This window comes from Sinohyriopsis cumingii, chromosome 7 (genome assembly GCF_028554795.1).
Source record: "Sinohyriopsis cumingii isolate HCF-2022 chromosome 7, ASM2855479v2, whole genome shotgun sequence".
NCBI lineage: Eukaryota > Metazoa > Mollusca > Bivalvia > Unionida > Unionidae > Sinohyriopsis > Sinohyriopsis cumingii.
Window position 1 is genome coordinate 100,317,129 of NC_142967.1, and position 72,089 is coordinate 100,389,217.

Consider the following 72,089-nt stretch of genomic DNA (forward strand, 5'->3'; position numbering starts at 1 on the left):
GAGCGTAAGACAATACATTTTGGACCTTAGTTATATAAATTATGTGAAGGGTATTCCGCAAGTTTCATCTTAGAACTTTCCAAGTTTCGTTTTTCTATAATTGCATAGGAATGGACTTGTGAGGTCTCGATGTTGATATAGATTCAATATTGCGTCGGTGTAATTTTCATAAATGAATCTGCATAGGTCATGAGTAGCGTGGCTATATCAGCTATATCACCGTATTTGTGTCTGATAATGTCATAACGAAAATGAAGCATGAGCAATTTTGAGAGGTTGAAAACGGCTGGACCGACGTAGATTGGTTTATCTAGGATGATGTGTGTTTTTCTGGATTCAATTGCGACGAGTTCTTCGTCAAACATTTTAATGCTGACAAAACAACGTTGGCTACAAGCTTATCATGTAGGGTGTTGAAGTCAACGTAGGATTTTAACCATGGGGATTATTCAAACTCGTGAGCTCGATGAACCTTTGCCATCTTGAGTCTATGTTGCAGAGTTTATTCCAGAAGTCGATGATGTATCTTACAGCGTGTTTTTTGATTGAGATTGGGTACCTTGACATCACCAAATCCGAATTATTTTGTGTCGGAGTTACTGCTGACACAGTATAGATCGTGTGATGATAAGTGGTTCAGCGCAGAATAGAAACTTGATGTGAGCGTCGTAGATATGAGAGCGACAAATGAGATCGACCTCGACGAAATGGCCGTAATCATCGATATATCCGCTTGTCTGTCCTGTAAAGTGTGTGTGTGTGTGTAGTCAATGGTGTAGAAAAACGCAAATTGAAACTATTCTTAAAGCATTTAAATGTTGCTAACATCATCTATATGCTTAGAATTTTCCAAATCAAAAAGCTATTTAATATGCTGCTCTAGCAACAACCTCAACTGTGCCGATGTTCTAATGTTACTGACGTACTACGAAATATGCTGTATAAATGTGTATAAATATGTTGTATACATGTTAGTTTTATATTATTAATTTAATAAAAAGTGGCAATACACTGATGAAAAGGCGTATTATAGATTTTCTTTGTTGTGCACGTTTTATACATTTGGAAATATTATGCTTTCATGTTCTTTTTGTAATAAGCACCATTTCGGTTTTCATTCAGGAACGTAGTCTTATGAAATGAACGCGGGTGAGGCTGATTACAACTTCTCACCGGATCCAGAATTAGATATGAATGTGGAAGACACACATGGATCTTATTTGCCTGAGAGGAGGCCTTTCGGTATAGACCAATGATCTATTACAACTGAAAGAGGTATTGTATTGTAGTCCTAATGTTAATGATTTTCTTTATATTGTCGTGTTGGATATCTGTCACATTTATTTCAATAAACATAGTTCTCTTTTTGTAGTTTTATTTTATTCAGCTTAATTGTACGTCTTTGATGACAAGACCCAGATTACATTACATTCTCTCTCTCGAAACGTAGGTTGGGTTATGTGAAAACGGATCTAATCATGGCTTCCAGAATACAGGTTTTAGTGAGGAACTAGTACATATTTTTTTCTGGCTTGGTGGAAGCTTAGGCTCTCTTTATCACGATGCTGTCTATTCGTATATGAACAGCATTAGGTAAACTTATTCGACGTATTTTGAAGCTGGATAGTATGTTGTTGTCTTCTCACCCGTCATTTGCTTGAAGTTAAAGTCATAAACTGAGTTCAAAATCGATTTGAAGAATCCACTTAATCATACCCTTTCTAGATTTTTGTCTTTTGGAATTTTAAAATGCTATACTTATAGCTGTAATTTCCAAGCCAATGTATATGTTTATTTTCATAGGCATCCCTATCACACCAGAGGACAAACGCACCATAAAATACTACGAATCTTTACAGTATATGCTTTACGAGACCGGATATCCTGAAACTTCCGACAGAACATGTTATCCAAAGTCTACATCAAAGGAAGCTATTTCCATATGTATCCTCTCTTCTCCTGGGGAATGCATGGCAATCCTCCTGGAAGGTTAATTATAAAATTTGGTATTTTGACCAAACGTTTTGTTTCATTACAGCATGATTCTGGGTTATAAATTGATGTATGTCCGCACATTTATGTGATATCAATATTCATGTTAGCCAGGAAGTTTAGTTTGCTTTCTGCAAGATATGTCTATATAGAGCCGATTAAGTTCGAATTTTAATGTTGCATATAGGTTCCGGCAGCTGCATCAAACAGTAGCTCAAACAGACCTATATTTTCACCGTGAATTCATATTGTTTTGCCTGCGAATTACGTTCACGAGGAGCAAGTAACGAAGAATGAAAACTATACACATTTTATCAATATATGCAGGCCTCGGTGACTTGTGGGTATCTTGCCACTGAGCCCACTTTATGTAAGCTAGGGTTTCCGTTCGCATGAATTGTCACACAACTTAGATTTCTTAAGAAAACGAACCAATCAAATCTATGCCGATTTTCATCTCAGTAATGCAGATTAATGTATTGTGCTATTCAGAATTGTTAATCCAGCCATACCGACATTGTGTATTATATTGTTAACAGTGTTCTCCCTTCTTTTTGAAAGCAACGAGCATATCTCTTCTTCTGTGCGATCGCTAACATTGCAACATTATTACCTTGACCTACGACTCGGCAGAAACTTGACATTGTGTTCACTGCCGCTGTGCATGCATTTTAAACACTCTATTGCAAGAAACGTTGGGAAAATCACATTTTCAGTAAACCGTGTTTCTCCTAGGATACGTAACTGCTCACATTACCATTGTGCGTATAAGACCTACTACCTCCCGGATCCAGGTCTCCCAAAGATGTATATTCGTCTTTTCCGGATAGGAGAAATACTATCTACTACAACACTTGATTTATCTTTCGAATCATTATCCCGATCATATTAACTTTAGGGAGATAGGCAAAAGGCCTAATGAATATTGTGCAACCAACCTGTAACCCAGGTAATCTCAAATTGTGAATATTTTATTCCAAATACAACGATTAACCCATTCACATGATTGCAGATAGAAAATGAATGTAGACTGTGTCATAGTTGAATATTGGACTAATATTTGAAGGTTAATTGTACATGCCAACAAATGGCCTCTTTTGAGACTGTCAGTGCAATTTTCGCAAAGATTAATGTTATCCCATGAGCAGATATCTTCATATGCAAGTCCTTTCAAGTGATGTCAGAGTATTCCGGCCATACTACCTTCCTCAATCAATATACACTGTACATAGGATTGAGTGGTTATAAACTTGTCCCAGGTTTCCCTGGGGGAAGAAGGAGTTTTTGAGTTCCATTTAACTATTGAGAAAGAAACATACAATCTGAACAACCATACCAGCTCCTACTCGAAAGCACCTTCAGTTATGTCAATGCAAGAGAAAGTCGTGTGATATTTGTTTTAACAAAACCATTCCCACTGACAGCAACCTAATCCCTTGTAGTCTCATAAGGACAACCAAACCAGCATCTTGAAACTAAAGGTAGGTTGCGTTAAGTGAGAGTGTAACTCACTGGCTCCGCAAGCTGAAGAGAGCGCTAAAAATACAACTGTTTGAAACTATAAGAGAGTCAGTGAAATCCTGGTTAAAGGCTGGAGATTCAGTGAGTCCCTTGAACACAGCCAAGTAATAATCCAGGTAAGATCTTACTTACTAAAACAATGTGAGTTACTTAGATTTTATGATGTTCTAGTTAAAGATGATTTGGTAGGATCAAGATCCTACCTATCTTAATAACAGGACATACTTATAAGAGTAATCGGTTCCAAACTTTACTTCACGAATAGACTACAAAATAGGGCATAGAACAGCCTTGTATGGAACATAAGCACACAAAGCGACGATGTTTGGCTGTGGGTCAGGTCCCCGAAAAGGCACGATATTTGATAATAAGCCTTTAAAACCGACGGATTTCTAGCTCTTGTTATTCTGTCATTAAATTTTGGAGAGCTACTGTTGCAGTGCACCCTAAATAAGATCTAAATGTGATGGAAAAGACTGTCTGGGTTAGGAAGATTTGCGGTAAGAGAAGACGGAAACAAGGTTCTCATAGGCAAGAATCAAATTCACCTAACTATGGCCAAATCCAGAAATAACGTACCAACTGTATAATAATCTTTAATAAATGTGATTATAAATATTTACTTTGTTATTTACTGGACTACATTGTTGGTTCACACAGCGAAAGCCTAAATAAGCGCCATCAGCAGAAGCCATTGTGAACTAACGGACAAACGATGGCGTTGTTTATTATACACATAGACCAATTGTCCTGTTTTAGGAAGGCGGGATTCGGTAAATAGAGCTTATATTTATAACGTTCATGTAATGGAAGCATATTCGAAGGATAAACACCATCTGAATATGGACTGGAATCCATGAGAGTAATGATCTAAATATGAACACGCTAGGCAGCTCATGATTCTCGCAGAGTTTGCATAACTTTAACTATTGATATACGTTTTGTTCGCCCCTTTACTCTTTTCTTTCCATCAACGTTAAAAATAGTGTCAATCGACGTGAAATTTGTATAGTAATCATTTGAGTCTTTCTATGCATTTATATGAATACCTTAAACTATTTGTCGTTTTTCTAGAGTGAATACAGATTTCGGACATTCCTCTCCCAGCAAATATTCTTAAGTAATGAAAAAGTATTAAGATATACAATTATATTTAACAGCAAAAAGTGCTATGGATGAAGTCTGCTTCCCAAGTTTATATCTGCCTTTAGGTCACTAATAATATCCTCATGTTATAGTCTGTTCATAATATTCGATTAAATTTTGAAAATTGTACCAAAAAGCCAATAATTGCTACATATGTATATATGTATGTGTCCATATATATATATATATATATATATATATATATATATATATATATATATATATATATATATATATATATATATATATATATATATATATATATATAATCAAAACATATTGCATCCTCAACTGTAATCGATATGATGTAAGGTATATCTAAATTTAAATTGTTGGATAATATATTTTTGCTTTCCTTTCTTTGAACATTGATATTAACATTAAGGAGATAGAAACACAAAATTACTGCGAATATTACATATATTATATATATATATATATATATATATATATATATATATATATATATATATATATATATATATATATATATATATATATATGTATGTATGTATATATATATATATATATATATATATATATATATATATATATATATATATATATATATATATATATATATATATATATATATATATATATATATATATATATATATATATATATATATATATATATATATATATATATATCGCATACATTAGGCGGAATACGATGCCCTGGGGATATGCTCTTGGTCTTGACATCAACCTGGTTGTCCAAGAAGAATTCCAGAAACAATAAAGGACTGTATTCGCTCTATGTCCACAAAGCCATTGCTTTTGGGGTTGCTGGTCAAACGTTTTTGGAGACGTATACTCCTCCTCGCAGGGTGACATACTTTATGAATTTCTTCAACAACGCCAGCACATTTGGGCAGATGGAAGGTGGCATAAAAATTGAGGTGGGCTATGTTTATTTATTTCTTGTTTTTAACCAAACCGCGTATGTAGTAATTCGTGAATTGCACGGGTTGAAATATTATTGATATAGTAGCGTCTGGTGCCACTAAAAATTACTTTTGTATTAACATCGAGTTCATTTATATATGAAAGCTTTGTTAGATTTCAATTCAGTTTACCTGACATTACGTGTTAAAGGAAGATATCCAAAACAGAGTTAAAACATGTACAATTCATAACGTCTGCATGATACCTAGTATTCATATTAATTAATGATATGCTGCTAGTATTCCTTTGCCTAGGCTTATGGTATGGATTTGCGTCCATTGTTTTTCGGATGAGAAGTTCTATGTGACCCACTGTTATGCGTTGGGCTGGGATGCTCCCAATATTTATTTGAATTACTGTGGAATTCTTCCCTGACTCGTTTGTGTAGGAAGTCAAATTAGTGATAGAGAGAGGTAAAGCTCCGAGCCCCCAGTCAGCAATACCGACAGGTAAGTTATTAAGAACACAAAGGTGAAATTAAAAAGAATAACAATTTAATACAAATTAAACGATATTAATTTCTAAACCAATCTTCTTCCTCTCGACAATGTAACAACCTATTTCATCACGTGATTATAGTGTGAGATGGCTTTCCCCTGTACTTGGTTTTTACTCGTCTGCGTTTACTCCGCCAATTACTCCGCCAATTCCTTTCCTCCTTCCGGTGTTCTCCATACTATGTTCTTCCTATACGCTTCCCCTTCTTGTTCTTTTTCTCCTCCTCCTTTTCTCTCTCTCTCTCTCTCTAGCAACTATGCTTGTTCTCTGCCTACTGCCTTGCTCTATCCTGTCTCCCTCTTTGAGACTCGGGACTTAGTTCTGTCCCCAAAAGCTTCCTTTACGAAGCTTTCTGTCCTGTAGAACTTACTAAGTGTTCTCCCGCCAAATCACGAGTGGCTCCCGGAGTGAGTATATTTCTGCTTGACCAGTACGAGGCTTACAATCACTAATTCGTTCCCAGCCCAAATGACTGTTAAATTCTGGTTCGAATTGATGGCCCCACCCTTTCTCAGTTCCGAGTGGATATCAATTATACCCCAGTCGGTCGAACTTAACAGACGAGCCTCAGGCGATCTGTCAACGCGGGGAGATTTACAACAGCATCGATGGTCCTTTGTTCTAGAACAAAGCTTCTAACGTCTACAAGTTAGTTTTGACACCTAACGTGGAGAACTCTTGTACAAACACGAATCACCACAACAGTGGAAGGTCGACATACTCATGGCGCTAACCCATTCCTTTGTTCCTGACTTACGTAATCGCGGGCAGGCAAACGTGACACCCACCCCCACGCTTGAGAATAAAATCGGGATTTTATTCCCCAAACATTACTTCAAATGCAAATGCGCGTTACTACACGCAATAAAATAGCAAAATTATAGCGACACTACACGCTGACTACGGACACGAATATACACACAACATACGGTTATCTACAGGGCGATCTATGACATTTCAGCGCTCCTACTCATGAAATCAGCGCCTACATTCTCGGTTCCCTTCACGTATCTAATGTGGATCTGGTACTGCTGTAAGAACAGCGACCATCGCATCAAGCGTCCATTCGACAATTTCGCCTGCGTGAGATAGGCGAGAAGTTGGTGATCAGTTTCCAATATGAATTTACGCCCGTAAAAGTACCACTCGAACCTTGACACCTAACGTAGAGAACTCTTGTACAAACACGAATCGCCAAAACAGTGCAGGTTCGACATACTCATGGCGCTAACCCATTCCTTTGTTCCTGACTTACGTAATCGCGGTGAGGCAAACGTGACATCGGATAACGATTGAAGTTTGAAACACCTTTTCATAAACTTCAAGAAACGTTGCTTTCGTTTTCGTTGCTGTTTTCATTTTAACAGGGTTCAAATTTAAGCATTCAAATAGTTACGTATCATCTTGCACATAATCGTTATTAAAGAATAAGAAAAGATAATATCGATTCTTAATTGTTAAGTTCCTAGCATTAGGGAAGTCTTTCAGAGCTAAATGTAAGAGGCAAGCATATATATGATCTTCATGAATTGACTTTATACAAAACATCAGAAGGATACTCAACCTACGAATGCATAATGTCTTACATCAATTGGCTAATTTATTCTTCCTCTAATACAGGATAATCTTGACTGTCCAACAAGCAGCACGGTGAACCTAAGAAGGCTGACGGACAACATATTATGGACTCGCCACCTAATGTCCAGTGTTGGATTAGCTTTCCCAGAGACGGTTGGCTTTGTTTTCGACACATACATTGTTTATTCAAACGATGCTTCCGGTATTCGAGTTGTTCATGTCGATAACAAGAAAACGAATTTGCAAAACACCGTTAGTGTTGAAGTCAGTAAATTCCTTGAAAGTTGTGTGCAAAACGAAGTGAAAATGGTAAGAAAACGATTTCGTAGATTCATTAAATATGTAAATGGAAAATAGTTCGAGTACCAATCATTTTATGTATTATCAGTTTTCACTAACATGTTTTTTTTCCGACATTCCATTGCATATCCAATGAAATTTCGTAACGTATTTAAGGCCTATTCCCTCTATTGCTGATGTTTTGTTTCGACCAAACGTGATGTAACCATAGGGGAAATGAGTTTTTGGCTTAATTTTCTTGATGGAATTTTGGCCATTATTTTTTTATTTCAACAATCTTCCAGATTCTTATGTTCAGAGCGGCCTGGAAAAGAATACATGCATTCATTAACACACACACACACACATACACACACACACACACACACACACACACACACACACACACACACAGAGGCTGGTTAATCGGGCACTCTCAATAATATCCTATCAAGTCACATTCAATCTCATGATTCTTCTATAAACAGTATTACTTCATATTTTTGTGTAAATTATTTTGTCTTTTTTGCCATGATTGCCAAACCTAAAAAGGTATCTTGTATCTCTATTTCTGTACTTAGGTTGTAGTCAAAACGTCTGGTGTCATGTGGCAAGACAATAAAAGCCTGACTACGCATTTATGTAATGACCGTGAAGGGATTATCAATAAAGTATTGGAGCTCTTTGTATTGATTAATCAAGGCGACGCTGTTCTGGTGGAAACCTTCATTGAGACAATCAAACCCGAGAAAGTCTCCAACGGTAAGAATGTCATATTAGAGCAATTTAAGATGAAAACTACTTGATGGTTTAATATGATAAATGTCAACTCCCATTTTGTGTGATCCACATACACATCCGATGTGACCGACCCAAAGAATCATCTGTCCCACAAAACCAGTCACTATGGGTAGTAACCGAAAATCATATTCACAACTATGTGTGATTCTCTTACATATCCATGTGCAAAGTTTCGATTAGAAGATATTCCAAACTGTTATAGTTTAAAAATTTCGTTAAATATGACTTTTGCTCACATTGAAATTCGCAAGGAAAGCCCAATTCCAGCACGATCTTTATCTTTGCTTAACATATACAAAGCGATGAACTGACATATAGAGATGGAAGGGGAGATAGGCTAAGGATTTCATAATATCCCTATGAAAATGCATGGGGAGATAACGTGAATTGCAAAATCAAAATACAAGGTGTTATTGAATTAGTTTCCATTATTGATAGTATTGCATATCATCGCGCTTTATTTTGGTATCTGTATCATTCGCGTTTCTCCTTCAATCTACTGATATCTGTTCTGTCTAGTACGTCGCAAACATAACATGTTAGCCCTTAATGCATGCATTCTCGAAAGCTTATCTATTAACCGCTTCTTTCAAAGTGGGACATGCAGTTGGAACGCTGAAATGTATTAATGAAGGCTTACAAAGTTGACTTTTTATACAATAATGTTATACACTTATCACAGAGCTTATATGTTTTCGTTACTTCATTATGCATTCCACTTTTAACGTCTCTGTTTCAGTTCCCAGATGGCATTGTACAAAGGACTGTGCTATTCGAATGAGATCAATCGTATGTCGAAATCGTCTGGATATACCTGTGACCACTAATGTTCGTTATTTTCACGTTTTTATATGACTGATATTTTTTAGGCTATATCATATGACGAGTTAATGCAAACAAACATTGCAATAAATACAAGTATTAAAATGTTTCACATTTCCCTATGCCTATACTTCTTAGACTAATCTTCAAAGTAGCCCGTTTACCATATTATTTATATTCGATCACTGGTTCTTGATAAGACGCACTAAATATGTTTTGACATTGATTGTTAGGCCATGATTGTTAACTGTTTGTTGCAGCACAGTCTTACTCACGCATCAGACTCTCCGTGAGTGCGAATTACACTAAACTTGTTCGCAGTAAAGTGAAGCTATGTTATATAATTACATCCTCAAAAAAGTTTGCAAGTTCAGATTACTTCAGTTCACCTTTTAGTTCAATACGTTTTGATTGGGCTTCTATTAGTTGCTTTTCAACAGGAACGATTTTCATCTTTGGAGGATGTCTCAAGTGGGTTATATTAAGTATCCCTTTCAATGGTGTTCGGTGATCGTTACTATTATTCTGTGAGTAGATTCTTATCTATAAATGCTCTCCTGCACATACACTACTGGACCAAGATTTATCAGAACTGTTATCATTTACATACTTTACCAGACAATTTTATGACAACACTCCCTTCAAAAGAAGCCATTACATCTCTAATACAGTGTAACGCAGTTGGTGCGATATAGGAAAGTCACTCGCGTCATGCGACAGCTAGCCTTATATTAACGTATATTCTAAACAGACTGTCAGAACTGTATATGCAAGGCTCCAAGATATACAGTGATGTGAAATAACAACTACAATTCACTCTCATTACCCAAGAACTAATATAAATTGAAATATTCAAGTAGCAATTGCAAAACATAATCTAAACAAGTTGACTAGGTTCTTAATTATCTTCAGGGTCTATTAAGTGATTTAGCAATACAGAAGGTAACATTTCAACCTTTGAAGTAACATGTGAGATGAAGGTGACGCGCAGCAATAATTCACACTGAAACATGTACATTATTCGAAAGCACATCTGGTTCTACGCTGTATGATTTATTTCATATATACAATATACACCATGCAGTGTACGTGCGTCTTTTTATAAAGATAGACACAAATGGCGCGTACAGTTTAATGTAATACTAGCAAAAGACACCTGAATATATGAGCATGTTTCTGTGTGTTTGAATTGGGTCGACGTTGTTTGATTTCATCTAAAAATCCATCCCTTATATGACGCAATGTTAATTGTCAGCAGCACAGGGCCTTTGTTGTATTGTACTCTTAGAATGCTATTTCGAAGCTAATCTTAATCAGTCATGTTTTGTTTCATATAAACTATGCTGAACCGTATTTGCTAACACGGAATTTCGGAACAGAATCGGAGTCTAAACGTTTTAAGTTCAAATAAACAAAGGCAATATTTATTTACCGTCAGTTTGTTAGACACATATAATGATCTGAACTGTTTGATTAAATCAGACGAGTTGGCAAAGTGTTTGACGTTGATCCATACTCCCTGTTTTCGGACGTACAATGTAGAAAATACACCATATACGCGTGATTGTACAAAATATTCGGATCAATACTGGTGGATACAATATAAAATACGTAGACTCTTGTCTACTGATACATTACGTGAAAACACATCTAGCACAATTCTTCGTGTATATATTTCATGACGTCTATACGCAAATATTCGGACTAATACAAATGATTCACAATAATACAATATTTATAGGTGGTAGACATTCATTAATAATTCATATGATGTGATCTGTGCAAAATAAACCCTTTTTGACTCTTGAATGTCTTAAAGTGTAGACGTATGGTAAGCTATAGCTTAAACAAATTACAATATTCTTATAAACAAGGACAAACATAAATTATGCCGTGTATTGCTAACCACTTAGCGAATGACTTGTGGTCATCTTAGAAGTTATTTATACTCTGTGTAAACGATAAAGTATTCAGACCTATTCATTATAACATCATAATTATCCATAATAATTTAATTACGGTCCATACCTGTAATGAAATGATTTCAAGTAGTCAGTTCAGCATAAAAGCACCGTGTTTGTTATGGTCAGACGTACATAAGTCATTGACCTTTATGTAAAAAATATTTATATTTTAAATTACATTTGTACTGGCTTAGATTGAAGTTCTATAAATCAACATATTGAACTGGTCTATATTTCTCCAGATTCTACATACTGCATCAGACTTGTATTGTTAATCGTTGGTCTCTTCTAATAATTTCTTTCTCAAACTACCGTATTAGATGCGCATCTTTGCAAATGAAATCCGTTTACAAAAGCTATTTTTTTTAAAGTGTCTGTAAAACGAATAATTTCATTTAATTTAGGTAACTTGCGGAATGTCTCTCGTGAAAGGCCCAATAAAGGAAGACGATACCATTTGCCAGCCACTAAATGTCACTCTGACTGGGCATGGTTTCATTGACGAGAGCGAAATGGAAAGGTTTGAAAAAGATGTCAGGGAAAAGTCCACCTACGTTTTCCAAAGCATCATGTCATATGAGAGTCAACTAAGCACATCCGAAAGAGGGGGCCTTCTTGCTCAAATTGATGTCATTGGCACGTTATACAAACGTCTGAAAAATACAACGGATACGGACGCGTACAGCATATATAAGCATGATAAATAGCATACAGTGGAAGGAACAACTATAAACACTGGAATTCAATTTTCTGTAAAGCAATAAGTAAGATAACTAATATAAACGAAAGCGTGTTTAAAACATTGAATGTTATTCTCCTTGTCGATCAATGTCTTGTTTGTGTTAAGTTTGACATGTGCAATCGAAATGTTTTGTAAGGCTGACATCCATTCGTATTAATACTACAACACAATTTCAATATACAAGACTGACTCAGTCATTGGAGTCCATCACACCGTTACGTTCAACGATTCATTGTATACGACTAATACATCAACAGTTGAAATTAAACGAGTTTACTTGGATATCCCGGCCTCTTTTATTTAATCCAAATACGCTTTTAAAGATTAATGAATGTATAGTTTTAACTTACCAATACAATCAACTTGCAGTTAGTATCAAGAGCACAGGCATTATAAATCCATTATTCACTATCTTATGCAAATCAACGAACATAGTTCAGATATGGCTAGAAAGAACAAATATTTAATCTAACGTTTGTGCAAATTCATCTAAATCTGTAGAACCAATGGTGTCAAGATGTGAAATCATTATTCTCCTATAGAGACTTTTTATCATCAATATTACTGTATCGTAATAAATAAGCCTCACAACGAAGTAATCATAGCGAACGATTATAAATATTTACCGGGACACTAGATGACCCTTGAACCAGAAGGTTAAGGTTACAGAACACACTAGTCAAAAGCTCATCAAAGTGCTCATGTCAGCGTCCTTTTGTATCTACGCCAATACCTAAGCTTTTCCAAATTTGTTTTCTCTTTTCATTTCTTATATATTATGTTCAGGTATTGACTTCGTGATCACCAGAAGAAACGGTACGCTTACTCCTGTTGGTATAGCGGCACACAGTCACAACTGCATTGCCAAATGTCAGATATTCGAGAACTTGTATCCAAAGATGAAAGGCATGTCAGTTGGTCCTCTTGTTGAGACCATGATAACAAGATCTCAGAAATGTATTATGGTCGGAAAGATGGTACTTGTGATAGGAGCTGGTGGCTTTAGCAGACAGTTTATTTGGACAGCAGCAAAAGAAATGGGCATACAGGTAATTATGTTACCGTAGATCTTAAACAATGTAATCTGTTATATATGTAACAAGCAACACATGTCACTGAGTTTTCACAAATCCAGATTTGTCCACTGTTGTACGTAGTTATACTATTTATTGGTGCAAATAAATGTGTACAGGTCAGGTTAAATCACTGCTTGACCGACTATGTATTATTTACTTTAAAGCTGTCCATGTTGTCTATGAAGGACATATGAATAAGCATTCTTACACACAGTGAAGAAAAATTTAGGCACCGATTTAAAATGTAATGTGATTGTATCGACAACGGGAATGAACGTATTACAGTTGTGATATATTTAGCCACCTTTTAATAGCAAAATTGCTAACATTTAAAATCATAATCTACGAGCGAAGGAATGTAGGAGTAACATAGTGTTATTCTATTCTCTCCGTACTGCTAGGTTTGTATGTGACTCTGGAACAGCAATCGAGTTCTGTAAAAATATTTATGTGTATAGTTCATACCTATTAAGATGTAATGCAAAGATAGAAACTTGAAATATAGATATAAGGGATGCTTATGATAGGTGAGGCAATTTTGCAAAGCAGCTGGCCCTGTGGACCTAACTCAATATAGTATGTGTCGATAACAGAATTAGCTATTTATATTGTATGCGGAGAGACGGCATCGGTATCATTGTTTAATTTAAAATATATGAAAAACTCACATTCTAGGAGATATTATTATCATAAAGCCATGGTCCTCAGTGCCCTGTGTAGACTTGATACAGACTGGATGATGACGTTCATATGGAACCTTTTGTAATGCGTTTTATAGCATTTGTATAGTCTATCAACATTTTACTTTAACGTGAGCGTGCTTGAGGTCAAGCATGGATATCAAAACAACCAGGGACATAATTGACAAACCAAGTGATTACTCAAGGGTATGTAACTATGACCACGGAAAAACATGCCATTTCATTCTGATTTAATTCTCGTTTAATTCTCGTTTAAGTATTGCTTACTATCCCGAACATGTCTTTAAGAACAACTTGATGAAACATGTTATGTCTGTTGCATGCTTTGCAGGTGGTGTTGGTTGATTCGGATCCAAATCATAGCGCCAAAGACGAGGTCGCAGAGTTCATCCACGTCGATTTCTCAGATCATACTCAGGATGACCAGCACGCTATGAAGATCTACAAGCATATTAAGGATAGCCAAATTAAGGTGGATGGCTGCCTCACGTTCGTCGAGGATTATGTGCCCCTAGCAGCCGTGTGTTGCGATCTTCTTCAACTACCAGGTTAGGGCCTTATATGATAATATTCAGATCCACGTTATGTTAGGTGAACTCTGGTTTAGGTGAAGTAGAACGTCGGTTGTTATTGTTCCTGAAATCATCAAAATTTAGTAATTTATTTTGCTTTACGAACCATGTCATTTTTAATGGTCTTTAGGTATCATTATATTTTTTCATTGATTGCTTAAACACACACGCACATATTCTTTGAATTTAAATCCTAAATATCCCTGCTTACGTTCCACCGAGATTGAAACATTATAGACCCTGATCTGTCGTCCTTGAATGAACTTACTGATAAGGGTAGTTGATGTTTATTCTACAAATGATTTCAAGCGAACAGCACATCGCAGTTTGGAATTCCTCATATAGCTAGCATACGAACAGAAATAACGAGAACGTTATGCTGTCACAGTGACCTTGGTCGAAATTGCTGGGAATCCTTACTGAAGGAAGTGAGACCGCTGTGGTAGCGTAGTGGTTAGAGCGTCCGCCTCGTATACGGAAGGTCGTGGGTTCGCTTTCCGGCTGACTCATACCAAAGACTTAGACAAATGGTACTAACAGCTGCCTCGCTTGGCACTCAGCATTAAGAGGTTAGTGTTAGGACTGGTCGTCCTGGTGTCAGGATAATGTGATGAGGTGGAACATCATGCTACATGTCTGCAGCATGATACCCCAGTGCTAGACATTACTATTAGACTCTCACACTGCATACATCGTAGCGATATGACTAAAGCATTGTTAAAACTACGTTACAAATCAAAATCACACGCACTCAAGGAAGTGATGGCGAAACATACTTGTACATAGTATACTAAACTCAACTGCAGATTGTATCCTTGTTCATCTTGTAGAATGAAATATAAATATAATTTGGTTATTTTGTCTTTTTTTAACTTCGTTTTCTTCCATTTAAAACGATAGGTATGCAACAGAGCAGTAGGTTAACTCCATAAAAGTATGTCCTTTGAAATAATATAACTGAAAAAATAGTTCATCTGTATATTGTTTTTTTATTGTTCTAAAACCAGACAGTAAATATATTTACATGTGATCACATTTTCGGATAGACTTATAACTTATACATTGAAGATTTAAGCTTTGTTTCTTCCATTCTACTAGGAGCAACAAAGAAGGGAGCCTTGAGGGCTAAAAACAAGAGCGCCACACTGGCGTTCCTGAGGGAAAGGACGGCCGCCATACCAAATTGGCCGAAGACCTGCCTATACACGTCATGGTTCTCTCCACTGAGATCACAGGATGATATTGAAAATGTGAAGAAGGTAGGAAGGTTCCCTCTCATCATGAAGTTGGAGTATGGCTTTTGTGCTGTTGGTGTAACGCTGGTGAGAAACGCTGAAGAAATGGAAGATAAGTACAAAGAAATTCGTGCTATATTACAGGCACCAAAAGACTTCATTGGCATTGGGCTTGGTCATGGCAATACCACGATGGTTATGGAGTATCTTGTAGGTACAGAGCACGACGTTGATGTCATAATACACGAGGGTAAACTTGTCGCTGCTTTCATTTCTGACAATGGTCCAACAAGAGACAAAACCTTCACTGAGACAACCGCCTGTATGCCAAGCATCCTACCTTACGAAAAACAACGACAGCTGATAATAGCTGCTTACCAGTGCTGCACAGAGATTGGCCTGAAGAATGGTGTCTTTAACGTGGAGTTTATGATGGAGCGCACCGGTCCAAAACTGGTGGAGATTAACGGAAGAATGGGTGGATTATATCTCAGGGACTGGATCAGGAAGATATATGGAATAGACTTGCTACTGTCTGCATTCGAAGTATCTTGTGGTATTAAGCCGTATGTTCCAGATCCGATACCCATGGGACAGATGATGGGAATCATGTACATTCCCTCCCTCCATAGCCATATTCTTAAGGACCCATCATATGCATCCAAATGGAAGGAATTAGAGGCTACAGGTAATTTCAACCTGTTCGAAAAATATGCAGAGGTTGGTGCAGGTGGATTCGAGTTAACATTTGCAAACATTGCAGTGATGGAGAAGGATCTTCCAACAGACAGAGAGAAACTTATGGCAATGGCCAAAGATCTGAATATCTTCCATCCTAACTACGATGTTGATAATTTTCTGAGTGATTTCCAGCGTACATAAAGCAGACCTGATCTATTTTCGGCGCATGCAGCGTAGACCAGGGTCATTTTAGGCGCCTAAAATATCGATAGGTTCCTGATTAATATCGGGCATTTATAAAGATTTGAAGATTTCAAAGCAACATTCGGCATATGCTATGACTTCAAGGCTTGGTATTTAAAAATGAAAAAGATATATCTACCAAATCAAATAAAATCTACATTATAGTATTTAATGTAGATTAAATCAAAATTCATTATTTAAAGATTGGCATTAGTGATATTAAACACATTTTAAATCTTGGTGTTTACCTGGAATTACCTCACACACTACACTCAGGATATTCTTGATTTCTTGTTCAAGATTTTCTTTAATTAGCTATATTATGGTTTGGGGATTGTTATATTTATACCCTTTATAGATAGGTGTTTTTCGTCTGTGCAGTGGTTTGGGGTTTTTCAATCTCCATGCGCCTTAGTTGAAATTTTGGGTTTGTAACCTTAGCATGCTTTACTTGTACATTTGTTTGTTCGAGTGTTTATTGTGGCTATTTTAAGGGAAAAAGGAATTATAATGATGCATTTTCATTAAACATCTATTTATATTATGCAGCTGGGCAAAAGGTTTTGGTTTGTATTTAAGCGATGTTAATGCTTCCAGTTTGATGCAGGTTAGAATCAGGTTGCTTAAAATAGAACTTCAGACAAGCTTATGGTTTCGATTCTCATTGGTAGAGATATGAATTCGGTCTGCACGGGATGTACATTACATGGTGTTATTGCAATATATACATTTTTGGGAGTAATTACAAGACGTATTGTGGGCAATTACATTATCTATTTTACAGGTGGGGTGTTAATGCGGAACATACATTTTAGGTGTTTATTACATTACGTATATTATGCGGAATAATTACGTTACATACTTTGTCGGCGTTATCTTCTAAATGGAGAGATATATTAGGCACAGTGATGATCATTCTTACGTCCAGTGAAATAGTTAATACTTACGTATAATGAAATAGTAATACTTGCGTCCAATGACATATTTAATACCTAGGTCCAATGAAATAGTAACACCTAACAATGAAATAATTAATACTTCTATCCAATGAAATAGTAATTATTTACGTCCTATGAAATTGTTAATAGCTGCGTCCAGTGAAACAGGTAATACTTACGTCAAATGCAATAGTTAATACCTAGGTCCAATGAAATAGTAACACCTGCCTCCAATGAAATAATTAATACTTACATCCAATGAAATAGTAATTATTTACGTCCTATGAAAAAGGTAATAGCTGCGTCCAGTGAAACAGGTAATACTTACGTCCAATGAAATAGTTAATACTTCGGCCCAATGAAATAGTTAATACATAGGTCCAATGAAATAGCTAATACCTACGTCCAATGAAATAGTTAATACCTACATCAAATAAAATAGTTGATACTTAGGTCCATTGAAATAGTTAATACCAAGGTCCAATGAAATATTAATACTTACTTAACATTCACTCATTGTATGCTCTACTTTGTAATGTAATACTTTTGGAGTACTTGCATTTGGTTATAGCGCCACGTTTTAAGGAATTCTTAGATTGTTGTGATTACTTGTCTGATTACTGGAACTCGGTCCAGTGGAAATATTCCTTAACCCGAAATAATTAACCAAGAACAAACGTCACAGTCAAGTGTTAGTGAGTTTCCATTGTTTTGTATATTTAATTTAATTGTCTGTAAGTTTTTTTAAAAAAAAATATATTTCATTATATGCTATTGGAATGTAACATTGCTGCTGGGCTTGACCTTCTCCAAAACTGAGTTCGCTTGACCTGATTGACTATTGTTTTATTTAATGCATGTAATAAGCTAATAATAGCTTTATTATTGTCTATGTGTATGAACGTATTAACTTAATTATTATCCAGGTAAAGAAGAAGTGGTAAATATGTTGATCTGGGTTAGCTAGTTTGGACATTCCCATGTGAATTTTATAGGGTATTGTGTTGTATGTAAACAAGGCTCATTAGATCGTTATAGAAGGGTTTTTTCCCATCTGGTAATGGCTGTTTTTAGAAAATGATAATGTGACCTGAGGTTAAGCAGAGAATTATAGTATCTTGTGACTTTAAGGATTGGGCATGTTATGCTTTAACATTTATATATTTAAATTGTATTATATTGTGAAAAGCTACGGCTGAATTGTGTTTTCTTCACATTATTGAATTCAAGTGATTATTTTCTCAGGAAAACACAAACATGCTCTGATAAAATTCTTGGATGAAGATATTCATTAGCATTTATACTGAATTCAATCCTGGAATAATATGTATGTCATTCAACTAGAGAATGTTGACACATCATCATTTTGCAGACCATAACAGACAGGTCATCGTCTTCAATTTTAGATCTCTTCTGGACTTGAACTGAGTTTTTTATTCAGGACTTTTTTATTACTATGACTTGTGTCTTTATTTCCTGGATTAAGTTTGGATTTAATTCGCAATACCGTTAGTTTATTTGCATAATATTTCACCTTGTATTCTGAGAAAATAAATTAAGTATAAATTTTACAAAGCTTGTTGTCTTCACGTTTTTCTGTTACTTATTATAAGAGCATAGACTCGTAACAATATGCTATACTTGTGAAAGCGTTTTGAATCATTGATACAGGATTAAACAAAAAAAGTCATGACATCGTTTAATCAGAACACAGTGGTTTACGCGTATCTTTTGCGTTGATATCTGTATACTTCCATAATACATATTAAAATCCAGTGATACAATTTGGTTGTGTGACTGCAAGTGCAGAAGTTATGGTTTGAATCTGGTAAATTACACAACGTAATAAACAAGAAACGACTCGGCAGATACTATATACGTCGCCATGACGGTAAATGCGATTAAATTTTATGGGAAAAATGTGGCTAGAATCCATGATTCGACTGGCCTAAGGTGACATAGTAATCATTGTTCCATGCATTTGGGGAAGTTGTATAGCTTAACATCGTGAACTTCTGACGGCTCGGAAACCAAGGAGATATGCGGTTGATAGACAACTGGAAAGTTACAACAGAAATCCTATGGAAGTCTTTGGAAATTTGGAGTTGACTTATGGTTTAATCGTTATCGCGCCAGAATTTGACACCGCGCGGTCAAGAAAATACCCTTTGCTTGTAACAACATGTATATATATATATATATATATATATATATATATATATATATATATATATATATATATATATATATATATATATAGATAGATAGTTAGATAGATAGATAGATAGGTAGATAAATAGCAATAGCTACTACACAACATTGAGCGTATCAATGTCAGCAGTCACTTGCAAATATGTCCTGAGATATGCTAGCGGTTAACGTCCAGTATCGTCATGGCCTCGATTATTATGGATGTACAATATCGTGAAGTAGGTTATTATAACGTAATGTAACATAACCCAATGCTAAATTCGCATCAAACCAGACCCTAAAGTTAAATTGTTATAGATGTTTATACAAGACTCCAATGTTAATCCTATTTACGCTTTAATCATTTAATTTCTATAGGACCCCCTACCATCCCAGTCCAAGAAGGCCAAGATGGCAGTATAGTGAACTTTGCTATAAGACCCAGGCAATTTTTAATTTCTTAATAACTGTTTGTAGGTATACATCGTGTCAGTAGATTTTAATTTAGAAATAAGTAACTCAATATGATTTCCTCATCCCCACATATTGTGTTATGTGTTTTCAATTGATCAGCAAAACATTCAGTTTATATCCTGTTAAAGATTGGTCAACTTTATCGGTGAGCGATATCAAGCTCACTTGGGCCTTATGTATACTTGCAATATAATCTTTAATAGCATGTCCCCCTCCCCAGATAGACGGTCAAAAGGTAGTATTAAGGCCTAAATTTTCATCAATGAAGTTGCATTTCGTTACCATGTGGATCAAATGAAATAAGCATTAGTATTTGTAAACGGTGAACAACGACGAGAACCTGTGCATGTACATATTCGGATATTCGTTCTGTTTTCTCTATGTAAGGGAACAAATCCAAATGTTTTAATATATTAGACATTAATTATAAAGTAACAAACATATTCAGGGATTTCCCATCCGTAAACTCAGTGTGTCGTGTATTAGAGATAATCAAGTATTCCGGTCAAATTTCTTAATTTAAGGCTATGATGTTGCCTGATCAGCTATGGTGTTCTAGTAATTCAATATACACACACGCACACACACACACAAATATATATGTGTGTGTGTGATTGTGTGTGTGTGTGTGCTTGTGTGTTTGTGTGTGTGTGTGTGTGTGTGTGTGTGTGTGTGTGATTTCGATTTTAATCGTAGCTTTAACAGTTTTGCAGTCATATCCAAAATGAAATGAGAGTGAATGGACAGAAACTAGACACAGTGACAAGCTTCAAGTATCTTGGCTATGTAACCTCGGATGAAAGTAAAACCTGACGTTCTTTTCAGGATTGCGCATACAGCAACAGTTCATTTGTAAGGACAGCGCGATAAAGCTTATGAGCTCCCTCGTCTTGTCTATGTTCCTGTATGTTTGTGAGACAAAGTCCCTGACAACAGAACTAGAGAGAAGAATCCATGGCATAGAGGTCAGATGTTAAACTGAAAGGATCTAATGTGATCCGGGAAATGTCATACTTAAACCAGGTCATAATAAGGAGATGCGCAATAGAATCCAATGTACAACTGGATCTTATGAAGATCTGTTCACCACCGTAATGAAATGTAAACTAAGACAGTATGGCCCCATCTCACGCTCATATGGTATGTGAAAAACAAACTTACAGAAAACAGTGAGGAAAGAGAAAACAAGGAGTGGACAGGAATGGACTTTTCAAAGTCCCAAATAGTAGTGGAGGACAGGGCAAAAATAAGATTGTTGGAAAATAATCAGTGGCGCCACTACAAACAGCCATATTATGGGGAAAAATGAAACGAAATTATTATTACTTGTATTAATTTGTATGTGAATCAAGTATGTTTCTGAACATGTAGCTGAAAACGAATGAATCAAAGCATTTTGCTTAAGAACTTTGCACACAACGTTTTGAGAAATAGTCACTAACGAAAATCTCACTGATGGCAGGTGCATATTTCTCAGTAATGAAGGCTAGTCATGTCTGTTAAATGAAAGTTTCGAAATTTAGTCCTAAAATAATAGTTTGACAGTAGGAAAAATCTAATATTACCATTACTCACCCCATATGGACAAAAGTTTCACAGACATGAAACTTACAATAAATTGTTGAATGTTGTCTGTATGGTATTTTGGGGAATTTATACCTAAAAGGAACGTATTAAATATGTTTTGTGTGCATGTCTTTTTTCCTTTCTGTTTATTGGTTCAGGCATAGGTTGTCATTTAGGCTTGAAAAGATTATTGTGAAAAGAGAAAAAATGTATAGGGACTGAGCAACAGAAGGGGGTCATGATAACCCCTGATCAAGGCCCCGTTTTGCACAATAGATGCACAAAAATGCCGTTGTAGCCAAGTAGTGTTGAATAATTAAAATATTCAAAGGCTAATCCAAGGCTTGTATTCATGATGGAGGGGGTCAGACCACACAAAAATTGGCTGTCAGCTTATTTATAGCAAAAATAGCAAAAGTAAGTTCCGGCGACCAGGCTGAATGACGTTGAATATATCTTAAATCTTGGGTAATTGCTATAATTTACTTGATCCATTGCAATCGATGGATAGTTTCAGAGTATTTTTCTTTTTCTATTTTTTCAATTGTGCGTGAACACTTCCCACCCTGGTGAATCGGCAAGTGCGAAACAAAATTTTAGTGATTCAGAGAGCTGTGCAGGCCTAAATTTAGTTTGTTAACTTATGATCAAGCAGGCCATCTCAAATTAACCACGGACACTTTAAAATAAAAGCCCTTTAGAGGCGGGGCGGGGGGGGGGGGGCCGCTAAGTTGCACCTGCTTAGTTATGTGCAGGTTTACAATTAATTACCCATTTAAGATCTTCTCATCTTTTTATATGCGTCGCGGGTTACCCCACTAAAATAGTATATGTCGCAAGCGCTGACCATATGTCTACCGCGTTTTGGATTCGAACCAATGAAGTCCGTTGGAAAGTTTGTGTGTATGCTATTAGCACTTTCGCCACTGTCTCACTTAAGAATATACGATGAATAACTTATATTAGCATACGCTTTCTTAACAGACAGACATTAAACATACACACGTATTTATATCGTATAATTTATTACTCAAGTATTTATGTTTAATATAAAATATATATATTTCTACACAGAGTGTACAATAATTAATTTTACCTGTAAATTTCAGCGAGTTGTAGATCATTCAATCACGTGACCAGGATAATGGATTAATAGTTGGAAATCTCAGCGAGTTAGTACATGCATAGTTATTTTTATCGCAAACACGTAACCGGGGCAATGTCCAAACTGTGAGTATAATTGAGATTGCAGCAATTCATTGTATTTGGAAGACAAATAATCACATTACGTTACTGTAATACAGTAAACCCTTTTGTATCTTCTGATTTCGTGATTGTAATGGAATCGTTATTGTAATAATAAGGAGTGATTTTGTCCAATCTATGGAATCTCATACTGCTAAATTAGCTCGACAACTACTGGATGCAATAAAGAAGTGTCTTTGATTACGTGATTCTGTATAACAACAGCAGCAAAAACGTCAGAAAGTTCATGTGGAATGTACAGAGGGTTCATAACAGTTATTTTAACCAATTGTTGGATCTGCTGATATTCCTTGCAGTCCTTAACCCCCAACCCCATCACTACCAAAAAGTAAAACCATCATGATGAATAAATTTACTGTGGATAGTTCAGAGATATAATTCGTATTGCTGCGTTTGGTTGGCAGGATAAAGAAGAATATGTGGAACCTAAATATCTTAAAATATAAGTCATTCTGATAGGCGTATATATTTATATCGCATTTATTCGGTTGCTCATCAGGTAAGATATAATGCAGATTTTACAAACTTTAACCAGACAGTAGAAATGTATATTTAGCGAGAAAATGAAGGGAGGATACAAACACAAGACGAAATGAGGCTCACAATTAGAAAAAGAGAGAAGAACCACTAAAGACTATGCCTAAAATAACGAAGGAACATAAAACGCTATGTCCTGAATCACCCCCCATGCCAATAAAATTACCTGACACCGAACTAATCCTTCCAGTTAAACTATCCAGCACCGAAGTGTTGTCACCAAGTGTCAGCAAAATAAATCAAACTCCAAATGAGCGGTTGAAAGAATTAGCTGGAGTGACATTTCTGACAAAACAAGCCTCCGGCAAGATAGAATAAAACAAACATAACAAACCTAATGGCGGGAATAGCTCTGGTCTGTCGTCGCTGATTAACCTTATTGATCAATGTTGGAACGTCGTTTTAGATAGCAGCGAATATAATACAAGTGCTCAAAAGTGTATCTGATCAGCAGTTGACATGGACGCACCAGTACTCAAGGATGAGTCTGTACGTGATTATTAATATTATTCTTATGAAGCTCTAAAATCAGACCAACGTGGACTAATCTAACTACAAGTCCATGATACATTTAGGTATTGCTTGCACGTTGATGGATTTATTGAAGTTCAGGATATAATTGTGACAGATAACAATAATCCATACGCTGTAGATGACGAATGTGGATTTGTTAAATATAGTGTTATGGCGTTATTTAAAAGTGCCGTGTATGTGATTGATAGTAGACAAATCGAAGTATGTCACAATAACCTCGACGTTGCTACTATGATATTCGGTCTTGCGAGACATTCCGATGATTATTCAAGATCTGCTTCTGCTGGTCTAACAATGACGTTCACAAAGGATATTGCTGACCACCCTAACCATTCACACTATGACATAAGACGACCAAAGAAACTTAGCCGGTAGACGAAGGCGTCAATCCAAAACTTAACTTGGGAGTTGTGGCACGACGATCTCAAATTGATTCTCAGATATCTTTGTTGCATATCTTTGGATTAAGCAGGCATGTTGGAAACGTTATCTTCGGAGCCAAACATACAGATGAGTTCGTCAGAAAGTCCACTGACAACAATGCAATTTGGCGAGATAATGCTTCAGCTGAAGGTAAAGTAATACTAACTAAATTTGCGTTGTGGATGCCAGCAATGCTTTTATCTCTCACAGAAGACGATCGATTATTATCGTTCATGCATAACAGCGGCAATTCAACGTTGTCGTGGATGACAATGACCACATACTCAGTTACAAGCACAGAAAATTCATTTACGAATGCATGTCAATAGGGAATTTCAGCACCACGAAATGTATGCTTTGCGTTTCAGGTTAACACAGTATTAGATTTGGAAAACAGAAACCCAATGCCGTTTGATAGATTAGATGTTGCCATTCTAGTTTGCAGATTTCTCAACGCTGCATCCAATATAGTATTCATCACTGGAACATCTGGATATGTTCAGACAATATGTCGCTGAATTCATGTGCGATCAACTGTTAATGGTGTAGCTGCTGGTCTTCGGGGTTACAGAGCAATCGAAGTTATACGGTCAAATAAAACAATGTTGCTTGAAGGTGTTGGCGGAAGAATGAGAGTGACTGATGCGCCCGTTGAACGTATGTGAATGTTAATTAGCTCATTCATAATGTCATAATGTCATATCACAACGTCAATGTTACTATAACACCTGGTCAGATTTAAAAACTGCAATCCGCATGGAAGAGGATTCATGGGGCAAAAGAACTCTAAAATCAGAGTCCTTGCAGGGCCCAAAAAGGTATCGTTGACTGAACGCAGCTCAAACACTACAATGACGCCAAAACGTCAAAACCTGATGTGAGACGTGATCTTTCTGCGAATGCGATCAGGGAAACAATTAAAACTGGCGATATATTTTCCTTTCTAGAGGAGTGACCAGCACTAATTTCATGAGCGGCCCAAGCTGTTGCAAAAGCTGTTACACTTGTTGCCGTTGGAGCAGCTGCCGGTATGGCACTGAAAAACGGAACCGGATACAGGATAAACATCTGGAAATAAATCCTCATGTCCAAGTTTGGGATACTTGCTGCAGTTCGGCGACTAAACATAAAAAGCTTCACATGTGTTTTTGTGCGTGATCAATTATCGGAAAAAACAAATGCTGATGAAACAGGTATTATTAAGGTCGATGGAAGTTCTTTTCCAGTTACACATTGGGTGGCATTAGATCCACGTCGAATTGTGTATTTTAACTGGTATGGATTGGCTCCACAAAAAGAACCTTTGGAATCTATCAACATATTGCAAAGCGCTCCAATCTGGTATTCAACAGTACCGACACAGACAATAACTGATCCACCAATATTCAGTCCAGAAGTACTTGCTTTATTTAATGCTGTGTCAAGGTCATCAGCGCGGCCGAATGAAGTTGTTAATGATTATACTAACAGACGGTAAAGCACTCTACCGTCGTTTAAAACAGGGTAATATTTTATAATAGTAGACGTTTACGGAAGATCTGCTATAGGCAAGCCCCAGGGGGGTGGCATTGCTTTATCAAAATATGCGACATGAGATGTACTTTTGCGACTCGTAGACGTTGACCGAAATGAGTTCTTTTGCTTTTCAGGATAAGCAAGGGCGGTTAAAGACGAGCAATATACCGTTGACAGATATTTTTCTACGAGTTTCAGGGGCAACCGAAGATAAATTAGGTGTCTATACTACAACAGGTAAAGTGACAGAATCGAGGGATTCAATTATAACATTAGTGGGGAATGGATTGCTGGACGTATTAGAAGAATTGGAGACAATGTATGGCAATATATGTAGCAGACATACAATTATCAAAGCAAGAGAACAAAAATCAGACGATGACTTGGCAAACACAAATACGTGGACAACAATAATTCCACGATCATAAGGAAAACAGTAAATGCTTTGCTAAAGCAGGTGACACAATGACTGGCTATCTCAACATGAGCGAAAATAGCATTGCTACTTTGAGAAAACGAACATCAAATGATGAAGCTTCTATGAAGAAAACGTACACAACAGCAACATCCCGATGATGACCTCCTTAATGACAATCAATGATGTAATGACTACGTTCATATCTCTGAATATGTTATTCATGTAACCGCGTTTACAATTGTTTTTTTAGAAATTTAAATAGAACAATTAATGATTTACTCGGAAATTCAGCGGTTATCAACATAAAGCTCTCTGAAATTAATACACAGCTTATTAATCTAGTCATAGTTAAATCTACAATCGAAATTATTAACAATGAGCTCACCAACAACAGCTCATGAATCAATTCTATAAACGCCGAACTTGATAAAATCAAAGAGAGTACTTTTGGTGTAATTCACACAACTCTGCTAGTCAACATAGTATACATAGTAGAGTCTGGAACGGAAACATGGACGAAATAAAAAAAACTGACTCAAATATATCGCTGGGGTTACCGGGGTGTATCAGTGCTCCGTGTATGGTTACGCTAAATTGGAGATACATGTAGGAAATTACATTAGTCCTTTCGTTGATAGGTTTTCTGGAACCGCCTAAGTCGTGTTTGATAAAAAGATCGAGAGAACATTCACACTGGTTCCAGAATACAAATCCCTAAGCTCATCGAATTACTGTTGTTTTCTGTAATTGGTCTCGAAAAAATCTTAATTGATTACTTCGTATAACACGTAATGAATCACACAAAATCGTTATCGTATAAAGACTGAAAGACTAGCACATGATAAAACATAAAAAAAATATCGCAGACGAATCATCATCATCGACAATGTTGTATACGCGGTTTCCACGCTGGTCGCTGAAACAACGACGTTAAAATTATTAGCGACGCATGTGACATCGTCCGAAGTAGGAATCTATATATCTGTTGTTGGTAGTGATGCTGGTATACTCATTTTTATCGCGAAAAAATATATAAATTAGCACGCTGAGAAGTGTGAGCCAGTATTAGGAAAGAGAGTGTGTGAGGTGTATGATAAGATTATTTCAGAAGCTTTAGGGATCATGTTAGAATATCCAAACCATTTGACGAGGGAGTTTTTCCTTTGGTGGAGATCACCGTTTCCACTCTGAACACGTTTTGCTTTGATTTCTATGATTCCCGTTTGTAAAAGATCCATGGAAGGGCTCTCCAGATAAATATATAAGCGTGTAGGTGACTGGAACCGGTTTTGAATGGCATCGACGACAAAAATCTAGTAAGTCCTATATGTTGTACATCATTTTCGAAGGTTGTTTTTTTTTTATTCTTACGTGTTCACCTACTTTGAACTGACTTGTTGTTTTTTTGTCCTGAAAATCCTGTTGATTTATTGAGCATGCTTCCGTGGGAGTCATTTTAATGCTGCAGTGCCATTTGTGATTGTATTGCTCAACGATTCGTGGCAAAAACTCAAAGTATCGTCTGCACTTATCGGTGGTAAATATCTTACAAGTGTGATTGATTAGATCGTTCTACGACGGCCGCTTTGATCTGATTGTTTGTGCTGTAAAAGACAACACTATTGTTTGAAGCCAATCTTAGACGGTGTTGTTATAAAATTTGCTACCGTGATCTGCCCTTATTTTATTGGGCTTTAGTGCAAGTACGATTGTTTCAAACACTTCAACGATATAAGTTCTTTTTCTGTTTTTCAAACGAACTACTCATGCACATTTGCTGAAGACATCAATGACCGTCATGGGATATTTGAAATGATCGTTGTATGCGCTCTAATCTCTCATGTCGACGAGATCTGCCGACTATATATAACCTGCTGCGACAGCGACGAATTTTTGTCGTGGATAATACTTGCGTGAAGGTTATGCAGTTCTTCTGCGAGAACTGTTACGTACAAATTGATCGGTCTACACGATCTCTGAAATTTCTAGGTATGAATTCTATTAAATCCCTCAACATGACTTGATCGCATCCCATTTTATCCTCGTAATGATCTCTGTAACATATATCTTGTTGCATCGCAATGGCAAGTACACTGTTGTAGCGTTCTTGACCGGTCAGCGCCTGTTCTTTCTCATCCAGTTGTTGTTCTAACGGATTCCAATGTTCATACGCCACGAGGTCTTGAAAGTTTTCCGATCTGCCCATTGGCATCCATGGAGCCACAAAGAATTTGTATCTCTCCGCAGCATTTACAGTCTCCCACGCACATATTTTATCCAGCTATTGTCGATGTCACAGTGCCTAAAATGATACATTTTTTTATACAGATCAATGATATTAAGTCACCACCGCACATAATTATGTTGTCAACGTCGCCGGCAGCATAGCTTCATACATTTTATTTTGTCTACGTTTTAGTTGTCTCCGCTGCTGACTGCGTGACCTTAAATGTGACTATGTATAATTCTTTGGAACCCGATCCTGCACACATGATAATGAGGCGATTCCGCGTGACCACCACGGTGGGGTCGATATCCACAGCTCTGGTTTTACACTTTAAGACACCACGATTTCAAGTTGGTCATTATATGTTATAGTTTACACTTTTTTGGCATCTACGTTGTTGCTTTGAAAGTTGTAAGATAACTTCGATGGGTGATTTTTCTACGTACTTAATACGGACGTAATTGATGCAGTACTATTCACACATGTTATCGTTAACGTCTTGCATTTGTAACGAGTTGTACACTGCTCCTTTATGCGGCTGTTGAATGCGTGACTTCATCGTGAGGAGGAAAAGCAAACGAACCAAAATACTTTACGTCGCTGTAAAGTTGATCCTTTATCACGGCGACACATAAAGTGTCATGTCCATCGTAATACTTTTGCAGGTTAATCGCGCAACTCTCGTCTGGCATGATTTATCGAGGATGCTCATCATTAGAAAATACACCTCTGAAATTTCCAACGTTATGTGTCAATTCTTTTCGATGTCGATGTTAGACTGCGGAGGAAACGGTGTTGTGGATAAGCTCGTTTGAGTTGTCTCCAGCCAGGCTCCCGCATAAGTTATAAAATCAGGAAACCGCGTTAAAACCTTTTATCTCGTTCCTTTGTTGCAAAGTCCTTTACCCCGAATGGCTCCAGGAAGCTGGAGTCCTTTTCCAATGCCGAGCAATCCTGGCAGTAATATTCCAGTGATGCATGATAACAGGGGTGCTATGAATCCTCCTTGTTTGGATAAATTTGACACCGACAACTTTAGAACAACTCCTTTTCGTCCAGAGACATGTTGAGCTATTGATGTGGCTTGACGATGAATCAGCATGAGCCTGTAAGGTCATGTTTATTCCGTCAACTTACATTTAACCAATATGGGCCTTTTGTGTGTGGCCGACACACCAGTACCTTTCTTTTTCTATGATGACAGCATTAAAGCTACTAGCACGTACGACATTATTATATTGAATGCTATTATTTTTTTTATTTTCTTTCGACGGGTTTATTTCGATAGCCACTTGTCGATTTCACGATCGCACTTTCTTCTACGGGCAACACCATGTATCATCACCGCTTCGTGCGTAGCTCCCGTAATGGTCCCCGTTTCTGGCGAAAGTCGCGACAGAGCAAGAACGGACTCAAACAGCTCCGGCGCCATGGTCTTCACGAATGGAATGGTCGCACAATTCCATTGCCCTCGATGATGCCGCCCTAGAGCGTGGTTCTCCGATGTTTGGACGATTTTGCTTCGACATTGTCTATGCAATGATATTCATTGTTCCATGAATCGGTCCGAGGTCACCAGTGCGTAACAGACATATTCGCCGACTGGATCTCAAATAGTCCATCGGATTTCGATATCGGCTTTTGAATCTTTGAGGCGCTCTGAATGTTTGGAGACATCGAAATGGAAAATAGGATACAAGTTGTTGAATTAGTCTATCGATATCTGTCTGCCTGGGTCCACGTCCTGGTACTTCTGTATGACTTCCATCAACATCATGTACGCGTGATAATAATTTCTTGTGTTGACTCTGGTCTAACTGCAACGGATGATTATATCGCACCGTAGTAGTGACCGCACGTGAAACGAACCGCAGCATGTGATCAGCTGATCACGATGACTGCAATATACGCTTTAAATATACAGATTTTGTTCCGGGGATCGTGTATAAATTTCGAAGGTACTATGGACATTTTATCATGGCAAAACTCAGTCATATTCGCATCAGACAACTGCTCGCTGACGTAAGAACGAAAACCAAATGCATCCCCAAAGATTTTGAAAAGTAAGTGTCATTCTCGATTGGACTTTTCTGATTCATCCATACCGCTCAGTTCATGCCGAAGCCGCTGAAAAACTCGCTGAAAACTGCCCTGCATTCACTCATCTGGAAAAGGAATGCGGCGACAAGGCAAATGTTCTTAAGTAGAATGGAATTTATCCCTAAGAATGCATAGATGAATGGTCACGATGAGATGAAAGATCGCTGACACCCATTACGCATTCTGTTTGCATGTACATCTGTAATGAGTCATCGATGATGAGTAGCAGCGAGCAAACAATATATGGGTCAGGTTGGATGTCATCCGCTTAGAGATTATCATGATATTTATCTCAGAAGGATGTGCCTCTGCTAGCAAAGATGCTAGATAATTTCAGACAGAGGTGCACGGACCATTACTAGCTTATTCCACTCTGGTATTTCTCCTCTTCGGGACTCTCATAGGACGGACTTCTCAAGCAACAATCCGGAATGGTCTTAGAATTATTCACACATCCAGACATGTTCATGTTCACAGACAAGACGGTATGAGGTGGAATCTCCTTCATCAGCAAAAAATAATTCCGTCGCGAACAGCAAATGCATGAAAAACAACGACCCAACAAAGCCGCCCGTGTACATCATTTCTCTCAACATTAACTATCTGTTTAAATGATTTATGTCATAATAGCTTCCCACGGGAGGTTTTCACTGGATCGCTGGATAATAGAGGTCGATCTAGTTTATTCATAACATCTCACTGACGGTCACAACGGTTATCCATTTCGTGCCGAACGAATTCTAGTGACCAAGGAAATGCTGACCGGGAAGAAGCGCGATGAAAAAAGTAAGTTTGTTCTAGGAAACGTAATTTTGAACAAAGCGTGTTCAAAATCTTATGAACAAAACCAAGTACAAACTACATCATCAACTATCAACTGCAGAAAGTGAGTCTCCAGCACGCACTCGGGCTTGACAAAGTTCATCGGACACACAATTTTCAACAATCACCGTTGATGAAACCCTACATCGACTTGAACAGGAAACAACGAAACAAAGCCACCACGGTTTTCGACAAAGACATCTTCAAACTCATAAACAATAACGTGTTCAGAAAAACCATGGAAAACATTCGACATCGCAAGACAATCGAACTCGTTAATAAGTTTAAACGATGGGATACACTTATTGCCGATGCTGCTTTTCTCCTCATGAAAATCTTCGATGAAGATACGGTGGCCATCGGATACAGGAAAACTAATATCAGGCTGTGATCGATCTCGCCAAGATGTTCATGCTCGAGTTTCACTACAACTTCATCAAAAAGAAATACGGAGACAAGGCCACGTTGCTCTTGACTGACACAGACTCGCTCGTGTATGAAATTCACACCGATAATGTCTACCAAGACATGTACGAAAATAAACAATTTTCCGATATCAACAATTATTCCACACATAGCTCAATCCTCTGCGACGAAAACAAAACGTGCGGGGATAGTTCAAACACTAAACTCATGAGATACCAATCAAAGAATTCAGCGGACTTCTATCAAAAATGTACTGCATCTCTCTTGAAGATAGCACCCCCATGAATAATACCAAAGGAGTAAAACAAAAACCGCCATCGACTACTGCAGGCATGCACTGCATGGACACCTACAGTCCTGCGCCATGAGACGATTTCTGTCACAACGACATTGCATCTCCACACTACTCGTTAACAAAAACAACTATGCCCATTCGACGATAAACGATACTCCACCTATATCATACACGCACTCGTCAACGGACATAAAAACACATTTATATAATATGGAAATTCAAGCACGATATTCAGTGGACCATAAGTGAGCCAGAAACCCAATCTCTATGAAACAAAACCCCACTTTTTCTCTGCGTCTGCCAGAACCCTATCTCGATGAGCTTGAACAAATGTGAGCCAGAAACTATAGTTTACTGTGATACTGACTATTTCCAATTAAGTATCCCGCAATGATAACAGTGACCGATTGACATAATAAAATAAATTAAAAGAAATTCCATACATTTTTCTCCACATACTTTCATGCAATGTACAACAATATGGAGTCTAAATGTAGCGAAAATAAATGCCAATGACACTTATAATTAATTAGTCCATTTGGTGGCAAGGAGAAGTGGATTTTTTTAAATAAAACTTGGAGATATTGAACAAAAGCTGTTTTGTACACCTGATGCATGCATATACAATGGACTTTTGTAAGCCTTGAACAATCTTAACAGTAGTTCCAAAAACATCTGTAGAGATTCATGTATCGGCCATAATCAACATCGCATGATGAATGAAATTACACAATTTTACATGTAATTTGGTAATAACAAAACAACACAATTTTCAGTAAAATAATTCATAAAGATCTCTAAATTGAAAAGCGTGGCATATTTTCAGATTCTCTGCTCATATGTCTTTCAGTAAATGTTGTACATCTATATATTTACCTATTCCACCACACTTAGTAATTTAGTTGCCTATACTTTATTTATCAATGTGTCGAGTGTTAATCTCTAACTTCTGTATTGGTATTCTTATAATTAGTTCAGGACAAAATGCAGCTAATAGCAATCTTTGGTCAACATTTGCCCTTTTTGCAGACCACCAACCAAATTAAATCCGAATTTTGCGTCCCCATCAACCCATATTTATACGTGACCTATTCGACACATAGTAGAAAACCACTTGGAGTAGTAGATAATTGGTCATTTTGCCTTTTTTGTACCCATTTGGATCTCTTCCAGTTTGTTCTACCCCCCTCCAATCACTTGCCTGCCCCTAAGCGACCCATGCATGTTTAGCAATTTTAATTATGTACACACGTTATCCGGACATGGAGGGGGAGTCTAAGGCGGATATCACTGCCCAAAAGGTTTCCAAAAAAAGGTCAAACTCCAACTTGATACTACTTGTGCTTCTTATGGACCTCTTGTTTAGATCGATAACCAGGCCTCTGTGTTTATTCGACTTTTCTTTTTGGGCTGTATTTTATTTCTACTCGTAATTGTCTGTGATTTTCTATTTCCGTCAGCACAATTTCAAACTCAGCCGCAGTGATCATTTTATCATCGACTGCAACTGTATGCAGCTTACTGATCGTATTAAGACTGCCCCATGCCGTCTCAAGAAATTTAAAATCAAGGCGTACTCATGAATGCAGTCGCGTTGAAATGAATGTACTTGCACAGCCACAAACACCAGTTATTATCGATATACTTCCGGCAATAACTTCGATTGGTGCACATACGATGATTGATGTAGTCGTGATTCTAGTCACATCAAGACCAGTATTGGTTGCCGAAAATAGCTTATACGACCAAACAAGCTCGTTTGTATTTCACGGTCATCTCGGTTCTTTTGGTATTTTCATCTTGCATCTGTTTTTCGGCTTAGATTATTTTTTTCACTTCGGTATGAATGAGGTTCAATCACAGTACTTCTAATGCAATCTCGTATTTGGATTATATGCCAAGAAAACCATATCCGGTCTCATCGTCATGAAAATTAGCTATAAGCACTTTAAAAAAAATTACTATTTTTTCACTGGCATAATTGTCATTATCATAATACATTAACCTCGAGAATATTTATATCTTCGGCGATTGTGTGTTCTGCTGGTCTGGCACCTCTTTCAGTAAAACACTTCTGATGTTAAACAAAAACAACAAAGGCAGTTACGGGGTTAAATCGTGATATTAGTGGTACATAATTATGGCTAACATAACGCTTGCCATTTATCAACATTCCCATTAATTCCAGTTGTTAGTATATCTGATTTAATATATATTTATTTTAATTTAATTTGTTTGTCTGTCAGTATTTTTTCTTACATGCTATTGTAATGTAAATTAATTCACTGGAGATGATATTTTGTCAGAAAACTGATTATCCTGAATCATTCTTTTCATAAACACCATGTGTTGGCCTGGAAGCTGACCTTGGTTTAAAATTAGTAACCAAAGTTCAATTTTATTTTAAAATGATTGATTGTTGTCAAAGTCATGATAGGACTACGTGGGTTAAGAAGTAAACAGTTTCTTTATTTTTATTCTGGGAATAAAATGATTGGTCTAATCAAGGCCATATTCTGTGTGCGTGATATAAACACGATCACGTGACCCCCTCTCCCTTCTGATTTCGCAACTTGGGGGAATTTCGAAACTGCCTCTTATAATAAAATATAACCTTTATTTTAGAGAGAGAGATCTCAATTTATTTTACTTTTACACTTAGTATCAAGTTTTCTTTGTTGTTGCCAGATATTGAGCTAATTATCTTCAGATCATTTGGATTTCAAAAGGATTTATTTTTATTCTTTGGAAATATTCTGAAGAGTGTTCACGCAGAAATTTTGGAACGACATTGCTTACAAATTTAATTTGGATTTCCAACACCGGATTGCCTTTATTAGTATTTCTACAACGAACTGAAGATAAGTACAGTACTGAGTACAGCATACGTCATCGTCATCCATCTTGGATTTTCCATCAGGATTCGAACTTGAAATTATTATATATATTTGGACAGGTATTAAGATCAAAGGAATGTCAATACCAGAATATATAAACTTAGGCGGATTCATATTTATAGAACTAACATCAGTAAAGTAATGAAAATAATTAAATGTGCACAAAAATATAAGTAATTGTAAAGTATGCGGTTCTCAATGTTTAAGGAATTATCTTTGCTATTAACAATTTAGAACACAACTGTACTTTCAATATGGAACGTTTGATAGCCATCGGTTTACGGGTATGTCTGTAAAATGAATGTCAGTCACGGGACCGGTCTAACTGGAAGAACAAAAATATGGTAGTCCCCATAACATGGCATCGTCCTGTTTGCCATATGCGTAGTATGCATGTCCCAATGTATACGAAAAAATGTGATGCTTGTTGCATCGTGCTTAGTCCTCATGAAACAAGATAATTACATTGCAATTGCTCTGTACTATCTCTATCCCTTGATATGTTGCGCGTAACAAATGCAATATCACATTTCCTAGTTTAGTTTATATTAATACCATTTACTCAGTAATGTTTGCACTTGAATATTCAAATGTTTATCATTTACAGTTAATAACTTAATAAGTACTGTTCGCTATACTTGGTGATAACACACCCACTTATCATGCTAAGCATATTGGTATAAAAATAGATCATAAGTAATGTGTCTGCTAAACAAATGTAAAGTCCTGTATTATATATTAATTCTCATTTTTCCATGTAGGAGAGTTACATAGTATGACATGATGTTACTTATCCCATATTGCCCATGTAATGTTTAATAAGTACTGTTATGAATAAAACACAAATCATAGTTAAAACAATAGTTAAAACAATTCGTATTATTCCCTAAAATAGTTTGATAGTAAAGCACAAATGTGACAAGAGAAGTTGAAACAGCTAAATTTCATTTACATACACATTAAATTAAGACAAAGCTTAATATTTCATACAACTGTTTTTGAAAAGAGACATTAAGTATAATTGGTTCTTGAAGGGAATGAGCTATACCATTAACTAATTGGAAAAAAGTTGGTTATACGTATGATAACACCAACTGAGCAATCCCAGGGACGGAGATTATGCGTATGGAGCAATACAACTAGATGTGATGGTTGCATTCTGTAAGGGCTGTAGTTTCAATCAGACTTAAAATAAATTGAGTATATTTGCAACATGTGAGATGATGTTAATTCGTATCTAAATCATGTTTTGTATTGTTGTGTGATTTTTTTCAACAAATGTTAGACATTATTTAAAATGTATACATTGTGAGAGGGTACCTCTCAACAAAGTCTATCCTTGTGAAATAGACACTCTTACGTCGCTCCCTATGATATTGTGTGACACATGTGTTTAGACGGAATATAAAGTATATTTCTTTCACCAAACGTTAAGACTGAAGTCTATTTAAAAACAATTAGTTGCATGATACCATCGGCCAAACATAGGCATGTACCTTGATCAATGGCAGTAGCTTAAACGCAAACAACGCTTCAATAAAGGAAATCGATTGTCTCTTTTTGGTTAATTTTACCCAACACGCAAATAAAACATTAGTTTAGGCCAGTGCAAACCAGAATATTAACTACTCTATTTTAATATGGGAACGAAAAAAAATTAACAGACATTCTAACATATTAATTGTGAATTGGAGATAACTCATGCCGTTTAGACTCATACAGTGGCGAGTCATTACAGAGTTGTGCCCCTTAATATACACTCCGGCCTGTGTTACTTTTTCATTCGAAAATGACATCAACGTCTTTGTTAAACATTTATTAAAGCATCTAATGATATATTGTATATAATAAAACGGGGTAAACGTTGCTGCAAATACCTTAAAATAGAAGGCCTTCCTTCTTCTCAGATAAATGATATCACAATACAACGAATTGGTGTTTTAGTCCAATTAGTGCAATAAGTGTACGCAATATAATCAATACATGATGAATAAAATAGCGACCGTGATTTACCTTATATCATTCATACACACATGCTTACTTTTTTATTCTCAGTCCTCGCGCTTTCACTTCACACTTCAGGAGTTTTTAAAACCCGACTTCATCATGATGTTTAAAATAACTTGAACGATACATACATACATACATACATACATACATACATATATATATATATATATATATATATATATATATATATATATATATATATATATATATATATATATATATATATATATACACATATATATATATATACACATATATATATATATACACACATATATATATATATATATATATATATATATATATATATATATATATATATATATATATATATATATATATATATATATATATACATGAATTTAATATGGTGAACACTTTCATCGCAATCCATTCTGCTCTCTTTTCCCCCTTCTCATCTCGTGCATAACGAAATAAACTACGCAGAAATCAGGAGTGAGAGAGAATATTTGGGGGTTTGAATGAAAACCTTGAAATTGAACTTACACCAAATAACCTTCAAGAATATGATTCATCGTAACGGTATGTGTGCACTTTCTTTGAGTTTTGTAACCAGTGTTAAAGTAATCAATGATACAATGTTGTAAACCCTTTCGACATAAAAAGGTTAATTTTTCGGGTACGTAGAGGGAGCGAGCGAGCGAGAGAGAGAGAGAGTTTTAAAATCAAACCGACCGAAGGAAAGACAGTTTTATCATCAGTAGACTGTCATTAAAGCAGAATAATGACTTAGATCAACTGTAAATATATTAAAATATTTTTGTTACCTCCTTTTGGTTCGTCAATTGGCTTAGTTTCTATTCCACATTAATTTCCATGCGCCAGAACGTGAATGGATTAGCGTTCATATGAATGGCTTAGCTAACCAGGTGTAGCTAGTGCTCTACTTTATTCATTAAAACCATATTTCATGTTCATATCATAAATGTGTATTACATTGATTTAAACAAAGAAAACAATCAACTTATTAATATGCAAAGGTGATTGTGAATAGCCAAAATAAGGCATAGATCTACACAGCTGCCTTTACTAAATCTTAACTCCGTTTAAAGGGCAAATTATATGTATTTGTATGTGATATAAATAAAATATATGTATGTAGCAGGAGCATATATTTTATAATTTTATATATTCATGTTTTAATTAGGTATATATATATATATATATATATATATATATATATATATATATATATATATATATATATATATATAATTTTGGTGCATTTATATATTAAGTCCATCATATAGCAACCCATTGTAACATTAACTCATATTAATGAAATTGCCTCCATAATTTTGTTGCCATTCAATTTTCTTCTCCTTAGTACATTTTTAGGAAATATGTTATTTTTAAAATTTGTTTCATCTTAAAATATATTTTATACCAGAGTTAGAATACAGGTTGTTCTGGTTCAAATGATTCTTCCAGAACCTATTTTCCCTTCGACTGTATTTTTCCAACGGTACATTATTCATTGACAACACATAAACATTGTTCTTACAGAGTGTTCCTTATTTTTGCGATATTCTTGCTTAACTGGCCCTATATAGATATTGCACAGAAGTTCGTGCATTTCGTCGTTTTGATCGCGCATTATTTTTTAAGTAGATATGGAGTTCAGAGGACGAAGTTCAAAATATAGTAGGGGCCTTTAACGCGCTAAAGGTCAAGCCCAAGACAGACACACCTGAAGATTTAGCAAAGTGGATGGCAGACTTCACGTCTTCGATGGATGCATATCATATTAAGGAAGAGCTGACAGCATCACATGCAATGGCGTCCGTGGCCAGTGGTCCTATATCGATCACACTAGCAGATGAATTAAGCATGTCGGTATTTTCAGGAGAAAAGAGTGAAACATCGTATGAATTATGGAGATACGAAGTTACATGCTTACAACAAGGCACGTATTCACAGGGCCAGGTATATCATGCCATCTGACGTTCCTTGAGAGGAGAAGCTGGACGGATTGCTATGAGACTGGGTCCAACAGCATCCATTAAAGAATTATTATCAAAGCTGGACAGTGTGTATGGCAATGTATATGTGAAAGAGACTTTGTTAGCGGACTTCTGCAGTAATCGCCAGAAAGAGGACGAAGATACTTATACATGGAGTTGTAGGCTGGAAGAGTTGTTAAACAAAGCCGTCCAGAAAGGGTCGGTGAAGACCAGTGAGACAAATGCTATGCTAAGGGCTAAGCTGTGGACAGGACTTAAACAGACACTGATGTCTGGCCATAAGTTTGACTCACTGAAGACACTTGACGAATTGAGAGTAGCTCTTCGTCGTACTGAATCTGAACTCAGGCAACGGGAAGATGAGATAAAACGTACCAAGAGAACTACGAATTTCAATATGGCATCAACTTCAACCACATCACAAAACAAGGAGCTTAGTGAATTGAGAGATCTTGTCCAGCACCTGTCAAACTAAGTGCAGATGCTTAAGGAGCATTCAGCATCCCAAGTAACCAACAACCAGCAATACTATATGAATCGATTTAGGACAAATAATACTGATGTGAGGAGAGACTGAACATGCTGGCGCTGCGGGCAAATCGGACACATTGCTTCTGCTTGTCGTGTTCGACTAGACCATTCAAAACGGGATTTAAACTTCACGAGGCCTATGGCTGTGGGCAAACAGTAGGCTTTTCACGGGGTTGCCCGAAGAAGCATAAAGGAACGGACACGATAGAGCTAGTAGGACAAGCTAACGAGGCTTCTGTTGTCATCAATGGTATTAGAGTAAATTCGCTGATTTATACCGAATTGACCGTATCAACAGTTAGCCAGACATTTTATAACAAGAGTTTGAAGACGACTCCGATTAAGCCCACTACAGATCTTTTGAATGTTGAGAGACGTTACCATATAATGGCTACATAGAAGTTGAAATAGAAAGTAACATTCTGCCAAATGTGGAAAGACAGCGTCGTCTAATGCTAGTCGTGCCAGACAGCAACTATAGAAGGCGCGTTCCTTTGTCACTAGCGACTACTTAATGCATGCTCTAGAGCAATGCAAAAGTTTGCATAGAGCAAGATTTATACTGACAGCTCGATTGCCAACTCCGTGGTATTTGACATTCAGATGTTTGACTTTGCGAGAAAAAGAGTTAGCAAAGAGAAACTTTTGTCTAGGTGTTTTGAAGAGCGCAGAGTCACAATATATTATTGTAGAAAGCAATAGGAATGTGATATTGCGAACCTTCATTGATAAAGAGGTACCTTATCATTCAACGTGTGCTTTGCTTCAGAATTCAATAAATGAAGGCTTAGATATTTATCCAGGCCTACACAATGAATGGTCTGATAGAAGTTCATGTGTCCAACGTGACTGCCAGGACAATTAGAACTATTTTGTGTGAATTGCAACCAGTGCCTGTGGCAGATATCCCAGCAGATGTGGCTGGAATGGAGCGTGTAGATGTCCTTAGCAGTCAGATGGACATTACTTCGGATAAACTGTCCCAATTTCTCGGATTTATTACACTGGTCAACAGTGAAATCATTACTGACTTGAAAAGGCCCTAATCTGTAGTATTTTGGTGTGCCGAACACGAATATAACCGTGAAAAATTTGTATTGGCTCTCGTTTTGAAGATATTCATATACCTCATTTTCTATGTTTCACTGTGTAAATTCCTCCAGTAGGACTGCAGCAACATCCGGAATAATGATGTAACATTGCATAATACCATCATGCTCACATCATCCACAGTTGATTGCATCATTTTCTGATGCAATGCAATACTAATGCCATGCGGCTGCTGAAGTAAGTTGACGTCAGCAGTGTACTATACATGTGTAGGCCTATTATACTAATGCCAGGCGGCTGCTGAAGCTGACGTAAGCAGTGTACTATATAAAGCCCAATCAGATAGGTTCAGCATTTAAAATATTTTAGACGTTGTGCGAGACAGTTCAAGCTACTGTTACATAAAACTTATTATTTTATCCATTTACGTACAATAAAGAACAGTAATGCCTCGAAAGTGTGTTAATACCGCGGACAATTTTTGCTATATTTGTGGGGAAGTGACATTTGCCAACCAGAAGAAAAGTATCAATTCTCAAGTGAAGAAGGCATATCATCTTTACTTCGGATGCAAGGTTGGTGACCAAGACAAGCCTTGGGCTCCGCATATATGCTGTGCTACATGTACAACACAGCTTTCACAGTGGTTGAATTGCCAAAGGTCATCAATGCCGTTTGCAGTCCCAATGGTGTGGAGAGAGCCAAGCAACCACCTAAATGACTGTTACTTCTGCTTGGTTCCTCCTCTTTCCGGCGGAATAACGAAGCGAAAGAAGTCGAGAATAGTCTACCCAAACATTCCGTCTGCATTGAGACCAGTTCCACATGGTGAGGGACTTCCTATTCCAGAACCTCCAGCAGAATATTCTCTTGATTCATCTGACGAAGACAAAGGTGAGTCGACCTGTTCTTCTCCTGGTCCATCAGCATGCAGTGATCCAGATTTTCACTGTGGTGCATCATCAACCCCACACAGAATAACACAGGAAGAACTAAATGACCTGATTCGTGATTTGGACTTATCAAAGAACAAGGCAGAATTGCTAGGATCAAGACTCCAACAATGGAATCTTCTAGAAGAAGATGTCACAATTACTGCATATCGAAAGCGCCACCAGCAATTGGAGCCTTTCTTCAGAAAGGAAAGTAATCCGATATTCTGTTCCGATATTGAGGGCCTCATGAATGCTTTAAAAATCACTCATGACCCACAAGAATGGAGACTATTTGTGGACTCTTCGAAACTGAGTCTCAAGGCTGTGCTTTTGCACAATGGAAACATTCTTCCATCTATTCCAGTAGCGTATGCTGTCCACATGAAAGAGACATACGATAACTTAAGGCAGCTACTGAATTCCATTGAGTATAACAAGTACAGCTGGCACCTCTGTGGTGATTTGAAGGTAGTTGCCCTTTTAATGGGACTGCAGCAAGGATATACAAAATACATGTGTTTCTTATGCGAGTGGGATAGCCGAGCAAGGGAAATGCACTACATGAGGAAGGAATGGACTCACAGGCAGAATGTAGCCATTGGAGAGAAGAATATCCAACACCCAGCTCTGGTTGAGGCTCAGAAAATCTTGCTACCACCCCTTCACATCAAACTAGGTTTGATGAAGAACTTCGTGAAAGCCATTGACCGGACTTTGCCAGCATTCCGATACCTGCATGAAAAATTCCCTCGACTCAGCGAAGCAAAGATTAAAGAGGGAGTTTTTGTGGGTCCTCAGATTCGAGAGCTTTTCAAAGATGACCGGTTCAACAACTTGCTGGAAGGTGACGCGAAACAAGCATGGAATGCTTTTCGCCTAGTTTCTACAAACTTCCTCGGAAATGTTAGGGCAGAAAACTATAAGGAACTAGTAGAAGACATGTTGATGAAGTATAAGAAACTTGGCTGCAATATGTCTCTAAAGATTCACTTCCTTCATTCCCATTTGGATTTCTTTCCTAGCAACTGTGGTATTGTTAGTGATGAACACGGCGAACGTTTTCATCAAGATATCGCAACAATGGAACAAAGATACCAGGGAAAATGGTCCACTACAATGCTGGCTGACTACTGCTGGACACTCCTCAGAGATGCTCCCGAACAGCTGTACAAGAGACAGGCGAAGAAATCTAAGATGTAGTCAATGACTTGATTTTTTATAGGTAGGCTATTACAGTTGACCTTTTACTATTGGAATGCATTTCGTTATGTAAACATTAATTTCTTGCAGATTACAAAAAAACTAGAGCCAATTTTGCAATTTGACTGTCATATTCGTGTTCAGCACATAAAAATTGATAAGAATTGACTAATTTTATTTCAGTAACATGACTTTTGTAAAAATTTGTTGTCCAGTGTTATTTCAGACGTTTCGTTTATTTTTCCAGTTTAAATATTACGTTCGATTTAAGTCATTTTTCATCTGCGTTCACATTATTTATCTTGTCTGCTCTGGGGTAGATCAGTTATTAGCCTGCCGGACAAAAATCAGATACCAGACAGAAACGTGCTTACTGATCAAATAATAAAGTGTTCTAGTACCCCCTGTCTATATATATAGCTGTCTAGACGTATGCCAAACTTTCTAATTGGGGCAGTGACGATAGAAATCCAAAGAAACCGCATTGTGTCAAAGGTTCACCATATCGATGTTCGGCTAGTCGAAAGCCAACCACAATGTCCTATTCAATCACATGATGCATATAACTCACGTAATCAAGATCTACATTAAGTGTCATGAAACTCTGCAATTCTCGAAATCGAAACTCTCACCTCGAGGAATCTAGCTGCATGGTAACTGTTCAGTGTCATAACATGAAACAAATTCGCATTCTCAAAACTCAAATGCACGATCTCGAAGCTGACATAAGCGACGTTGGGACTTGGGAATAACACATTCAAATAGATGTTTGAATTATATGATCCCTTACAAAAGGAATATTCGTTATCGAGGCTCAAATAATCTACCTCAAGAAAGCCAATTAGTCAAGAATGTATTATTGCATGAATTTCTAATGATCGCGTTTTTTGAAAAGGGTAATAAAGTTTTCGTGTATAAAATTCGGAAATATGTGTTCTGAATTCTCTCTATAGAGAAACAATATATGAACGAAATATATTTCCAATTTCCTGTCTCGAAATAACGTAGTTGAGCCTTGAGAATATGCATTACTTACGACACGAATTGTGCGCTACGAACGAATTTTCGGATTGGAGTACTTGACCCATCCAAACGCGCATTCGTGTTGTCTGGAATAGGTAATGATGTGATTGTAGGATGTTTCTGATTAACCCTCCCTGGACTGTGCAATAGCGCGTCGAATACGCAGGTTTGGGTGCCTAAGGTGCGACATTTTCTCACTTCATAGAAAACTACATTGGAATTTTAATAGCTCGAAAATGTCTCGTTCCATTTCATTTCTAGTGTTTACGGACGTGTCTCGAAACAATCTGGATCACTATTCCATTTTCCAAATAGCTACATTTACAATGTTTATTATTTTTTTCAATCCATTTTTAAGAGACCGAGTATCGTATCCGAGGTAAACATTCGAAGACGTATTATTGTGAATTTTATATTGATCGCCAACTCCAGGTAGTGTAATGGCGGCACTCTGCAGATATGATGTAATTGTGCAAGTCAAAGTTGCATGCGTTTGTAGCATGCACGATTATACGAATCTTGACAGACCTCTATGGTACTTTCATGTACGGTACTGAAAGTTCTTTGAATGAATTATACATGATCTATGCATCCGGCTAACAAAATGGCTGGTCACAAGACCGCGAAAATTAACCTGAATAAATGTAACGTACATTATATATAGTAATTATTAAAAAAGAGAAATCGAATTTAGCGAGATTAGACAATAGAAACTTCCCTATATTGTATATATATACATGTCTGCAGCTTTTTTCGTGCTTTAGTTTCCTTGAATTGTGTTCTTTCGTGATCTTCCGACTATTCATTTGATGCAAGTAAAATATCTTGTCATATAATATTTCTAGTTTTTACTGACGAATGTTTCATTACCTTCTTGATCACAACTGCATTTAGAAATAGTCATACGTATTTGTCATATTTGTTGTCACTTGTTATAAGATATAGATACGCGTATTGGAGTGTGTCTTCGATGGCTTATAATTATGACGGTTTTTCAACAAATAAAATTCCACCCAAGCAGCAGCTTTAACATTTCATCAAGTTATCTTCAGACAATTCACTTGATGCAAGGAACATATCACGTCATCTTACTTTTCTAATATAAAATGAAGTTTATTTCAATACATACTGGACCACCATTGCATTTATAAATAGTTATATTTAAATTCACCTGTTTTATTTTGAGTTTTCTTTATTTTTGTAAAATGCTAACACAGACCGTATCGATGATATGTTGCTGATGTTTTAAATTTGTCACAGTTGTGATTCAAAACGCTCCTATTTACTGATCACTGCCGTCTCACCATTATATGCATGGGTTCTAGTCTCGGGTTTGGCCAAGTTGGATATGTGAGAAGCTTGCCAGAAGCAACAATTACACAATTACAACAACAACAACAACAACAACAACAACTCAATCAACATAATTTCTCGTGTTTACGCACGTTTGTCTCAAAACCGTCTTGACTACAATTGCAGTTACAAATATTTTCATCGATTTTTTAAAAAATTTCTCCTCTTTATTTTATGAAACCGAAAAATTTATTTACGACATGTCTTTGATGGCATATAATTCAGCGTTTATTTATCAAAATATATAGTGAACCAGAAAGTGTAATAACCGGCTATTTTGTTTATTGAGGTAGACATCTCCAGTAACTATAATATCTTCTAACTATACATGACTAACCAAGCAGTGCTTAAGTACGGGCCGTGTTTGCTATTTAGGTAGACAAATCCAGGCACTATAACATTGTCTTACAGAACTGTATGCATGTTATCTCCCTTGAATTGTTTTCATTTGTTATCTTGAAACGGAATTTTGTTGTTGTTTGTACGCATGGAAAACATCTCGTCAAATAACATTTCTTATGTTTATTGATGTTTGTGCCTGCACATTATTGATCACAAATGCATTTACAAATATATTTAAATATTTCGTTAATTTTCTTCTCTCCCATTGAAAGACAGACAAACGTATACGCGCTATTTCTACGCTGGCTTGTCATTGTAACAGCTGTTCAACAAAATCTAAGTCCAGCATTGCAGTAAGTTTAACACATGGATATTTTGTTATAGAAGTATCAAGCTCCAGCCACATTTTTGGGGGTGGTGGTGGGAGGATTATAATAATTTAGTAATCATCAACTACTGTCGTTGCTAATAATAATAATAATAATAATAATAATAAGAAGAAGAAGAAGAAGAAGACGAAAATGAAGAGTCATAGCCATACTACTAATCATATGGTTACTACTACTACTACTACTACTACTACAAATGATAATAATAATAATAACAATAATAATAATAAGTGTCGTTTTATCATGGGCATCATCAACAGGTTGTACATTATTTAATCATTAAACTGGAAGTACCCCTATGCACTAATAATAATAATAAGAAGAAGAAGACGAAAAAGAAGAAGACTATTACTAAAGATAGATGACACAATAACATGGAAAAATCAGAGTCAGATGGAGAGAGGAAGGGATTTAAAAGTAACATTACTATGTCCGTTATGAAAAGAAGAGAGAGAGAGAGAGATTCTTGATTAAATGGTTTGTTTCTTCTTCATAACAAAAATAATAATGTCCATTGCCCACCCGCGTTATTAGATCGTAACAGTTCAAAACAATAAGATTTGACAATGAGAGAGAAGAAAAATGATAGTACTGCTATTATTTGGTTATATATTACAGGTATATACTTCTTCCCAATATCAGTTGGAATTATATTTCCCTGGAAACATTCAGGCATTACAAAATTATTAATAACAAAGCACAAGAAAACGATGCAAAGTAAGTGTATATCTTACAGTTTGATAAAATATACGTTCATTACACCCCATTATTAAAAAGAAACACCTCGAAGTATCCCACATACTTGTGTATAAATATTTCAGTATTCCTCATATTATTTTTTGCGTTTTATTTAATTGCAAATTTAGAGGTTTGATTTTCGATGGGATAATGTGTCAGCGAGATACCTACATAAAGAGAGTTAGTGAAAATTAGAAATTTTAAGTTGTAAATGCCATTTCAAATTGTCCCTGCACGTATTAACCCAACTCCACCCCAACCTCCCCAACTCCATGTACGAAGCACTTGTTTTCTTGTCAGTTTGCGACGCGCCTGAGACTAGAAGAAAAGGCTGATAAAGAATATATGTGTACCAGTTATTATTCAGATTAAATTGAACAAACTTTATTACCCAGGTAGTAATCCAGGAAATCTACGCAAATCACATAACAGCCTATGTGATTCGCATACACGTACTTGTTTCGGTGACAAACGAGGAAGGAGATTTTCATTTTTTGTCAATGTGCAATTGATTTACCTCGATTCAGGGTGAATTATCTAATCCAATCAGACAATGTTTACATTTTATTTAAAGTTTTCAATTTGTCTCTCATGAATATTCATGATATAGTTCAAGTATATACACCGTGTATGTATGTATGTATGTATGTATGTATGTATGTATGTATGTATAATAAAACACTGTTTTCATATGTGTAACAGGCCTCTTTCGATATGTCATACAAGTATTATATTAGTTCTGTTCGGTTAAATCTGTTTCACCAACGTAATAACTAGAAGCTGAACGATGAAATCATTGCAAATCCAATACAAAATCAATCAAGTATAAGATAGCACATGTCTGTTACTGACAAGAGGTAGAACGTGTTTACTCCAAGCAAGAATTAATTTAAAATTTTTACTGCAGCTCAAGAAAGTCTTAATATTTGTGTAACACCAGTATCACTTGACAACATTTAATGGGGTCGTTTTGTTACTTACCGGAAGAGGATATTTACAATTTTCATTGTTTTAAAACTCTTTCATTCGGTTCGGGGTGGGGAAACTGAAAGGGCGCAGCACCGCTGTTGTCACTACCATCTCCCCATCCAACAGAGAAAAAAGTCGCACTTAAAAAGTAGTGAATAAAAGATTCAGTTTTATGTGTGTAAAAATTATCACAGGAGTAAAATAACAAAAACAAAAGCACAGGACGAAAAGTCATAAACAGATACCAAAGTTAAAATAACTTAGTCTGTCTGAGGACATGTAAAATAGGCCAGGAGTTAAGTAATCTAATGTTATTATTTCATTATTATTAATTTAGTAATATACTTTTATTATTTGATTTTGAGATATGTTAAATGTAAACAGTAATGCTTTATAACATACTATGATGACTACACAATAAGTGTATACAAAAATTGATTTGATTATAACACTAGTATAAACTAAAAAATTTAATGATGAATAATAACTTATAAAATAACTGCTCCAAAATTTCTCGATAGACATATTTTGTTTTATTAAATTTTGTTATAATTTGTATAATTTCCCGTTTCTTTTTCCTTTGATTTTTTCCATTGACTTTTATTCCTGGACTCTCATCATTACTCTGTCCCAGTCGGTATATGTAGTCCATTTCTCCATTTTCTTTGTTCTCAACCTCTCATTCTTATATTCGACGTATTTTGTTTGTTTCTCCATTAGTAAAGGTAATAAATGCAAAGTGATATCAGAGTAGTAATGTTACCAGCTCCAAAATGGCAAAGCTGTTTTTTAAAAACTTTTTGTATTTTTATTTTACTGATGCAAAAATAAAACTAAAATAATCAAGAAAAGCCAAGTTAAAAATAAGCCATATAATTCGCATATAATTCGAAAAAAATATCGTTGGCAGAATATTAATTGCATGTAAGTGATGATGAATGAATTAGCTCTGAAAGACATTAAATATGCCTTACTGTTATAAGAGCGACTACTCGTGCGGACTTTATATACCTGTGGACAAGGAAGACAGTATAGAAATAGTTAAATATATCAGTGTTGATTCGATAAATATATGTATATGTGTATATATATATGTATATGTGTATATGTATATATATATATATATATATATATATATATATATATATATATATATATATATATATATATATATATATATATATATATATATATATTTATTTATATGTCAGATGAGAAGTGGAGAAGTTGCTTCCATAGTGTTATTATCTAACTGACATGCATTATAGAGAGACACGTTACCATCAATGATCCTGTGCTTAACTGCGAAGATAGTGACTTGGTTTCTACAACAAATTCATTCTAATCATAGGACTGGGGACGTGCATCCTTCCAATTCGTTTTTCATGCAGAATAAGAATCTTTGTGAAGATTTTGGAATGCAAAAGAAGGTAAGGTTTTGTCATCACCTTTGTACCCAAATAATTGTGTATGTAAATGAGCCCATACAAACATTTAAAATACTTCTTCGTGTTATTATATAAATTGACATTTTGACAAATGTGGTACAATATGATGTGAGCAATTTTGTTTTATACGGCATCTAGATTATATGTAAGTCGTATATGTAGTACGTGTGTTAAAACAATATATAAGCAGTATATGTAGAATGTGTGTTAAAATAATTTTTAAGTCGTATATTTAGCTTGTGTGTTAAAATAATTTATACGTCGTATACTTAGTACGTGTGTTAAAATAATTTATAAGTCGTATATTTAGTCTGTGTGTCAAAATGATGTATAAGTCGTATATTTATATGTGTGTTAAAATAATGTATGGTTCCGGTTGTTAACGTTCGCGCGACATTTTATATATAATTGTTCAGTAGGTAATTTATATTTTTCACGGATTATAATGTAATGCACTTGCAAACCTATATAGAACATAACTAAATGTGATAAACTAAAGACGTTGCTCCACATTAATGGATCTCAGCGATTGATTTTGGATGTAGGGTTATTGGAAATGTAAATTGAAAGCAATAATTAGTGTGTGTGTGTGTGTGTGTGATCTGGATTTTTAACGTAGCTTTAACAATTTTTCAGTCATATCGCTACGATGATTGCAGTTGGGCAGTTTAAAGTGATGTCTAGCACTGGGGCATCATGCCGCATACATGAAGCACGATGTCCTACCCAGTCACATTATCCTGACACCAAGACGACCATTCCTAACACTAACCTCTTAATGCTGAGCGCCAAGCGAGGCAGCTGTTAGTACTATTTTTCTAAGTCTTTGACTCGGCCGGGGCGGATTCTCTAACCACTAGGCCACCAACAATTAGTTGTAGAGAACAATATGTTATTCTTTGATGAAACAATGCTGATTCGTAAATATATTTTTTTTCAAAAAACCAATAACAAATTACACGTCTCGCGGTTATCCCTTCGAAGTCGTGCATGCTAGCAGTTTCCATCAAATCGGCGATGACAACAAACACTTTGGAAGCAGACGTGTGAATTATGGCAAAGTACGATAACAACTGTGCAATGTAGGTATGTATGTGTGGATGTATGTATGTGTTATGTGCGGATGTATGTATGTATGTATGTATGTATGTATGTATGTATGTATGTATATATGTAGGTATGAATGTATGTATGCTTTAACGGCACATCAGCACACTCCTAGACATATAGTGATAAATAATATGCAAAGGTAAGCAATTAAAGTAAATATGTTGAAATACTTTAAACATCATATATAATAAAAGAGAAAAGCAACCTGGAGGTAGCTTGTATTATGTGTTCTCCTATAGATTTTCTATTGATTTCCTTTAATTTCTGGTTTTTGTTCGTATCGTAAAACAAAAGGTAATTATTGATTATTTGTCAAGAAAAAAGACGTTATATCTCTCTCTGTCTCTCTGTCTGTATGTCTGTATGTCTGTCTGTTTCTCACTCTCTCTCTCTCTCTCTCTTCTCTCTCTCTCTCTCTCTCTTTCTCTCTCTCGCATGCGCGCTACTGTGTATATATATGTCTGATGTATAAAAGTGGAAATATAATCTAGACTGGCATCCATTTTGTGTATCATTTAAATCAACCTCAGCTTTTTAATCTGCTTTGGAAGATATGACTATACTACTTTTCTCTCAAATGCATATATGTACTTGATACTATGTCCGATAATTACAATAAAAATCCCTTTCGTGTTATGTCATATAGGGTGTGATTTACAAAATTGATTGTAATGTAATCACACATGCAATGACACACACACACACACACACATTCGCTCTGATATTTAGAAATACAAACAACTAAAATACGATTGATTTTTAATTTGATTTGTGTTATAATCCCATCCCCCAATTGAAAAGGAAACGAAAATATCTTGACAAATTCGTACAGACGGAAACTTGGACACGCATAGATGGCTACAACGGAAATGAACACGCCTACGTCTATATGAAGATTATTAACGTTTTTCAACATAATATAAATTCAGAATATTCCGTCGGTCTAGTGATTTTGAAACCAGTCATGCTGATAGTTTAATCCACGGACCTGAATGACTCCGTGTGCCAATTATTTGGAAGAATGAGGACCAGTATAAAATAAATTGCGAAAGATAAAATATGGGCTACATGTGTTTATTTGGCGGGGATTGCTTGATAATGAAAGCTAAGTTTCAGTAAAAAGAATAATATTTTGAGAGCATGCAGATCCACAAAATGCCGGAGCTCACGTGCTTTTTTATGCATATAAACTTTCATGAAGTATGTGTCTATACCGACAAATATCGGTTAGATCATGAGTGTTCAGAAATAAAAAGTTATTGAATTTGTAATACCATGGAGTTTCCATCGGTTTGCTAATTGAACGGAATTTATACCTTTGATATTAAATGTGAATGGCAAATAATAATAATAATAATAATAATCAATGTATTTGTATTTATTCTCGGTTTCTCTATAATGGCGATTGTAAACAAGCAAATAAAAACGAATCTCTCTCGCTTTCTCTATCTCTCTGTCATGCTCAACATATCTCTCTCTCTCTCTCTCTCTCTCTCTCTCTCTCTCTCTCTCTCTCTCTCTCTATATATATATATATATATATATATATATATATATATATATATATATATATATATATATATATGCCACAAAGTCGATGGTATAGGCACTTGTGCGTAACAGAGGCAATCGCATGTCGACCGAGTATTAATTGTCATCGAAGTACACAGTCATTCAGGATTCGTACGTCAGAGGTCAAGGTATGTAGAATTAGTTATAGCGAATTACAAATGTGCCCCAAACAGAACTAATATGTACAGGCAAGGCGATAGGTGACATTTATTCGCTGACCTGGCTTCGAATCTCCGTAGAGTACGAATTAAAACATTCCTTAACCTGTATGAAAATAGCATTTGTATTTCTGTCACATTATGCCTAGTATTACAGAGTGCTCTCATATAGAATCCAGCAATAGCAATTTCAGTTCTACTTTGTTTATATTTGTAATTTTATATCTCCCACTCTCTCTCTCTCTCTCTCTCTCTCTCTCTCACTATATATATATATATATATATATATATATATATATATATATATATAGATTATTTTTTTCTTCAATGTGTTTACCTGTCAGGTAGACAAGTGTACGGTGGCTTTAAAGTTTGATTGAGCTGATAAAAACACAGAAGATCAAACGACATTGTCAGTTACAATTGAACAAAAACATTAGAAACGGGGAATTAACATACTACCTTGTTGTTATTGTCTTCGCGACGTTTATATAAGAATATATTAATTCGTATCAGGATCGAGAGTAGCATACTTGAATTGCATCACACTTTTGTATACCCACAGATATTTAGAAAAATATCTGTATCGCAGAAAAAATTATCATGTGGTCGGCCTACCATGGTAGACAATGAACCCTCTTGACAACGTATATTGTACGATACATTTGACTTAAGGACTAATGTTTCAACGCCTGAAGCGATATAAATGTTTATGTTATATTTTCACTTGCCCTTGTTTCACTTATATTATTCTCTTAAATCTACAATTGTAGGCTGACCACATGGTACTTTTTTCTGCGATACAGATATTTTTTGTAAATATGTGTGGGTATACAGTTGTGTGTTGCAATTGAAGCATGCTACTGCAAACTGTAAATTAAATCCTGATATAGCAAGGCTCACTAATCATTCAATAACCCTTAGTCAAACATAGACAAAAATGAAAGTAAAACTAAATGCCGGCATGAAAGAATGAATAAACCTGATTAGTTGTATGTGCACAAGACATACCGCTTGGGATTGTTCAGATGAACGGAACAATGATATAATTGCATTACAACTACAGGTTCGGTTCCTTTTTATTCACTTAATGTACAAAAGTTGCGGAAACAAGAAGGTAGTATGTTAGTTCCTCGAACAATACACACTGAGTGTAAGTGTCTATCACACAATACCGACTTTGTGAGAACTTTCACAATAACGTGTATTTCATCTCTTATGATCATTCTCAACCGTTTGCCGACGAAATATTCCGAGTACTGCTCTGTAAGTCCTCACAATGTAGTCCAATCCTCAAGATGTGTGTGTGCATTCAAACTCAGGTCCTCGCAAGTATACCAACCCCACCACACACACGCACACACACACACACACACGCACACACACACAGAAACACACACACACACAATAAGCAATTCGAAGAAGGAACGAGTTTTATATTTTGTCGCCATTGATATAGCATATTTATTGATCAGAAAGGTTTAAACTTATTTTACCTGCTAACTAGTAATATTTTCTGTGCTTTTGTGACTTTTCATTTTGAGAAACGAGTTTTAGGAACTTTATCATAAATTACATCTTAATGCTTTGGTCGACTGGAATCAGTTCTCTATTTGCAAATAGGGCCTACCCATTTAGACATTTGATTGAAAGATGCGTACATTCAATCGTAAGCGGTCCAGTGATTTTCAAACCACATCGACGCTATCGCTGAAATGTTCTGATAAATGACACCGGTTGATCATATAATCTAATATCAGTTCTCTCTCATTATCTCTCTCTCTCTCTCTCTCAGTATTTTATCCTAACGATGTCAGCTTATCATCATTACTAAAATAACAGACTACGAGCAAAGTGCCCTGTTCCCTCGCCTTCTCACACCTTCGATAGACCCCTTCCGAAAATGTTGACTTCATTTTCTATTATATACTTGTTAAGCGTTCACCCCTGATAACAGATGATACGGAAATATTAACTTTAATCGTGAGAAATTAAATGTGGATTGACAACAGAAAAAGTATCTATAACACGCAGACACTCACTCTCACACACACACACACACAGATATATATTCTTATTTTTATGTTTGGTGTTAGTTTATTGCCCTATTTACAGTGAATCATATTTACACTGAACCGCTATTGTTCTTAAACCCTTGCCAACATGTATTGTATGATAAATTTGACTTATGGATTATTGTCTCAACGCCTGAAGCGATATAAATGTTTATGGTATATTTCACATGTCATCTTTTCACTTATATTATTCCCATATTATGAACGGAGCAATGATAGAATTGCAATACAACAACAGCTTCGGTTTCTTTGTATTCACTTAATACTTATTTACTCTCGATCCTGATACGAATTAATATATTCTTATATAAAAGTCGCGAAGACAATAACAACAAGGTAGTATGTTAATTTCCCGTTTCTAATGTTTTTGTTCAATTGTAACTGACAATATCGTTTGATCTTCTGTGTTTTGACCAGCTCAATCAAACTTTAAAGTCAAATAGGGCCTACCTATTTATGTATAAGATACAAGGGATGAAGCAGATTTAGATTGAAGAAAGAGAGACAGAGAGAGAAAGAAAGAGAGATCAAGTGGAAGATGGTTACTCAGAAGATGCAGCCGAATACTTCATCATGACACTTACCAAACAAATGTGTTTGTTGTCTTTTATCAAAGTACATGCCTGTCAAATGACATATAAATCAAAATTATTAATTAACGCACGTCAATGAATATATTGGTTAGCTGTCGGTTTTGTAAATTTTACATGTCATTTGACAGGCATGTACTTTGATAAATGACAACAAACACATACGTACATGAAACCTCATGATGAGCACACAGAGCTTGAATTTAGAGACAATTTTCTTTACATTACCTGATTTCAATTTTAATCTACTTCATCCCTTGTATGTTATACATAAAGGCGCTCCTATGATTTGAGCTGCATGCATCCGGTCAAAAATCTTCTCGACATTTATTGCACGAAAGCATGACGTTGTATCATATGCACGTTCCAAAATTATTCATTCATGTCTTTTTCTATGCCTTGGAACTAAATGTGCAGATCATATATACAATGACGCATCTTCTTCACCGCCAATATAAAAGAGTCGCAGTGAATGGGGTGCATAAAAAATGAGCGTGATTTAATCATTTCATAATGGCAACCGCTTCCGATGCTGGGATCGTAGTAGCCTAGATTACGCATTTTTTCCCCAATCAGTAGTGGAGAAAATATTAAACTAGATGGCTTAGATTGAAATGTTTAGGTATTGTGCAAAATAAGAGCCTTCCGTACTGATTTTTATACGGAGGGAGTCCTTGAAACTTTAAATTTATAGGGTAAAATTAAAAAGAACAACCATTTATACCGGGCCGTCTTGCAATTTTCATATCTTAAGTAGAATGACGCTATTACCACGTTACGCACTTAAGTTCGAAAAACAACTTTATCTTGGCGATTCAGGCTAGACAGTATCATCGTTTCGTAAATACTTGTTCTGTTCATCCATATTACTGTGTTGCTATGGATTAAAGCTAAATTTAGAGATGTTACAACGAATCGCATCTCTGTATCACGGATTTACTAAATTCATACTGCATCATAGTGAACCATGTTCTTTTCTTTCATCTTTTTTATTTAATTTTACACTGTGAATCGTATAACCTCTTGAATATGAGAGACACGTCTTCTTTACCTCCCATATAATAGTATGCCAGTGAACGGGGTGCATACAAATGAACCTGTTTTAATTATTTCATAAAATCAACCCATTCTGATGCTTCGGATCGTGGTAACTTTGATGATACAGCGTTTGTACAATGGGTAGTAAAGCAAATATTAAGTCTGAGATGTTTTACATTGAAGGGTTTAATATGATCAAAGAGAAAGGGTTAAAAGTCATGAGAATGAAAACACCCAATCAGCGTAGGAGAAAATTTATTTAAAACCACATCACACATATCAATAGCATATCCCAAGCATTTCTTTTCGCAATGATTTTCTCATCACGGGATTCATTGACACGTATAGACTGATTGTGTAAAATTAATTACAGAAACTTTTTGACTAGACCGTCTGAGAACGTTATTAAAATATAAGGTATTTTCACATAAGCTTCATTAGAAACCAACTGTCGTTCAACATGGACGGTTGAACTATTATAAGATGTAATAACTTTAAACGTGGATGCAGGGTATATATATAGCGCACTGTACTAAGTCTCAAATTCGTGACAAAATGTATTAATATTTGAAGCTAATATTCCGATGGTGTCGTCCAATAAGTACGCTCTCTCCCTCTCTCTCTCTCTCTCTCTCTCCGTGGCCACAACGACTTTGCATTTTCATATCTCTCTACTAGACTAAAGTGTAACAGATTGTGTCTGCGGAAAGTCATGCATACCAATAAGGCTGCTTTAATTATTGGTATAATTGATCGCTTCCGAAAATTCGTATCGTGGTAGCGTAGCTGATATCGCTCATACTCAGCTGGTAAAACCACAGACTGGCAGTGCAAGGTTCCTGGGTTTGATACCCAACAGTTATATAGTTAAAATAGCAAGATCTGAAAATATTGCTAATGACATTGATTTATTGACACATGTGTACTTTGGAATTCATGCAGCCACAGAAAGACATCCCAGCGAGATAAAAACACATATTGATTAATTATTCGTCACATTTCGCATTCGCAATAAGCCCATTGTGATGTTGCTAAAGTATTGTTTTAACTAAACCATGGATGACTTAAATTATTGCCAACTCATGTAAAATACCCCTTTACATTTAACATATGCTCTTTATCCTATTACATATTTAATATATCTATGTCTGGATGTGAATTAATGTTAACATGCATTTGTTTTCTGTGATGATAAGCGTCAACTATCGACTCGAAACTGAACATTACAGCCTCCTCGTGAATCATCTCATGAAAGCAATAGCTATGAATGGCATATTTTGTAACATTAACGTACCTGTCACCAGCCGAAGATTGAAAAGAAACAAAGTTTAGAAGAACTCATTATCACTCTTCTACGTATTCCAATCAAGAACGAGCTTTAAAATCGTTAGTCTTTCTAACTGATATTTAGATTTTTTAATCATTTTCATTGTGTATGTTTCAACATGGACAGTTCAACTATTGTAGGATGTTACATAAATTCAAATATTTTGATACGACTTGTACATTAAGTAAATATATATCTGTATCATAAGTCTCAAAATTAGCACCATCATGCTATAATAATTGAAGCTAGTATTCAGATGTTATCGTTTAATGAGTTTGATTTTTCCTCTCTTTTTTTCTCTCTGTGTTTGTCCCTCTCTCTCTTTCTCTCAACCTGGCCACAGCCCGAATATATAATTTGAACTGTATAGACAACTCTGTACAAAATTTACAAGAGCAATGAAACTTTTCGTTCTACGTATATTCAATTCATACAAAAAGTTGTATTAATTCCAGGGAGAAGCAAACACTACAACTAACCAATATATTCTGCATCCACGTGCGATACTTAATAAGGTTAAATATCTTGTCATTTGAAAAGCATATAATTAGATCATAGGTAAAAACAAAAATACGTAAATGAAATAGCATTATATTCACACTGCCTTTGAGTTTATTTCGAGACAGTTTGCTATACATTGCCTGGTTTTAATTTTCCTCTACTTCAATCATAGTATGCAATACCACCCAATACGACTGGAGTCACTCTCTTCAATAGGAAATACATCTACTGTGTTAGTCTCTTTATCACTTGACACGGTATGCCGTACTCCCGCACGAAGAACTATGAATACCTGACCAAGCCATAAGGATTTTTGGTCTATGGCTACTGCATTTCTCGTGCTTTCAAAAAAAGCCTGACTGAGTGTAAGTGTCTATCACACAATACCGACTTTGTGAGGACTTTCACAATAACGTGTAATTCATCTCTTATGATCATTCTCAACCGTTTGCCGACGAAATATTTCCAGTATGCTGTGTAAATACTCAAAATGTAGTCCAATCAACAAGATGTTTGTGTGCATTCAAACTCAGGTCCTCGCAAGTATATCAACCCCACCACACACACACACACACACACACACACACACACACACAATAAGCAATTCGAAGAAGGTACGAGTTTTATATTTTCTCGCCATTGGTATAGCATATCAATTGATTAGAGAGGTTTGAACTTATTTTACCTGCTAATTAGTAATACTTTCTGTGCTTTTTTGACTTATCATTTTGAGAAACGAGATTTGGGAACTTTATCATAAATTACATCTTAATGCTTTATTCGATTGGAATCAGTTCTCTAATTGCCTTATTGTATATTCATTGTCCCATCATGCAACTGTATTGATAATGAATTCGGGATATCAGGTTTACAAACTATTGTATATTCATTGTCCAATCATGCAACTGTATTGATAATGAATTCGGGATATCAGGTTTACAAACTATTGTAGGGTAATTCATTCAAACATGTCACTTTTTAACAATTTAAAATGACCGATTTTTAAAATTGTTAATCAACGTCATTCTTATATCCTCTTAATATCTCGCTCAGATAGACTGAAGTCTAAAATGCTGACAGCATTCGTTGATGCTTTTAAAAAAAAGCAAGTATACGGAGGATTAATCTACACCAGCGAAAATAAAATGTTTAAAAATTGAGAATAATTAGAAGCTGATCACTTAAGGAGATACGACGTGACCTCACCTTCTTTCGATATTTGCATGAATTATGACAGGCATTTTAGTTTATATCCTTTTCACTACTACGCAAATAACTACAAGGGTGGAGTGAAGATTACGCTAGGGTACATTTAGCTCCAAGCCATATAAAGACGAAACGCACTGATATTTGACACATAGCTATTAATCTTGATGCTTTGGCTATGAATGGGCGAAGTCACTATGATCCGGATTGAAGTGTATCACGTGGTAGTTACTCTATTTAAAAATAGATTAGCATTTAATTTTTTACCACAGCTTTGATGTGTAAAACGGAAAAATTATTAGTCTAAAGGAATCATTCAGACAATTTTGAATTTACTTAAAGTATCATGCGGTTTTGCGTAAATATCGTTATGCTATTTAACGAAAACATATGTTCGAAAGAATGTCAAAATTCCTAATTAAATTGAAAACAAATATTAAGGTTGTTGTTAAAAATATAAAAAACTTGGATGATTCGACATTTTTACTGAACAGTAAAACCTAATGCATCTAATGCTTCTTATATCTCTGGGCTTAGAGTCTATTCTATTTCTAGTGTATGTCTGTCTGTCGGTCCATATTTCAATATCGGGAACTGGTTGTCTCAGCTAGTCTCGCATGCTTTGCAACGCCATTGGTAAATACACAAATGCTCTTGTCGAGAAGTCACATTTTTCCGGGATGTTTTCTTCGATGCACTACTCTTTTATTTTCTAACAGTGTATGATTCAATCTAGTTGAAGTATCTAGTCCCACCTTTACTGATGGAATGCCATAATACCTAACGATCAGTTTCAATTGTTTCAGAAGTTTTAGATTTATTGCCCTTTTTGCCTTTCAGCTTAATGCACTGAATGAAACATTTTGTAAGTGTAAATAAGCCAGCAGTTTTTGATGAATAATCGTAGTACACGCTAATCATCATATCATCATATGCATGTCGACAAAATACTTTTGAATCGTTATCTTTAGTTTTTCACCTTTCTAAAATGTAGCTTAATGTAGTGTACAACACAATCCTGTTGAGGGGCCCCGAATGACCCAATGGTCTAATTCGCCCACCGTTACAGATCACTTCCTTTTCATGACCTCGTGGGTTCGAGTCTCAGGTTCGGCCATTGTGGGTATGTCAGAAAGCTTTCAGGTAGCTTCTCGTAGATCGGGGGTTATTTCCGAGGATTTCGCGGGTTCGTCCTCCATCCTATATACTGGCCGCCATGTACCTTGTGCTGAAAAATGGCGTTAAACCTTACAACAACAATAACTAAAACAACAATCATCTTGGTGCAACGCTTCCACATTTTGTCATTAAGCTTAAGTGATCTCTGTGAACCTTTGTACTTCTACAATCATATCCATGTATATGGCGTTAGACCATACAACAATAATCCTGTGAAACTTCGTACTTGAGTCTTTGTGTTTCTCTTAGTGTATGCAACAGTTATTGACCACTTGAAAAATGCTTATGCAGTGTCTGACAGAAATTGGTGTTATTTTGAATTCAAGAACAATGTGATTTGCTTATAACAATTCTGTCTCGTGCAAATCGGGACCTATGTCGCTATTTGGCGACCTTTTATAAGCGGCACACCTATTTTCTGGCTCTCTCCTCTGGGAATTTCTATAATAAGATCCATCAGTCTTTGACCGCCTTATAAACCTTATAGTTATTTGGCATGTTTCCTTTAGTGATAGGTGATATAAATGGATCATATTTTAATAGTTTGAAAATATAGTGAACTAAAGTGTAATTGTCTAATGGGAATATTTAAAGGGTTTACAGTTATGGCATGTACAACAATTGCTGAATGTACTTTAAACATCTTAATCAACTAAATATTTTAAAAATCTTTTTAAAGCAATCAAAAAGTTAATTACCAAAATCAATGACGAATCTGTCAAATTTCAGTATTCATCTGTAAATTTAAAGCTTGAAGGCAGCATTTAAATATATTTTCAATGTTTAAATAAAAGGGACCATTGGGTAATTCGTATGAGTGTCGGGCACAACGGCTTTGCAGAAGTGAGGACAATTAACTAAGGCCAGCAAGTTACAAGTAGAGTGTCCATTTTCAGTTGCATATATTCTGTTGTAACGCTTCCATCAAATGGGTATATTAAGTGCAATATAACATTATGGCGTATATGTTTTGTTTATATATTATTGTCCCGTTGTACAACTCACGTCCTAAGAGTTTCTGGAAAGAAATACGAATAAGTCTATTGCATAGCATGAGAAATTGCAATGATACATTTTATAGTCGCCTTGCATGCTTATATGTGCTTGTTAGATTGTTTTATGCGTCTTATATTTTATGTCAAGTTAATAAAATAAAAAAGATTATGATTATAGATTTTGTAATGTTAATAACTATTGATATGCAGTTTCAATTCAATAGATATTATGTTTTCTGCTTAATGTACATACAAATAATTTTACTATAGAATCTGTTTGGTATTGGACAAATTTCAAAAATTTACATGCATAAGTTCTATCCCATACCATTGATTTGTTTACATGCATTGTTCATAATGTTCTCTCCTCATTACAGATTATGTATGTGTGTTTAATACTTATACACGAATTGTAAGTAATATGTCCGTTATGGTTGTATTTTTGTCCATAATAGCATTCGCCACTTTTTAGTACTTGCACTAACTTTTGTAGTTCACGTTTGTCCTATGTTAATTCTTGATGCTGCTTGTGTGTAAGCTTATCATATCTATATATATATATATATAGAGGCGGGAGAGCAGATATGTATTTGACATAGCCTAATCTATTTTGGCTTGAAGCCACAGAAACACAACTCAGCTACCAACATGAACTGACATTTGCAAAATAATGATACCCTCTTGATTGAATCTGCTGACTGAATGGCATCCACAATTAAGTGAATTACGTTGTAGGTGCGTCAGTAGGTTAGCTTTAAAGAGTAAAGGAGAAATTGGGTAATGTAATGGAAAATACAGTCAAATATGTTCGACTGTTCTAGTCAGTACTGTGATGGTTTTATACATATTGTCTAATTTATTTGATGACATTAATATTGTAATCAGCGAACAAACAGATAACAAAGAGCATGGTGCAGATTTTATTTTTAATTGTATGTGGTCACTGCATTAAACTGTTACTACTTTAGACGTCACATTATTAAATATATACAACCCGATGAAGTCAGACACGTTGCTAAGCAAATCAAATAGTTCCTTACGCGATAGATTTGGGGCAGTATGGATTGAACTTTACTTCATCGTAAGACGATCATGTTTTCCTTTGCTCTTATGCTGCTACAATTTATTTTAATTTAATGCAATTGATGAAGTCTAAAACGTGAGAGATTGAAACATACAATAAATTAAATTAGGAAATACAATTACCAAGAGGAATAAATAAATATTGAACGTTTGTTCGTAAATAAAAACCTTGGATGATTAACATGGACCGCTTTTACAATTTGTATCTTCTTCAAACTTCTAATGGTTGAAAACTAGACGAATGCTGCCGGTCATGTCATCGTTTATACCAGCCATCATCAAATGATTCATGTAGTAGCCTATTGTTTCGGATGATGTACATTTTACTATCGTAGTTTTGAGGGTTTTTTTGTTTGTTTTGTTACAGAAAATACAGGTATTCTGATATTCACTATTACACAAACAGTAATAAACTGATTATTATTTGTCATATATTTTAATTGGTTTGAGAATTGTTTAAGGAGTCTATCATTCAGTTCATATTAAACTTTCTAAGACAAAATAATGGTCCGCTTGAATATGAGATACATTTTCAATCATAAATACATAGTGTTCTTTCTTTTGTCAATATGTAATGATGTGGCAATAACCATGTAAAATACATGTTTTTCACAACGTTGGTATAAGATTGTGTTTTTGATTACGTGGGCAAATAAAGCTCAGGCAAAGCTTCTAAAACATTCGAAATTAGCATAACTTTAGTAATATTGTGACGTACAATGGCACATATATGCATTGACCATAACAGTAAGTGATTGTGTTGTTTTTTTTACAAAGTTAATATGTAACGTTTTACGTTGTACCAATGTCGTGTTTAACTGTACTCTGGTCGTTTTTTATCGTTTTAATTATTAAACGAATAACTGAAAGAAAACTGCCATTTGTGTTAGAATATAGTGCATTAGTCAGCGTTTATTATTACGAACATACGAACCGAAGTTTTTAGTTCTTCTTGTACTGGCAGTATACAATTTGTTTTTGAGGCCATTAAGTATCTGCTATTGTTTACTGTCAAGGTAAAAAATTGATTAGTTAATATATAATTCGCATTATTGATTACAATAAGTAACATTTATATTGTGATACAGATATTTTATCATGGCCGATTGTTCTGCTGTCGTTGACACAATCGTGCCAATGTAAACTCCATATCGTAAGGCTATTCCATTTCTAACCAAAGAAAGTGTGTTCCATCGACCAACATGTTCAGTCTATACATAGACCGAAACAATGTTTTTCACCTTATTCAGGAAGCGGTTTATGGATATACTAAAGCCGTGGTGTAGAGGTGTGATTGGATATAACATCACGAATTTAAGCTTGAAGAAATGGCAAGGCAGTAAAATGATATTAAGAACAGGTGCTTACAAAACGATGATAATTTTATTGATGAATCGGTAGAAGGAATGTTCTTCATAATTATGAAGATATATTTACAATTACGCCATTATTGGTAACAACCTAAATTTCGATTGCAACGGTGAAGAATACAATTCAATTCGCCCTTTGTTATGAAGAATAGATTCAAATATATTGTAGCTGACCATTCATTATGATTTCGTTATTTTGATTTGTTTACTATATTTACTATATTTGATGTATAGAAAATTATAATAGGCAACCTTAGTGATAACAACATGAAAGTTGCACATTAATTTAGTGTGATACTGTTGCAGATAAGTACTGATCTAGATGAGAGATCTGATAAGTATAAAGAGCTTTTATGACGTCAGGAATATTGCCGGGAAATTTCAATGTCGTCTTATGTGTTATGGATAGTTCCATATGGACTGAAATTCACGCATCATAAGATACACCAATGTTACCAATTATGTCATGTTTTATATCAAATGATTTGTCTGTAGTTTTCAGTGTCCGAGATTTGTGGACGCATAGTTGATATACAAAACAACGATACGTCAACATTAATTGATCTAAAGGCAGTATTATGTTGATTATCACATTTGGGAAAGATACATTCTCGTTAGTTACCAATTATTTTAACTATTTGAAAAATGTTTGTTACCTGGAATGAAAAAGATTAGAGGTATATATTATTTAGATCATAATTTACTTGGTAACAGAAACGTGCGCTGGTTGCTTGTGAGAAACATTAAGAATAAATAATGATTACATCATCGGTTGGATAGGTTACTGTGGTTGCAAGGCTGAAACGTGATCAAAATTGATCGATATATTTTGAATAGGTATGTTTCTTTCAGGTGAAATGTCTTAATAAATGAATATACTTTTTAAATACAGGTATGTGGGCGTTCACATGTTGTGGCTGTGGTGTTAAGACACTATTAATAGATCTTTGACTATATCAATGTCAAATAAATTAGAATGAAATACCTCCTGCGACGGACACACATGGATAAACGACCAGGGTTGCTTTCAAATGCATTGAATCTGCAACACTTGGGTTTCGAGTCCAGACCTTTACGGAAAACACAGTCTAGCAGCTTACTTATTTACTCTAATGCACACAATTCATCTGTTTAACAAGACGTATCCTCTTCACGCGATGATGTATCGGTATACCCAGGCTGATGAGTATAGATGTAATTTAATGTATCATAATATATTAAAGTCCAATGTTTTATTGCAGACTATATGTCGTACTAAATTTTAGTCCATAACATAGTATGTGTGGTTTTATGTATAGCAGATTAAGTTATGTTTACAAAATTAACTGTGAAGAGTAATGTTGAAACCGAGCAGTGTAATTGAAAAATGTATTCATAAATATTTAAATGTATAATTCATTAGAATCAATTCTTTTCAATGTTTTGATGATAATGAGATCATCAAACATTGAGACCACAATAGGGACAGAGTCCTAATAAATACATTGTAAGCAATCACAGCAGTAAATGATTAAAATTTTAGGTAAGTTATCTGATATACACGTAACCTTGCTGAAGTAATGCAGATTGGCAGCCAATGAATATGTTATTATACGTAATAGATATATCTCAAAATCAATCAAATTCACATCATTTTAAGAGGATTCAGATTTATATGTTGATACTTTGAATATGTTTTGAATAGGCACGTGTCTCTCAGGTGAAATGTGTTAATAAGTTAATATAAGTTGTCAACATCTGGCCTTCTTGCAAATTTAAGTACACGTCTGGGGGCTCAATCATATTGTTATAACATTCTTAAGACATTATTAATAGATCATTTACTATGTTATGTCGATAAAATTGAAATAAAATACCTTCCCTGAAGGACACGCCGAAATAAACGAACCAGGGATGTTAGTGGTGAGTATTCAACCGGCAACTCTTGGATTTCCAGTACAGCCATCTAATTGTTAAGAAAACACGGCAGACACAGTCTAGCAGGTGCGGTTCAAGATCTGAAATACCGTATGTATTTACTTTTATGCACGCATTCAATTTCGCTTAACAGCATGCATCATTTCCACCAGGATGATATGCTGATATAGCCAGATTTAGGAGTAGAGATGTAATTTAACATGGCATCTCCAAAATTAGCTCCAAACCACATAACTCAGTCCATAGGATGTGCTGATCATGTAGTTAATAAAAGGTGATGCTTTCTTGCTTGAATCGGCAGACTGTAGGTCAGCAATAGTAAAGGTAACAAAAGAGACCGAGTTGTAAAAAATAAAGTGTAAGTAATCACTGCAGTAAATTATTACTATCTGGTTGTCAAGCAATGAAACTGTTGTGCTAAGTAATATAATTCGGATCATTTTAGGATGACCGCGTTTCCTTTCTAGTCATGTTCCTTGAATCAGTAATTATGATAATGTAAAACGTTTTAGAAATTCAAAATTGAAAACCAGCAACAACTGAAGTATCTAATTACCAAATGGCATGTGTGATTAAGTTCTACGTTATGTCGTAAGAGAAACGTGAGCTGCTTACTGATGAGAAATATTACAAATAAATGATATTTTATTTTGTATATTGCCCAAGAAATGTTTTCCTTCTCTGCACAACAAACCGATATAAACGACCAAGGCTGTTTTGGGTGCGAATCGAACCAGAAACCATTGGGTTTCATTTACAGCCTTCTGCGTTTTAAACTAACACAGCAAACAGAGTCAAGCCGCTGTGGTTCACGATCTGAAATATATTACGTCCATACTTTCATGCACGCATACAATCTGGTTTAACATCATACACTCATATTTACCAGAATGTGTCGATATGGCCAGGCTGAGGCGTAGAGATGTTATTTGTTGTGATGTCTCCTATATTAGCCCTAAGGCATATAACAATGGATGTACTGAACTTGTATTTAGTAAAAGGTGAGGCTTTCTTGCTTGAATCGGCAGACTGTATGTCGTCCTAAATATAATTTCAAAATATAGTAATTGTGAAATTATGTATTGCATGTTAAGGACTGTTTTTAACTTTAAATGTGAAGAGTAATAGTGAAACCGGGCAGTATAGCTGAAAATTGCATTCAAATATATTTAAATTTACTAATCACTAGAATCCGGTCTTTTTTAGCTATTGCTCAAATTTCGGATGACATTAAGATGATAATCATCAGAAGTACAGATAACAAAATGGACCGAGTTGTAACAAAAAAGTGTCAGTAACCACTGTAACCAAAGATTACTATTCTGGTTCAGTAATCTGATACACACGTCACTTGGTGAAGTAAAGCAGGTTGCCAGGCAATGAAACTGTTAGGCTACTTAATATATATATTTCAACATGGATTGAAATTCACATCATTTTAAGATGCTTATGTTTCCGTTGTTGTTATATTTCTTAAATCGGTAAATATGATGACGTCAAACGTTTTAGATATTCAAAATCGAAAACTGGCAACTATTAAAGCATCTAATTATCATATAGAAAGAACAACTATTTGAAAATTTCTTTGCGGATGGGAAAATTGAAAGAATAACAGTGAGCCCCTCAATATTTTGATTTTTCTTCAATGGTCCTGAAATGATTTATATAGTTGCCTACGGTCTCTGGAGTTTGCACGTTTAATCATCCGAGTTTTACGCTGAGGAGATAAGGCAAAATAAATTATGTTATATCCAGCAATGAATATTATACATGCAGCACACAGTTAGATAATATATGTGAGAAAGTTGATGAATTAATAGGTTGGCGACAAAATTGTTTTTATATTGTTCTATTTTGAAGCGTTTATTGTGTCAGGTGTTTTATATATTTTGTCACGCGAATTCTGAGATGAGGACATTTGTGCTAAAAAAATGTCGATTTTGACCTTCATTAAAGATACAGACTGTTATATACCCATGGTCCCTTTGTAAAAATATGTCCTTGGCCAAATAGGAAAATTAACAGTCATCTACTATTTAACGCAAACTATTTTATTTGGTTGTGACAAACTGTATAGCTATACTGATTAAGTGTGTGTGTGGCAATTATCATCTTTGAAATAATTCATGACTGTTGTATTATATTACTAATTGTGACGCAGTATGAAATGAATAGGGGGTGCAATATCATTTCTAAGCATCATTAAAATCCATATTCACTCATTACTTTGTTTCCAATATAATGTGAAGTCGAAATGTACAGCGCAAGATATGTTTTTTCTTTTATATTTGCACTGATACACAAAAGTCAAACTCAGGCAAGTCTATTTTATCACATTCATCATCGGATCTTTACACATTCTTCAGAGATATCAGACATGTACTGATTAGAAGAAATATTTGAACTATAGACTATGTTTCCACCATTCGAAGGAAACATTGTAAGTCAATCAAGCTTACTCTTTCGATAAATTAGAACATTATTGAACATCAATTAATGACTCCTATTTTTGTGTAATATTTGGCGATTGTCTAAATGTATAATTATCCTTCACTTCGATTTGTGGTTCTGAGTTTGGGGATTTTTTAGGGGTGGGAATGTTAGTTTTCTACCATGCTTTTTGAATAATAACTCTTACTCATAGGCTGTTTTAATGCTTGAAGGTAGATATCTAGTCATAGATTAAGTACGTTTAGTAATTGAGAGAAAAAACTGATGCGCAAGTGAATAATACGTTTTCATTCATGCTGATGGATACGGTCATGCACGCGGTCTAATGTTACTAAATAATGGAAGATATTATTTTTAGATGGATCATTACTTTCGTTACGAGTTATTTCTTGTCGTTTGTAAAATAGGATAATTGAAAAAGAGTTATAACTATTTTGAAACATACAACGAATGGTTCACTCCTGGTTTGCTAATACGAAAACATAACTTTATTATTGTGCAAAATAGAAGTACGATACATAATGCTTATGCAGTGCATAGTTGCATACATTCATAAATAGTTGAACAAATAATGTCGGTAAAAAACAGGTGTACAACTATAGCCACGGGGTGAGCGCTAACGTTAGAAGATAGAATGAACAATGTCCTATAATTGTGATGTTAATATATGTTTTATTCTTACAAACCATTAAGCCAAATCATCGTGGTTGGTATTACATTTACCATTATCACGTGAATTCATATAATTACTCGTGAGGTGTAAAAATAAGTGTGTGCACTTCCATGGTGTAAACTATACTGTTAGATACGAACTTGCCAATGAGTGCTATCTTGGCCATCTTGTGACATTCATTTTTTTGTTTATGACTGAACCTTGTTGGATGCATCCGGTGTATTTTGTTTTATTTCGACTTAAAAAGATTAATTTAATCATACATGTTTCAACATCTTGTATATAAAATCTAAGGATAGCGATAGTTACAACTATACCAGTACTTACAGTGGATGTTTTGTAAGGACGTATTTAATTGTATGATTAAACATATTCTGTGTGATTATACTTCACTAAACCACGCAGTGAGTATACAAGCAAAAGCAAACTGCTCTAGACATCACGTGTAAAATAGCAATCTGATACCATTTAATTAAAAATGTATGGAACCAAATCTGTTTAGTTATTTCTTTGTTGTTTTCCATTCCAGCATTACATAACTAGCCATCTAACATGCACACGTAATACGTCACGTACACATCTGAATTGAAAACGTTTGAAACCTTTCAAAGTCGAAACCCACTCCCACCCATATCAATATTTCTTTCTATATTGTACTTTTTTGGATTATTGATATATAATGACACGTCAATATAAGGTTTCTAACAGTGGATACTCCTTTATTAAGATTTCATTCTCATGCATTATTTCGTCAACTTGACACCTCTAAACGAATATAATTACTCAGATGATAATAAATGCAAACAGTAGTAATCGTGTGTATTATTTACGTCACAGAGCACATATCCGTTTTCACTAACTGAGGAATATTAAGACAAAAAGGTTTCCAATCTAATGAAAACGCACATACATAAGACAAACGTAAATTCATTGAAGTTAAAGAAAAAATTATCAATCCTCGTTTGCGTCTATTGTTAATCATTATTAATCATTCACATCACTGAATAATGTTGTTGATGTTTGTTGATGAAAATATCCATCTTTTAGATTACGAAGGCACTATATTATATGTCGTTATCTACCTTTTTTCTCTCCACACGAACTGTTCATTATATCATGAATAGCGCGGAACGCGTAATAACTAATTACCATTTATTTTTACAAATCACTTTCTCCTTAAAAATAATCAGCATATCATTCATGCTTTCCAGATAAAGAATGTTACTTAATACATGCAATCGAAGTACTGATTAGCTATGTATGGCAATTATCCTCTTTGAAATAATAATCTCTGCCTGTTTTTCCATATTGCTAATTGTAACACAGGGGTAGCAATATCAATTCTGAGCAACATTAAAAGCCGTATTCACTCATTACTTTGTTTCGAATATAATGGAACGTCAGAATTTGCAAGGAACATATGTTTATTTGATTTGCACTGATACACAACAACAAATGTCATACTCAGAACTCAGGACAGTGTCTTTTATCCCATTCATCATCCGATCTTTACATATTCTCCGGAGATATTCACACATGCACTGATGCTAAGAAATATATGAAATATGGACTTTGTTATCATTATTAAAATAAAACAACTCCAGGTCAATCCCGCTTACTGTTTTGATAAATTAGAAAATTATTGAACATTCGTTAATAAAACCTAGATTTGTGTAATATTTGACGATTATCTAAATTTATAGATAACCCTCATTTCGATTTGTGGTTCTTTATTTGTTTGGGGATTTTTGCGGGAAGGGAATTTTAGTTTTCATCTCTGCTTTGTGAATTAGGTTGTTTTCAATAATTGAAGGTACATATCTTGCCATAGCTTACGAACGTTTAAAAAAATGAGGGAAAACAACAGACGTTCATTCATACTGACGTATTTGTATTCATACCAACGTATACGATCATGCAAGCGGTCTAATTTTGCAAAATAATGGAAGATATAATTCTAAGATGGATAACTATTTTCGTTACGAGTTAGTTTTTTTTCATTTGTAAAATAGGATAATTTGAAGAGTGCTATAAATCTTTTGAAACATAATATTAATTTTGCAAAAGAGAAGCACGACACATAATGCTCATACAATAAATAGTTGAATACATTAATAAATAGTTGAAAGAATAATGTCGATAGAAAACAGGTGTAGAAATATAAGCTCGGGGTGAGAGAAAACGTTAGAAGAAAGAATGAATAATGTCTTATTATGAGGTTAGTTTTAGGACTGGTAGGCATGGTGTCAGGATAATGTGACTGGGTGGGACATCATGCTACATGTCTGCGGCATGATGCCTCAGTGCTAGGCATCATTATAAACTACCACACTGCAGACATCGTAGTGATATGACTGAAAAATTGTTAAAGCTACGTAAAAAATCCAAATCACACAAACAATCGAACAATATCTTGTAATTGTAATTGTAATATTCACATGGTATTTCTACGTAATAAACGACCCTAGTAATTAACTATACAAACTAAACATAATTACAATGACAATGCCGTATTATTCTGCAAAAATCGAGCACGTAACTTACTGACTTTTACGAAGCTTTGTCTTTTCTTAGAATCTCCTCTCTAAGTTTTACCGCCACATTACGTGTGGCTTCCTCTGCGTAACCATATTTGTTCGGCAATCTTTGTAGGCGAGACTAAACGTTTGCTTGCTAGTAAGAAGCTATAATTCGGATCGATATTGTTATAAAAATTCCGATTGGGTGTCGCTTTAACGAGATCCACTGAACTTAGCGGACAGTGTCCTTCTCGCTCTCAGTCAGCGTGGGGACGGATTTAGAACAGGCCCCGTTCCCTCGAGGGATCCTCTGATCTTAGGACTTAGCTGTAACACATAGGTGGTAAGTCGCGCGATCTAACACCTGTACCTATTTAAGATGTTGTTTCTTCTCTCTGGTAACGGTAACCTTGCGTAAGAGATTAACTCTAGCTTGCGGCAAAGTTTATAAATCAAGCTTATGCTTGTACTAATACCTTAGCTTATACACGATTTACTAACTGGGGCTGAGCAAACGTGACAAAGAATATTAAGAAAAAATGTTTTATCTAACGAAATATGCACACATAACAACCATTTTATTCGTAAACAATATTTCTAAGCTAAATTTTGGATGCATACATCATTTTTAAATCAAGTAAAATACCATATGAACTATTATTAATGCTCTACCTCCCATTTCCTAATGAATATGTTACTGTGTGTGTATCAGTTAGTGCTGGCATAAAATTTGTTTCTGTGCCACAAAACCTCAACTCAAACTTCGGAAACGGAACAGTACAAGCTCCTGAGACAGCAGGCTACTACATGCATGATTTACTGAAAGCCGACTTGGTTACCAAGGAGGGTATCAAACCCACGAACTTTGCAGTCTTGTCTTGCACGTGGTTTAAATGTAACGAATCTGGACGCAAAACTTCATT

The 72,089-nt window shown here is 35.5% G+C and overlaps 4 protein-coding genes across 4 annotated transcripts; all 4 read left to right on the plus strand.

The window, feature by feature from the left end:
- The first annotated feature begins 1,139 nt into the window (after window positions 1-1,139).
- On the plus strand, window positions 1,140-9,620 carry LOC149795812 (carnosine synthase 1-like). The gene is made up of 6 exons (XM_089963859.1): window positions 1,140-1,242; window positions 1,804-1,989; window positions 5,325-5,563; window positions 7,728-7,994; window positions 8,546-8,726; window positions 9,505-9,620. The coding sequence occupies exons 1-6, from the start codon at window positions 1,140-1,142 to the stop codon at window positions 9,618-9,620; spliced, it is 1,092 nt and encodes a 363-aa protein (XP_089819985.1).
- Window positions 9,621-12,621: 3,001 nt separating this feature from the next.
- LOC149795813 (carnosine synthase 1-like) lies at window positions 12,622-19,245 on the plus strand. Its single transcript, XM_089965717.1, has 3 exons — window positions 12,622-13,342; window positions 14,402-14,618; window positions 15,741-19,245. Exons 1-3 carry the CDS (start codon window positions 13,193-13,195, stop codon window positions 16,757-16,759), a joined length of 1,386 nt encoding a protein of 461 aa, XP_089821843.1. The 5' UTR covers window positions 12,622-13,192; the 3' UTR covers window positions 16,760-19,245.
- A 19,946-nt stretch (window positions 19,246-39,191) lies between these two features.
- LOC149795814 (modulator of apoptosis 1-like) lies at window positions 39,192-39,899 on the plus strand. The gene is given in 1 exon segment (XM_089963860.1): window positions 39,192-39,899. A coding segment is annotated over 1 exon segment (708 nt).
- A 104-nt stretch (window positions 39,900-40,003) lies between these two features.
- On the plus strand, window positions 40,004-40,820 carry LOC149795815 (uncharacterized). Its single transcript, XM_089963862.1, has 2 exons — window positions 40,004-40,277; window positions 40,525-40,820. The coding sequence occupies exons 1-2, from the start codon at window positions 40,004-40,006 to the stop codon at window positions 40,818-40,820; spliced, it is 570 nt and encodes a 189-aa protein (XP_089819988.1).
- The last annotated feature ends 31,269 nt before the right edge of the window (window positions 40,821-72,089 follow it).

What these genes read in the sequence shown, in the direction of transcription:
- LOC149795812 (XM_089963859.1), top strand. Translation starts at nt 1,140, where the DNA reads ATGAACGCGGGTGAGGCTGATTACAACTTCTCACCGGATCCAGAATTA. An exon ending in GCCTGAGAGGAGGCCTTTCG is followed by an intron (nt 1,243 to 1,803) that starts GTATAGACCAAT and finishes TTATTTTCATAG; the next exon opens with GCATCCCTATCACACCAGAG. An exon ending in CATGGCAATCCTCCTGGAAG is followed by an intron (nt 1,990 to 5,324) that starts GTTAATTATAAA and finishes CGCATACATTAG; the next exon opens with GCGGAATACGATGCCCTGGG.
- LOC149795815 (XM_089963862.1), top strand. Translation starts at nt 40,004, where the DNA reads ATGCTGGCGCTGCGGGCAAATCGGACACATTGCTTCTGCTTGTCGTGT. An exon ending in CCAGACATTTTATAACAAGA is followed by an intron (nt 40,278 to 40,524) that starts GTTTGAAGACGA and finishes TTATACTGACAG; the next exon opens with CTCGATTGCCAACTCCGTGG.
- LOC149795813 (XM_089965717.1), top strand. Translation starts at nt 13,193, where the DNA reads ATGAAAGGCATGTCAGTTGGTCCTCTTGTTGAGACCATGATAACAAGA. An exon ending in CAAAAGAAATGGGCATACAG is followed by an intron (nt 13,343 to 14,401) that starts GTAATTATGTTA and finishes CATGCTTTGCAG; the next exon opens with GTGGTGTTGGTTGATTCGGA. An exon ending in CGATCTTCTTCAACTACCAG is followed by an intron (nt 14,619 to 15,740) that starts GTTAGGGCCTTA and finishes CCATTCTACTAG; the next exon opens with GAGCAACAAAGAAGGGAGCC.